This window comes from Bubalus kerabau, chromosome X, assembly GCF_029407905.1.
Source record: "Bubalus kerabau isolate K-KA32 ecotype Philippines breed swamp buffalo chromosome X, PCC_UOA_SB_1v2, whole genome shotgun sequence".
NCBI classification, from domain to species: domain Eukaryota; kingdom Metazoa; phylum Chordata; class Mammalia; order Artiodactyla; family Bovidae; genus Bubalus; species Bubalus kerabau.
In genome coordinates this window covers 17707835-17778869 of record NC_073647.1, presented here as the reverse complement: position 1 = coordinate 17778869, position 71035 = coordinate 17707835, and the positions used below count along the sequence as shown (strand labels likewise).

At 45.2% G+C, this 71035-nt stretch overlaps 2 protein-coding genes across 2 annotated transcripts; one reads left to right on the top strand and one right to left on the bottom strand.

The window, feature by feature from the left end:
• Positions 1-16566: 16566 nt before the first annotated feature.
• Positions 16567-44881, top strand: ZDHHC9 (zinc finger DHHC-type palmitoyltransferase 9). Its single transcript, XM_055563236.1, has 9 exons — positions 16567-16770; positions 27240-27400; positions 31332-31490; positions 36258-36395; positions 37307-37355; positions 38108-38210; positions 39397-39500; positions 39900-39996; positions 43317-44881. The coding sequence occupies exons 1-9, from the start codon at positions 16604-16606 to the stop codon at positions 43428-43430; spliced, it is 1092 nt and encodes a 363-aa protein (XP_055419211.1). The 5' UTR covers positions 16567-16603; the 3' UTR covers positions 43431-44881.
• Positions 44882-53791: 8910 nt separating this feature from the next.
• On the bottom strand, positions 53792-68975 carry SASH3 (SAM and SH3 domain containing 3). Its single transcript, XM_055563237.1, has 8 exons — positions 67828-68975; positions 60530-60625; positions 60006-60152; positions 57781-57922; positions 56450-56598; positions 56110-56319; positions 55835-55985; positions 53792-55348 (listed from the first exon to the last, which is right to left on the bottom strand). The coding sequence occupies exons 1-8, from the start codon at positions 67882-67884 to the stop codon at positions 55158-55160; spliced, it is 1143 nt and encodes a 380-aa protein (XP_055419212.1). The 5' UTR covers positions 67885-68975; the 3' UTR covers positions 53792-55157.
• Between the last annotated feature and the right edge of the window lie 2060 nt (positions 68976-71035).

Genomic DNA, 71035 nt, shown 5'->3' with positions numbered 1-71035 from the left:
GTCTAAGAACACTTGGATTAAAGTGGAAATGAAACAAATTGCAAAATGTTTATAAATACATGATATTTAAAGCAAACAAAGAAAAGAACCCATGCTACTATTAAAGATAAATATCTTTGCTTTGTAGACTGCTTTATATCTCTGCTATAGACTGAATGTTTGTGTCCCCCACAAATGCATATGTTGGAACCTAACCCCCAAGGTGATGATATTAGGAGATGGGGTCTTTGGGAGGTGCTTAAGTCATTGGGTGGGTGCCGTCATGAATAAGATTAGTGCCCTAGAGAATTCCTTGGCGGTCCACTGGTTAGGACTGCTGTCACTGCTGTGGCTGGGGTTCAATCCCTGTTCCATCCCTGGTTGGGGAACTAAGATTCTGAAAGCCATGTGGCACAAACAAACAAACAAAAGTATTGGTACCCTTATGAAAGACACTCCAGAGAGCTCCCTTGCCCCTTCCACCATGTAAGAATGCAGTGAAAAGATGTTAACTGTCTAGGAAGCAGGTTCCCACCAGACACTGGATATACTGCCTCCCTGTCTTGGATTTCCCAACCTCCAGAACTGTCAGAAACAAGTGTTGGTTGTTTAAAAGTCCCTCAGTTTATGATATTTTGTTATAGCAACACCGATGGACCTAGACAACCTCATTGATAACTACAGCTGGATTTCTGTACACAGAATGGGCCAAGGAGATGAGCCTTACCCCTTCTGTGATGCTAAGTGAGGACCGTGTTTGTCTGATAGTGCCACACATTTCATTCTGTCTTGCATTCATTTATAACCCTCAGCAATAACTCCCTCTCCCAATAACCTTGATGTAAATTGGCTTCATACTCTAACAGAACTTGGGAATGTTGATATGCTCAACTATAGCATCCCAATGTTTCCATAGTAACTAATGCACAACCAGGGGGGAAAGATGGAAAATAAATGAGAATAGCATTTTAACAAAATAAGTGAGGGCGAAGAGCCTTTAGACATGTGATTACCTCTTATTTAGAAATATGAAGATATTCATCTCCTTAATAATGGGGTTATAAAAGTTGTTACAATGAAACATGTCAGTAGCCATTTATATTCCATTTTTCTCTATAATCATCACCGTTGAAAGCATTTAAATGCCTTTTTTCCCAATAATGCTGTAGAAAGTGAGTTAGAAGGACATAGTTGCTGTTCTTCCATGAGCGTGCAATCAGGATGAGACAGGTTAGGCCAATGTTCATAGTCCAGCCTGCCAGACAGAGCTTTGCCCCTGTGAATATTGGGAGGAGTGTGTACTCAAAGCAGTTTATTCAATCCTGTGGAATTTGTTTGCTTTGATGCAAGGCTTCGCTAGCAACTCAACACTCTCCTGGTTAAAGATTGCCAGTATAGTTGCTGCCCCTCTTCCTTTCTTATTCTACCAGTTGACTTTTCCCATTCTTCTCTAACATCCTTATTCTTCCTTTTCCAAATGCATTCTATGCACCATCTTGACCAATTCCAAAACAATCTGTTCACTTTGTCTCTTGCCCAGTTGTAATGTTCTCAATGTGTGTATATATGTAGGTAGATACATTGAATATTCAACCCTGAATATTCATTGGAAGAACTGATGCTAAAGCTGAAACTCTAATACTTTGGCCACCTGATGCGAAGAGCCAACTCATTGGAAAAGACCCTGGTGCTGGGAAAGATTGAAGGCAGGAGGAGAAGGGGACTACAGAGGATGAGATGGTTGGATGGTATCACTGACTCAATGGACATGAGTTTGAGCAAGCTCCAGGAGATGGTGAAGGACAGGGAAGCCTGGTGTGCTGCAGTCCATGGGATCACAAAGAGTCGGACATGACTGAGCGACTAAACAACAAGGTAGATACATGTTCCCTATAATATCTCCAATAAACTGATAATTTCCTAAAATACGAAGCAGTCTGTTTTAGTGTTAAACCAGTTGTTAAGATCGGAATTGTGTCCCTCCAACTCATCTGAATTGTGTCCCTCCAACTCAATTCACATATTTTTAAACATTTATTATTTATTTATTTTTGGCTGCACTGGGTCTTCATTCCTGCACAGACTTCCTCTAGTTGTGGTGAGTGGGAGCCACTCTCTAGTTGCAGTGCTTGGGCTTCTCATCGCCATGGCCTCTCTTTTCAGCTCCCGGGCTTTACAGCACAGGCTCAGCAGTTGTAGCATGTGGATTTAGTAGCCCCATGGCATGTGGAATCTTACCGGACCAGGGATTGAACCCATATGCCCTGCACTGGCAGACAAATTTTTAACCACCGAACCACCAGAGAAGTCCCTCAGTTCACATATTGAAGCCCTAACCTTCACTGTGACTATATTTGGAGACAGGGCCTCTAAGGAGGTAATAAAGGTTAAGTGAGGTCATAAGGGTGGGACTCTAGTCTAATAGGACTAGCATCCTTATAAAAAGAGGAAGAAAGACCAGATCTCTTCCTGCCCCTGCACCTCCATTTCTTTCTCTTTCTGCACGCCAGAGAGGAAAAGACCACGTAAGCACACAGCAAGAAGACAGCTGTCTGCCAGTCAGGAAGAGAGGTCTCACCAGGAACCTAATCAAGCTGGCACCTTGATCTGGGATTTCTAACCTCTAGAATTGTAAGAAAATAAATCTCTGTGTTTAAACAACCCAGTCTATATATTTTGTTACGGCAGACCGAGCAGACGAACATACCAGAGTGACATATACAACCAATTAAACTGTTATCACGTAGGAACAGACTTTGTAAGATTGAAGAGATACCTTTTTAAATTTTAGAATAGCCGAGATCAAATTTCTAGAGATAAATATAATAACTAATGGGATATGATTCAACCCAGAACAGAAACACAGAGTGTAGAAGGGCAGAAGTAGACTGAACCTGTCCAGGTCGTTAGATAGCCTGGTTTAGCTGATTCAGCTTGGCCTGATTTCTTCCCCATTTAGAAGAGAAGTTAAGAAGCACACTCCAGTATTCATTTTTTTTTAACACACTCATATCACCTTTTGAAAATTAGTCTTCAGTTTACCTTCTATGCAAAAGATTTCAAGGGTTAAAAGCACTGGGACGACCCAGAGGGATGGAATGGGGAGGGAGGAGGGAGGAGGGTTCAGGATGGGGAACACATGTATACCTGTGGCGGATTCATTTTGATATTTGGCAAATCTAATACAGTTATGTAAAGTTTAAAAATAAAATAAAATTAAAAAAAAAAAAAAAAAAAAAAAAAGCAAGATGTGATAGGAGCTGCCAGTGGGGAAGAGGTTCCTCAGTGGGAATGAAAGTCAATTTCCTGGAGTTTCCAGGGGAAGATACATCAGAATAGTAAAGACTATTTATCTTGGATGGCCAGAGATCTGGTAGACATTCTTAAGTCCAGAGGATCTTAGAAGTCAGATTTAAAAAAGGAGTATATCTTCATACTAGAGGCTCAGTTTGGACAAGGGATGTTTCTATTTTGTTTCGTTTTTGACTTGTGACATTTGGTTTTGCAGTCCCTGGGTAATGTGGAAATTTTCAGGAAATGAGGTTCTCAATAAAGCATTCTCTCTTCCCAAGGGATTTGGTCTCTATCATTATTATATCCTAATTAAAACAAGGCAGAGACTATTTATCCTGGATAGAATGGCCTTCTCTTGTCATCTATAACCAACACAGAGTGCTAAAAGCTCCTGGCCAATCAATTACATATCATTAAAATGTAGTTAAAATTTTGTCACTGCGTTTTTTCAGACCTCTAAATATCCTTAAAATTAATGCTTTAGTGAGGTAGATGAACATTATAGTTTACTATAGACAATTTTCTTCTGCCTATATCAGGGCAATTTAAAGAAAAATCATATCAACAGGGAACATATCTTTGCAGACATTAATTTCTTTTTAGTTTTTTTCTCAGTGTGGGATTCAGTCTAACAGGTTGTCTGAATATATACATAATACTTCAGTTCTGAATATAAGAGATGGGATAATTTTATATCCATTTGTGGCTGGGTAGAGGTTTGGCTTGAAATCCAAGTACTGTAGTTTTGTACAGTATATTGATGTAAAAATTAATTAAAATTTCTGTATAGGTAATATATGCGCATGGAGCAAAATTCCAAAGCAGTAAGAGAGTGTATACTGAAAATTCTCTCCCACCTTTATACAAGTTCTCCGGTTTCTACCCCTGAAGGCAAGCACTGTTACCGGTCTCTTGTGTTTCCTTTTATAGATCTTCCACAGTGCATTGATGGTGGAACAGATCTTTCCCCTTCTCTAGCTGGCACTCAGTACCCGGCAACATGAAAATGCTGTGCTTTGAGGTGGAAAGTGATGCTCTAAGTAGTAGCCTGGAACAGTGACTGCCCGTGTTCCTTCTCACATCCATCCTGGAAACCATATACCCAAAGCAGATCACATTTGTCCAAACCACTTCTAACTGGACATAACACTAACACAGATGCATTTATCAGAATACACAGCAACAGAAGCAGCTAACAGATCCATTAAATATTTACTTAGTTATGTATGTGAACAAGTAGATGCTTTTGCTAGCTGTCAAGCGGCTTCTGTTTTTATGCAGTGTGGACTCAGTCAGAGATTGTTCACTCTTTTCCAAGGAGATGGAGGTGTCATCAGAGAGGTGCTGTGTAAATGACAGAGGCAGAAAGTTGCCTCGAAGGTGCAGAAAAGGCATTCCAGCATGAGTTGTGGTCTGGGGGAAATCTTGAGATTGGAGTTTGGGATAAAAGAAAGAAGGAAATGTTGAATGGTGATTTGTGAAGAGCTGAGAAGATGGATTGAACTGGCCGGACGAGGCAGTGTAGTGAGAGTGAGGAAATACGGGATGAATGGCCATTTGCCTTTGTCTGTAGTGAAGTTTTATATAAGGCTCTATGGGCAGAGGTCAGTCAGTCCCTCTATACTTACTATGCCCTCCATGTTCCTAGCACTGCCATCATTCAGTCCAGAATTTTTCTCTCACAGAGGCATCAAAGAATAGATTGTAGAATAGTATGGTAGTTTCTCCCCAGTACGTTCTTCCACTGGTTATTTCTATTAGCATTGTAGAGGTTAATTCTATTTCCTCAGCAGCCATAACTTTCCTTAATAATTTGTTATGGATCTATCACCCACACATTTATGTAAAACAGTTTCTCATCGTCAGCACTCTTGGCACTCTGGGTGGAATAATCCTGTTAGGAGGCACTGTCCCTTGTATCGTAAGATGTTTGGCAGTGTCCCAGGCCTTGGCCCACTTGATGTCAGTAGCACCCCACCCCCACTTGTGACAACCAAAAATGTCTTGACATTGGCAAATGTCCCCTGGGGCAAAATCATCACCAGTAGGGACCCAATAATATAAAGCCTCATGAACTTAACATCATTTCTTGTTGTTCTGTAAAAACCCCCTTTTAAAAGTTACCATTTATAAATGTTTATCAAAGTGATACATTCATGTGGACAAAAATGAAGTAGTGCCAACGGACTTCCTTATAATAAAATGCAACTATCTCCTGCCACACTCCTCCCCACCTATGGTCCCGTCCCCTGAGGGTTACCACTTTAACTCTTTCTGGTTTGAGTTTTTCTAATGCTCCTGTTGTATCCATCGACCTGTTTATTCATTCACTCAAACCACATATTTATTGAACACTGCGATAGTGCTGGTATAGCCACATACCACAGACTGGGAGGCTTAATCAGCAGAAATTTGTTCTCTCACAGTTCTGGAGCCTGGAGGTCCAAGATCAAGGTTCCGGAAAGCTTGGTTTCCTCTGAGGGCCATTTGGGAAAGATACGTTCCAGGCCTCTCTCCTTGGCTTAAAAATGGCCACCCTCTTGCTGCCTCTTCATGTGACTGTTTCTCTTCTTATAACGATACCAGTCATCTTGGATTAGGACTCTTCCAACAGCCTTGTTTTAATGTGATCACATCTTTAAAGACCTTATTTCCAAATACTGTTGTTGTTCAGTCACTAAGTCATGTCTGACTCTTTGTAAAGACTCCATGGAACTGCAGCACGCCAGGCCTCCCTGTCCATCACCAACTCCTGGAGCTTGCTCAAACTCATGTCCATCGGGTCGGTGATGCCATCCAACCATCTCATCCTCTGTCTCCCCCTCCTCCTGCCTTCAATCTTTCCCAGCACCAGGATCTTTTCCGATGAGTCAGCTCTTCGCATCAGGTGGCCAAAGTATTGGAGCTTCAGAATTTCAGTCCTTAAATATGGTTACATTCTGAAATAGTGGAGTTTGGGAGTCCAGCATGTAAATTTGGGGAGCATACAATTGAGTCCATACCAAGCACCTTCTGTGTGCCAGTCACTATTCTCAGCACCTGGGATAGAGCAGTGAACAAAACACAAAAATCCCTGCTCTTATTGACTTTACATTTTGGTGGCAGAGAGCAACAATAAACAAGATAATTAAGATACACAGTATGTTAAACGACAGTAATTGTGGTGGAGAAAAATAAAGCAGGAAAAGGAGCTAGGGAGCTCTTAGAGGCAGAGTCTGCAATTTCAAATAGTGTAGGCAGGGAAAATCTCTCTGAGAAGGGGACATTAGAGTAAGGACCTGAAGGAAGTAATAGATTAGGCCATGTAAGTATCTGAAGAATACCCACTCCAGTATTCTTGCCTGGGAAATCCCATGGCCAAGAGGAGCCTGGCAGGCTACAGTCTATGGGGCTGCAAAGAGTCAGACACAACTGAGCGACTCAACAAACAACAAATGCAAATATATAGGGAAAGAGCAGACAGAAGAGCTGGTACAAAAGGGTCCTGCAGGAGGACATGTCCCGTTTGCTCAAGGAATGGCAAAGAGGGCTGACACAGCACCAGCAAGGGAGTGTAGCAGGAGATGCAGGGCTTGGGGAGTGCTGAGACAGATGGCTGGGTGAGGTCTAGCATGCCTGTGTAATGACTGGCTTTTGTTCCAAGTGAGACGGTGAGTTAGAAAAACCTTTTCCCTCCCCGTGTTTCTCCTTTATTTGTCACGACTGCAACACTCACAACATTTCTGACACCAGTTGTGTGCATGTGGTTTTCCCTGCAACGAGCCATTGGCTGGGAGTCCTATCCTTGAACTCAAGACCACACTTTCTACCTGGAGAGAGCAGCAGATCCCACAGGTTAAGGGCTCAGTCCCACAAAACTGCTGCCCTCCCCCGCCAAATTCAGATGGCGAGTCCAGGTTGCCACCTCTCCTTCTGTCTGATGGGCTGTAAATCCGAGGTTTCTATGACCCTCTCCTTGGGTTCAATTAATTTGATAGAGCGGCTCACAGAACTGTTCTAGCAGTTACAACTCATGTTCCTTATGTTTACCAGTTTATTATACAAGTATGTGATAAAGGATACAGATCACATAGGCGTGATTGATTACTAACTCCATTTTCAGCCCTTCTCCTTTCTCAAGAGAGTGGGAGGTGATGCCAAAAATCCCAAGTTTCTAATCATGGTGTCGTCTTTCTGCTGACCAGTCTTCCTCCAGGAGCCCCCCAGAGTTGCCTCATTAGAGCAAAAGACATTCCTATCACCCAGGAAATGACAAGGGTTTCAAGGGCTCTGTGTCAGGAACTGGGGTCAAAAGCCAAATATTGAAACAAAAGATGTTCCTAGTGCTCTTACCACTTAGGAATTTACAGGAGTTTTAGGAAGTCTTTGCCAGGAATTGGGAGACAGAGACCAATAAAAAAATTTCTGTTATTTCACAGATGGGAAGCCATTGGACAAGCTGAGGCTGGCAAGGTCTGAGTTAACTTTTAAAAGAACCTCTTTAGCTGCTGTGTTAATAATAGACTAAAAGGGGACAAGGGTGGAAGCAGAGAGATCAGTAAGGGGGGGTGTGATTCATTTGCTCTAAATGATATGCCTTTCTTTGATTTACCAGCTCTAGACATCATCTACCTAGTGACTTACTGGTCTAATAAATGGGAATTTAGCTCACTTATGGGCTTCCCTGGTGGCTCAGATGGTAAAGAATCCGCCTGCAATGCAGGAGACCTGGGTTCGATCCCTGGGTTGGGAAGATCCCCTGGAGGAGGGCATGGCAGCCCACTCCAGTATTCTTTCCTGGAGAATCCCCACGGACAGAGGAGCCTGGCAGGCTACAGTCTATGGGGTTGCAAAGAGTCTGACACAACTGAGTGACTGAGCACACACACAACTCACTTAAATAAACTGCAGCAACCACTTTTCTCTTTTCTCCTAATACATCACTCCTTTTAGTTCCTTTATTTTGTTCCCCTCTCAACTGACAACCATTTTAGTGTGTATCTTTTCTGTTCACATATCTTTTTTGATTATATTTGTGCCTTTATATAAGACACATAAATATTTCTTGTTCCATCATCTATAGATAGTATCTCTTGATTCTATACTTTCTAAAATTAGAATATTAGTGCCTCTATGCATTCTTCCACCTCCCCTAAATGTGTCTACTTTCCAGTTTCTGTATGCTATGCTTTAAAATTATTTGTTAACATTTATCTTACACTTTGTAATTATAATTGTTTCCTGTGGTTGTCTCTAGATTGGATTCCAAAGGTTGAAAAGCAATAAAGACAGTGTTTGCATTATTATGATTGTATACTTTTCAGTGTAAAGCTAAGAACTGGGCCTTGATTACATTTTCATGTTACAACTTCCATCAATTATTCTATATCACTCCATGTTCTAGTTGGTCATCATTATTGGAAAATGACACTTTTAAACAGTTTTGTATTTGAATTTTTGATTGCCCCCCATTTTTTTTTTTTTTTTTTTGCTGTGAGTTGACTAAACATGTGCTGTCTTTCAGTTCAGTTCAGTTCAGCCGCTCAGTCGTGTCCGACTCTTTGCGACCCCATGAATCGCAGCACACCAAGCCTCCCTGTCCATCACCAACTCCCGGAGTTCACTCAGACTCATGTCCATCGAGTCCATGATGCCATCCAGCCATCTCATCCTCTGTTGTCCCCTTCTCCTCCTGCCCCCAATCCCTCACAGCATCAGAGTCTTTTCCAATGAGTCAACTGTTCACATGAGGTGGCCAAAGTACTGGAGTTTCAGCTTTAGCATCATTCCTTCCAAAGAAATCCCAGGGCTGATCTCCTTCAGAATGGACTGGTTGGATCTCCTTGCAGTCCAAGGGACTCTCAAGAGTCTTCTCCAACACCACAGTTCAAAAGCATCAGTTCTTTGGCGCTCAGCTTTCTTCACAGTCCAACTCTCACATCCATACATGACCACAGGAAAAACCATAGCCTTGACTAGACGGACGTTTGTTGGCAAAGTAATGTCTCTGCTTTTCAATATGCTATCTAGTTTGGTGCTGTCTTTACCATATCTCTATTCTCCAGCTTTCTTATTTTGTCTAGTGCTCAGAATAAATTCTATTCATCTAGAAACCCACTTTCTGTGTTAATTCTATCTGATTCTTCACATTTGATCCATGACTTCTTGTACAGATTTTGTTTTTCTTGGATTTCTTCATTGCCTCTTTTTGGATTATTTCTTGCCTTCTATGCTTTTATTGTATCCTAAATTTCCCTAGCTCTTAACCATAGTATCTCTTTTTCCAACTTCCCTTTTCCCTGGATGCCTCTTTTTCTGTTATCTACGGTGTTTTTCTGGATTCACTGGTTCCAAATCAGCGTGTGTTCAGTCAATATCCTTTCCTCCAATTTCTGTCTTCCAAACATTTGTAAAATACAGTATCATCTGAGTCCTTCTTCTCTTCTTTGTTATGAGCTTATGCCTTTTCAACCCCTTTATTATAATTCTAATAGTGTCCTAGGAGAGAGTGGATATAAATGCATGTGGCCTTTCTGCCATATTGAATGAAAGATATACAGCCTTATAATATAAATATTTCTTTTAAAGTTCTAAAATTAATAACACTTTTTGTAACTAATTCAGACATGAAAGACCTGTATAAAGTAAAACTTAAAAGTCTGTTCACCACTCTCACTTGTCAGAGATAACTACTCTTCAGTAAATATCCTTCCAGACTTTAAAAACTATACATATGATATATAAAGTCATACACATACAAAATGAGTTTTTTATTTTACAAAGTTTGTATTTTAGAAAAGTTTAGATACTTGGTTTTTAAACTTAATATATATTGAGCATACTTGCTTGTCAGCTGATGCTTACTTTTTTAATGTAAAAGTCTTTATTGAAATATATACACCTACAGAAAGGTGATAGTCTTCTCTTTCCTGTGTATGCAGTTAATGAACTTTTGGTTGCTGCTAACTATTTCATTGACAAGCAATGTTATAGTGAATGTCTTTGTACACATCTTTGAACACATGTGCTAGTATTTCTTAGTAGAAGTAGGATTGTTTGGTCAATGGTTATACAATATGAAAATATTAAGAGATACTACTGAACAGCCCTACTAAAAGATTTTTTCAATTTACTCTTCTATCAACAGTATTTGAGAGGGAACACCCTTCTGAGGCAAGCTGTCCTTAAAAGATTGGAAACTCTGTGGTGCATGGTTGAGAATTGGACTCTGCCCTGTTTCATGTTTATCTTTAATGACTTCACATGAGCTACTCTGTTCTCCCTTAGAATACTTGAAGTTCTTTAGAGCCTGGGATCATGTCGTTTAGTTCTTGGATATTTCCCATAGTGCTTGGTATAGGCTGAGCAAACTGTGGGTGCTTGCCACAATTTAATGATTGACCATAAACCAGTTTAGAGTTTTGGGCTAACACAATCCCTTGAGGTCAGCTCATGGAATGAGAGGGCTGGGCAGAGCGGGAGGCTAGGGCTGTGCTGGGTTTGTATCATATGCTCTCACTTAGACATCAAGTTTAGACCATAATCTAGGGACCTAAACTGTGAACACCTAGCACAATCCTTGGCTCAGAGGAGGTCCTTAATAAATGGTCTCCATTGATGTGATTATGATTCCTGTTTAGTGAAAGTGGGGTCAGCAGTAAAGAATCAGCCTGCCAATCCAGGAGACGTGGATTTGATCCCTGGGTTGGGAAGATCCCCTAGAGAAGGGAATGGCTACCCACTCCAGTATTCTTGCCTGGGAAATCCCCCAGGCAGAGGAGCCTGGTAGGCTACAGTCCACGGGGTCACAAAGAGTGGGACACGAGTGAGCAACTAAACAACAACAAGAAGTCTTAGGATTAGTGTTGAGGGCTCCGGCACAGCATCTGAAATCATTCTGGGTGGAGTCAAAGCTCCACAGTCTAGAGATGAAATAAAATTCAAAACTGGCAAGAGCAGACCGGCATCAGAGGCAGGAGCAGAGACTGGGTTTGAGCAGTTTAGTTGCACTGTCATAGGATCTTCCTGGCACCCAGGCAGTTTTTACTGGACTTTTTGTATTGTATTTGTTATACAAATATTACCTATTTGTAAAATGTTTGGTTTTCACATGGTGGCATCCTAAAGGTGCTTCTCAGTCTCTGACAGGAGCCAACAATCCCAACACAGTGATGTGAACACAGAAGGTATATAATGACAGAGATACCAGTGGTCTCTTACTTATTGAAGCACCTAATATTCAGGCAATATTGAGGATTCACTGGAGATGATGGTGCTACAGAACAGCCACTCTACTAGACCAAGATTATAGCCCAAGCTTTTCCCAAGCAGAAGCAAGGTTCCCCGGGAACTGGGAAGCCAAGGGGCCAGTTAGATAAGGATTAATTCCAAGTGACAGATTTAGAGGGTCTGTGTGTTTACACAGCACATGGATGACAAGGGTTCAACAAAGTGAAGAATGGGTCTGTTTCTTCTTAAAGTTCTACCCCAGTCATCAGTGCAGATAAAGGAGGGAGGTGAGAAACGGCAGTTACCTACAGATATCATTAGAACATACATCATTGATTGTGTTTCTCCTATATGTTAGACATTTAGCACACATCATCTCCCATTCCCTGTGTTTCTCCTATATGTTAGACATTTAGCACACATCATCTCCCATTCCCTTTATAACTCTATGAAGTAGGCATTAGCTCTGTTTTACAGCTGAGGAAATTGACTCAGAAACGAGAAATTACTTGACATAATTTACACGAGCTCCTGAGTAGCAAAGTCAGGATTTGAACCTAAGTCCGTCTGGCTATAAAAGCACTGGCGCTTTCTACTATGCATACCATCTTGCCTCTTCTGTATCAGGGAGAGCAGCCCAGCCCCCAGGGAAATAGCTATTGCTTAAGAACACTAAGTTGGTCCCTGTGGACAGGATGCCCATGGTTCTTTCCTTTGTTCATCAATTCATTCTACAAATATGTTTATTTATAGTCAGAAAGTAAGGAGAAGAGAGCAGGCCAGGTGGGTGAGCTGGAAAGGGATACTTGTGTGGGTCGGAGGGCAAGGCGGCCTGAAAGGGTTGAGGCCAAAGTAAACAGACAAAAAAACAAAAATGGGGCCTACAAGAGCTTAAATGCAGGATGGGGACTAAGTTTGGGGATCTGTTTTAGATACAGTACTGAAGGGGTCTCTGAGTGTTTACAGGAGAGATGTGTGGAGCAACACTAAGAGGCAAGTTGCAACTCCATGGTAGCACTCAGGATCTGAGGCCGTTGACACCTCCACACCACGAACACACGCAGGAACTGTCAATATGGAGACAGGTATTTTTAAAAAAGCACACCAGAATGTGTGTGACCACACAATGGAGGCCTACGATTTTATTCCATGCCATTTCGAGTGCTTACCACGTGACTGCAACTCCCCTTCAAAGCAGCCAACACCCCTTTGGATGCATAAAGTCTAGAGGTTTGTGGAAAAGAGAAAAAGAGAAAACAATCTTCATTTATAGTCACAGTGTAGTTAAGGATGTGTATTAAGACCTTGGGGATAATATGAAACGATGTAATGACATAGAAGGAATTGGTATGGAGGGTTTGTCCATATCCATTTTCCTTATTTTTCTTTCAGAGGTGAGCACAAATGATAACAGATTGTAGTAAAGCAAGCCTGACCTACACAGTCACTTAATAATCCCAGAGGGAATGTGACCCACAGCAGGGAGGGGCAGAGCTCAGGAATGTGTTGCTGTGACTCATTCCAGGACTCCCAGGGCTTCACCTACACCTGAGACGTTTGGGTGCTGTGGAGGTTTATTTTTGTCCACTCCCCAATTGGGAGGATGACAGCTGGGGTGACTGTGAGACTCCTAAGGGCCTCTGGTATACACAGACTTGGGAACCCAGGGGCCTGCTGGGCTGTTCCTCTCCTTTCCATACCAAATGAATGCAATACCAGCAGCCTCCAGGATTTAAAGGGGAGAACTGGAGGTGATGATACTGATCATACAGTTCATAAAAACTACACCGATGATTATAATCAGCATGAGTGCTGGGGAACAATAAAAGCTTTATAAAGATGTACTTTCTCCTACAAATGAATTATAACAACTCTCTCATAAGGGAATTACCTAATAATTTTTTTATCCTTTAAAATTTTTGATTGAAGGGTACCATGAATGTGTCAAATTTAACTATCATTCGGTAGAATTTTGCTTCATATCTTGTGGGACCCAAATCTCATAAAAGGAGAAATAGTTCTTGACCAGGCACGTGGTCCTTCAACTAATACAAAAAAAAAACTGCCTTGGGAAGAGCTTTGGCAGTCTCTTTTGTATTCATTGCAAATACCTTCACCCCAGAGAAACTTTGTTCAAGTTTAGGAAAACAGCTGACAGTCTGGGCACTCTCCCTGATGGCGTGACAGGTAAGGAAAGACCACCTTCCACCCTCTCTCATATTTCCCCTTATATTTGGAAGCCAAGAGCCACACTAGTGGAAACAGACCCAGTATCTTTTAAAGTCTGTTGTAGAATATTGATGCCGTAATTCTCAATTGTTTTCCCCACTCCAATCTTATGCTAAAGGATGCGACTCAGATCAGTAGCAGTGGCTCATTGTGGTAATAACTGCCCTGTCAGAGAGATGGCAGAAAGAATCAATGTAGCTGGTAGGTAGAGTTTCTGCTGCTCCCCTCTGAGCCCCACTCAGCACCTCATTATCATAAGCTCTTCAAATCTAATAGTCATTTACAAGCTTTTGAAGCAATCTTTACTTCATCACCTACCTGAAAGAATTTATGTCCTGTCAGTAGAGTTTCAGCGTCAATTTTTTGTTTACGATACTGCAAAATGATTCTGCCTTCTTGGGGACAGTTATCCCTTTCAAGTTCCTTTTTATATCTGTTTGTTTTGTTCCTAAAGCCAGAGATGCAGGCCAGGGTGACTGGGACAGAGGTGGGATCCCTACCTCGTGAATAGGACTTGGGAGGCAGAGGACTTATTTTTACGCGGGTGCAGAGTAAAATCCCAAGTCGCGATTGATTTCATGTAAGTACGGCTGGAGAGGCCCAAGGAGGATCCAGTTTGGGGTGAGCACTGGGATCTGTGAGCCAGGGTTCCTTCAGCGTCTCATGGTACGTGTGTGTGGGGGGGAGGCAGGTCCCCCGTTCCTCCTAGCCCCATTGACACTAAGCTTCATCCCAGTCCCTGCGGAACTATATTAATAGAAAGCGACACTTCACACATCGGTGCTCAGACCCCAAAGGGAGGCTGGCAAAGGCTTGGCAGGTGGGCACGAAGCCGGGAGATGGGTGGGGGAATGGGGCGGAGGCATCGTCGAGTGGCGTTCTGCGCAGCCAATGGTAGCTCGGGGCAGGGGTGGCAGGGGCGGAGGCACCGAGGCGGATCAGCCAATAGAGGGCTAGCAACTACTGGAACGACCTGGTGACGTGAGGAGCGTTCCATTTGGCCAGCGGTGGGCGGTTGCCACAGCTGGTTTAGGGCCCCGACCATTGGGGCCCCTTGTCAGGAGGAGGCAGCCTCCGGGCTGGGGAGAAGCCGCTGCCACCTCTGGCGGCCGACGCGGTCCCCTGGGACAGTGCATTTCCTGGCTTCGGTTCCCGATCGAGTTCGGTCTCCGGGGTTCAGGTAACAAGGGGGTGGGTGGGGGTGGGGGTCTCCGGGGCTCGGCCGCGTGGTGGGTTGCAGCCCCCTCGGCTGCACCGGGACGCGCGGAGCCTGCTCTGGCGTTCTCGGCTCGGCGACTGCCGAGCCCCTGGCCGGGGGTGACTACACGTGGCGGGGCGTGTGTGTGTACGAGCGTGCGGAGGTGGCGCGCGTCCCATCCTGCCCGGGGCGGTGGTCGGCGGCGTGGCTGAGGCTGGGCGGGCCTCTCGAGGCCGCGCCCGCCGCCCGTCCGGGACTCGGGCCTCGGGCCCCGAGCCGCTGGGCTGGTCGCTGGTTCTCGACGGATTTTGATCTTTGTTCTCCCAGGCCCGGCTCCCCTTCCTGGTCTCTCCTCCCGCTGGGGCGGTTTATCAGGAGAAGATTGTTGTCCAGGTTAGTTTTACACAAAGGAAGTGTTCTCTGCACCTCCGATGCCCCCTCCCCTTTCCCAAGCCTTCCAGCTTCTTTCCCTGCTCAGCTCCTAGTCTGTCTTTGGACCGTTGCCCTCTCCAGCCCAGTTGGTTATTTCTCATCAGTCAGTCGAGCTGCAGGTTTCCGCCTCTTTCTTGCCAGCGTGAGGCATGTGGTATCGGTAAATAGAGGCCACAGCACCACACCTGAGAGGAGAAGGGTGACAGTGGTGAGAAAGGCTGGGCCTGGGGATTCAGGATGCTAAGTGGAGATGGTACTTCTGAAATGTCCCAGAAAGCACCTTTATGACTTTTCTTAACTGCTGCCACCCCCCCCCCCCCCGCGTTGGGCCCCTCCTCCTCCCAGCCATATCAGAATCTCTGGCTTAAGTCAGCCTTTCACCTACAGGTCTGTGATGTGGTTTCATTAAGATTCCCACAAATGTTAGGCTAGACCAGCAAAGTTGGTTCATTTCCCAGACTCAGGAAGTTAGGAGGGTTTGATTAGGGGAAATCTGTTTTGAGTAAATACAACCTGGGTTTGTGTACAGTGTCCAAAACCTCCTAGCTCTCCCAAAGGATGACTTGTTCCCTGGTGTGATTCAGATTCCAGTGGCTAATTGAAGAAAGAAGGTGAAGAAGTGGAGGAGGGGAGGGAATGGCCCTTAAGGATGGAAATTCCATTATTTTTAGAGTCTTCTTCATGATGATTATACAATAGTATGGTATAGTGGAGAGCGCCCTGGACTGAAAGTCAACAGACCTATTTTCTTGGCTTAGCTTCGTGGCTTTGTGACCCAGAGAAGTGATTTCCCCACTTCGGTCTTCAGTTTACTTATTTCCAAAACAAAGTAATTGGGGCTGTCACCTATAAAACCTCTTCTAGTTCCTAGTTCTGTGATAATCAAATCATCAGTATTATACTGAAAGTAAAGGGATGTATTTAAGATATACTAGCCTCTTTCTCTTTTTGAGAACCGTTAACCTTTTCTTCTTTTAGGGGACAAAAACAGATTGGAAATAAACTCTTCCATTTCTTCACTCTCAACCCTTGAGGCAGTGCTCATCGTTCTGCCTCTGGGAAAGGAAGATTGAACTGCATTTTCTTGTTCTTGCCTCATTTTTTTTTTTCTTTTTGTGTTTTTCCTTAGGACTAGAAATTGGACTTCTGATGATGTTTGACCCAGTGGCTGCAATAGCATACAACGTGGTTTCAAAGCTGGGCTCAGCTTCTGTTTCTTCCCTCTTATAATCACAAACCCATTTTGGACCAGGAATTCCAATCATGTCTGTGATGGTGGTGAGAAAGAAGGTGACACGGAAATGGGAGAAACTCCCAGGCAGGAACACCTTCTGCTGTGATGGCCGCGTCATGATGGCCCGGCAAAAGGGCATCTTCTATTTGACCCTCTTCCTCATCCTGGGGACATGTACACTCTTCTTCGCCTTCGAGTGAGTTTCCATTGAGTACTGTTGCCTGATTATGGTTACTTTGGACCCAGGGGAAGAACCTTCTTTCTGGGGAGTTTGTGGCTAGTCCTTGGAAGGTTGTCACTGTCCTCTTGAGCAGTGTCTGTAGATCATGTCAACTGAATTCATTGCTTTGTATGTGCCTCCTTAAAAGACCAAGACGTTTCATAACCAATTTTATAGCACTGATTTGGGGCCACCCCTGGAACACTTAGGAAATAAAAGAATTCATCTTCATTACTCACCTCCCCTTTTCAGTGGTCTCCTTAGGTGGTTAGTGACAGATTGCTTCTTCTCCACCCCTCCTGAGCCTAGGAGCACTCCCTGTGGTCGTAACTCCACCCCATGATACTTACCTATTCTGTTATTCTGGGTCCTATTTCCTTAGGGCTCAGCTCTCAGCTCGCTGTTAAATTGAAAAGCCAACTGAATTGGGAACCTGCAGATTGGTTCCATCCTCAGCTGTGCCACAGTCTAGCTGCCTGTGTGGCACATATGTGCTTATTAAATGTGAGTTGCTCTTTCTTTCAGTCAAAATCACTCAACATAAACAACTCTCTGTTCTGTGTGTGCCTGACACCAGCCTTGGAGTTATTTTTTTCTGTGATGTAACAGCCAGTACTAGAGGCAGCTTAAAATCTGTGTCGGTCACTGCTCTAGGGAGGTGACCAGTTGACTACTGTGGCATGACTCCTGGGTATGCTGAGAATGTGGTACATTCCAGGGATGAGAGCAATGCTAATTGGTTTGGGATTATTATGAGGAAGGCCTTGAAGGAGCCAAGAGATGTGTCTGTAGACCATGAGCCATACCTAATATGAACCTGCTACAGTTCATGCACTCCAGTGACCTGGAAATGGAACTCCCCTCAGGGGGTGTGGCCATGGGATGAAGGAGGGGGCTTCTTGGCTTGCCTTTGTGGATAATTAAAATGAACTCTGATCTTTGGGGGCTCATTTTTGTCTTTCTTCTGTAAGGGCTTCAGGCTTTCCCAGTGCATCAAGAGTGTTTTTGGGGGGCTGGTTTGCCAGACTTTGGGATAAGTGCAAATGGCTTGAGTAACAGCAGGGGAAGGAGAGGGATGTAGTTTATAACAGGGCCAGGAAAGTAAGGTCAGAGGACCTTTTTGTCAAAGGCACTTTTTTTGCTGCTGCTGCTACCAAGTTGTAAAATATTTGGCAAAATTAGACAGGTTGATCATGGCTTCTTAGTTGCTTTCCAGTCAGAGTTTCATGGCTGAGTGTGTGTGTATACTTTGTGTGGTATGAGTGAGAGTGTGCAGGCGGGCAGGCATAACATAACATTTAAAACAATATTTCCCCACTTCTTACTCTTGTCTTCAAGTTAGCTTTGTTTCTTCCTTGCTTGTTTATGGAAGTGCAGAGCTGAACTCTGCTTTCTGTCATTCTCACTCCTTCCTCTGCTAAATCACTAGCTCTTTTTGCCTCTCTCCCCTCCCCAACTCAGGGTTAAATTTTTGTGGTTGAAACCATTCAAAACAGAGATGAGATTTGTTTCCAGGCCCTGAGCAAGCTGGTAATTCTGGGCCCAGGAACCCTCTGGTTTGACTGGCCAAGGGAACTCGAAATTTGGAGCTACTGGCATTTGGCCCTTTTTGTATCTGGGAGCCAGACAGAGTATGATTTGGCTGTGTTCTGTTCGGCCCTGAAGGCCTCTGAAGAAAATTGCCTGTGGGATGAAGCTTATAATTAACCAAGTTACTGTTTGACAGAGGCACCTTGGGTTTTCTGGTGAGACGACTTTTCCCCCCAAGTTATTTCTTGCGCTTTGCCCTCAGATATGAAGGGTGAGGTTGTTTGTAAACTGCCCTGGGTTCCAGCTGTGTGTGTGGTAGAGTAAATAGTTTTGAGGGTAGGGCTGGGTGAGGGAGTAGGAAAGGGGGAAGGGAGAAGGAAGTAAAAGTGTTAGCTGAGAAGTGGAATGGGGAAGTTTACATCTGACCAAAGGGGAGAGGGCCCCGTCAATGAATCCTTCTCACTAAGAATGGTGGAATCTGTGTTTGTGAGCATGTATGTATGTATGCATATATGTGTGCACATGCATGCATCTGTCTGTCAAATGCAGACACGTGGGCACTCTAGGTGGCGGCTGCCTTGACCCTAGCCACTGACAGGCTGTACAGAGGATACCAGCCTGCCTCTGAGGAATGAAGTCTCTTTCTGGTCGACCTTTTTCTTTGGGGGTCTATAATTTACTATCCACCACACGGTGGAGGATAGGGTTTGGGGGCAGAATATGGGCTCCTTTGCTAGTATGAGAACTTACAGAGACCTCAGGAAATCACCTGGTTTAGTCCCCTGCCTTCAGGCAGTTGAGGGTGTCTGAACCAGCAGTGACAAAGGACTGTCTCTTTTCATGTTTAAATTGTATAGGAGCATAGACTGTACATTCTCCGGCTGCTGCATTTTGGCCTTGAGGAAGAAAGTTCAGATCTTGAGGCACATCTGGACCTGCATTTAGTAACAGGGTCCTGCTGGCAGCAGGTGTGCAGGAATGAGTGAGAGGTGATTTATAACCCCCCGTGGCACAGCCCTGGGTTGGCCAGATGGCTTGAGAAATCTGGTCAGGCGTGTGGGCGCCCCTTGATGAAAAACATGCAGTGTTAGTAGTGTCAGTGGACATCTTTTTATTTTTGGATTTCGCTTTTACATGTTTAGATTTCTCAAAGGAGGGTCCTGTGATTTTTCAGTGAACAGACAGTAGGTTAACTACATAAAATGGGAAGAAGTGGTCCATACAGGTGCTCGTTAGCTCTGTGTTGTTAGAAGCATTTCCAAAGAAGCTAGGTAGCATCTCTCAGAGCTGCTGTCATAGAGTGAATTCCTGCCCAGGATGGGAAATAGGGCTAGATTATCACTAAGCCTCGGCTTAGTGAGTGATTTCAGAGAGTCTGAAATTCTATATAACTCTTGTGTCTGTCTGGAAGATTCTAATACACACATAGAAAAGTAGAGGATAGAAGATTACCAGTAGATAGCTGTATTTTAAATGTAATTGTATCTATTGTATCTATAGTAAATGTATTTGAATTTAGAAGCAGAGTATACATTGTACAGTGCTTAAAAAAAGAATTTCCTTGCAAGTAGAGATTATCATACTAAGTGAAGTAAGTCAGAAAGAGAAAGACAAATACCATATGATATCCCTTATATATGTGGACTCTAAAATGTGACACAAATGAACCTATCTATAAAACAGAAACAGACTCAGGGACATAGAGAAAAGACTTGTGGTTGCCATGGGGGGTGGGGTTAGGGAAGAAATGGAGTGGGAGGTTGGGGTTAGCAGATGTAAGCTATTATATGTAGAATGGATAAACAACAGGGTCCTACTGTATAGCCCAGAGAACTGTATTCAATACCCTGGAATTAATCATAATGGAAAAGAATGTGCATATAACTGAATCACTTTGCTGTACAGCAGAAATTAACACAACATTGTAAATCAGCTATACTTTAATCAAGTGTATTCTAGTTAAAAAAAAAAAGAGAAATTTCCTAATGTATTCTTAGGATGAGGTATTTAGGAAATGTGAGCTTTAAGCACATGAACCATTCTCCATCCTTTTTGCCCAAACTCTGTCCAGCTTGTGTGATGAACACATAGCCAACAGCTGGGCTAGGAATGTCAGGACACTATAGCAGACCGACACTGACAACCTGTGAACTGTCCAACTACTGAAAGGCTATTGTGGTATTTAGTCAAATTCAACTTTCTGATAAAGCTTGGGGAAAAGACCAAGTGCACTGTGTTCTGAAAGTGGCTTCCTAGCTTTCTCTTTTAACTGTGTGACCAGATCACTACTGGGGTCAAGGTCTCTTGTGGCATGAATGATTGTGTGACTCTTGACCCCTGAAGTAGGAAGGCGTTTACTGCTGTGATCAGTGCTTATGCCTCACTGTGCCGTATCTAGTGGATATCGTATCAAGGCATTATCAAACCCTGTTGGACTGACCCTCCTGGGTGCTTCTGATGTACAGAGGAGTCATTGAATTGGATGAACTGAAAAAAGCTTTGTAGCACTGCTTAATAATTGTCCCGCTTCTAGCCTATTCAGACTTTACCTCTTTTTCAAGTCCCTTCTTGACTCTTCCTTCGTGAAATTTTTCTAGTAATTTCTGCATTCATAGGACTAATTGTACATACCAGTCATTTAACACATAATTACATGACATTTTTAATATTTTTTAATTCTGTGGATATTACAGTTTGAGTTCTTTCAGGGTCAGGGACTATCCTCTGCATGTGTGTGGCCCCTACAGTGCCTTCTACTTGGCCTTAAGCAGAGTATGTAATCAATAAATGTAGCTGAATTGATACATTCTGGATGCACTTAAGATGTAGCCGTCTTGACTCACAGAATCATAGAATGATAGATCTGAAAGGGGCCTTGGAGACCATCCCCATCCTTTTGCGGGTGACAAAACCAGGTCTATAGAAATAGATTTCAGCAAGGTCAATCGGCCAGCCAGTGCCTTTATACGACACTGCCTTTCATCTCATTGTTACCTTTTGAATACGGAATCCTGAAGACATGCAGATTACTCAAGCTGTGCATAGTGCCAAATGCTGGACTGGCATATTCTGGAGTCTTGCTAGCTAGTGTTTGTGTTGCCTTAGTGGATTCTAGGTTACCTTGGCCTCCTTAACTCATGCTCCTAGTGGCTCAGATGGTAAAGCGTCTGCCCGCAATGCTGGAGACGCAGGTTCGATCCCTGGGTTGGGAAGATCCCCTGGAGAAGGAAATGGCAACCCACTCCAGTATTCTTGCCTGGGGAATCCCATGGGCAGAGGAGTCTGGTAGCCTACAGTCCATGGGGTCGCAAAAAGTTGGACATGACTGAGTGATTTCACTCACTAGAAAACGAAGACATGTTTGTGGAAAACTGACTGTATTCTAGCATGGCATTCTGGTAGCCTTGCAGGAACAAGGAACCTCTTCCTTTAAGTGTGAACTTAGAGAGTAAGCTTTTGAGTTACAAGGGATCATCACCCCTGTTGCTGCTCCTAGTCCCTGCTTCCAAGATGAGGACAGCTCTGAGAAAAATTAGGTAATGTGTGCTCCTTACCATGTTACTCTGTGGGTGATGGTGATGAAAGGGGCGCCGTGTCCCCATGTCAGACAGAAGGGAAAAGGCAGTCTGATAACAAAGTTACCGGGTTTGAGGAGACACAGGGCTAGGTAGACCAAGGCCAAAGTCTGTCATGGAGGGGTATCCCTGTCTATAGGACAAAGTCCAGGTCCCTGAATTCCTTAGGTGAGATTAGGAAGAAGAAAAAATGACTTTATCATGATCTCTAATCAAGAGAGTATTCGCTGAAGAATTGCCTTGTGGAGGTTCAGTCTTGTGCTTATCTAGTCCTATTCGGTGACTCTGCCAACCAAAGACAGTTTTAGAAAGGCATAGTTGCTTCTTTGATATCAATCTCTTACAGTACTTAGCTAAACTCAACTTCCTGATAAAGCATGGTCTCTGGAGAAGGATTGGGCTATGTCTCCTCAACAATGTGTTTCCCTTTACCAATTCTTTATGCTCCTGTCATTCAGAATTCATCTGTGTATTTTCAGCCTTTACTACCGTTTGTGGTGATGAGGTTCACACTGTCAGTCTCCACTGAACGTATCTCCCATCTTTTGAGAATGTCTTAGTTGAGTATAGTGATCGTCTGCTGTGGGAAAAGTGAACACAGAGGACAGGGGTGTCCCTAACATGCTGACAATAGTTGAGATGCTTATTGAGGGAAAGGAGCCTTAAATCTTCCTCCTCAGAGATGCCAGAGCCGGTATTGTGTTTAACAACAAAAAAGACTTTATGCCTCCGCAAGAGGCTAATGAATTCAGGGTAATGAGGAAGATGTGTCTGAAATGGAACAAGGAAGAGGCAAGAAAGAACCTATGATGATGATTAGATAAGGCCAGTTAAAGGAGGGCCTCAGAATACTGGCCTGAGGAGGTGGGGGCTTAATATAATAGGTAGCAGGGAACTGTTCTAAGTTCTTGATCAGGAAGATATTATAGTTGAAATTTGTTACTTGTTATTTTTGAAATTGGTTATATTTGTAACAATTGAAATGTGAAATGTATTGTTACAACTGAACTTTGGGAACTACTTAATAGGTTTGCTTCTATAGAGATTTTGGCCTTCCTCAGTGAGAGGATGGCTCATTGCCTCAGAATTGAAAATGTCCTTGTTTGTTTAATTTTCCCATTGCTGCTGGAGCAAAACAGGGTTATGCATTTTCAAAACTCTGACCTTCACATAGCAGCAAATCTTGAAGCTGATATTAAATTATGTTTTTAGTGTCCATGGAAACTTTGTCCCTTATGCAAACTCTGAATGTCATCAGCAAGAATGTTGAACTGGTCCTATGGGTGGTTCTACATGTTTACTATGCTCTAGAGATAGGATCAGAGAAGGCAATGGCACCCCACTCCAGCACTCTTGCCTGGAAAATCCCATGGACGGAGGAGCCTGGTGGGCTGCAGTTCATGAGGTCGCTAAGAGTCGGACACGACTGAGCGACTTCACTTTCACTTTTCACTTTCATGCATTGGAGAAGGAAATGGCAGCCCACTCCAGTGTTCTTGCCTGGAGAATCCCAGGGATGGGGGAGCCTCATGGGCTGCCGTCTATGGGGTCGCACAGAGTCGGACACGACTAAAGTGACTTAGCAGCAGCAGCAGCAGAGATAGGATGTAGGTATAAGGACAGATGGCGGTCCCTGTCAGGGAGGACTTACAGCAAAGGCTTATTTCTGTTATGTGGGCTCAAGGGCCATTGTGGAGCTCTAATCCTTGGCCCTTCCTGCTGTGCCAAGCTTCCTTAAAGCCACCCTTAATGACTGCTATGGGAGCAGTTTCAAGCAGCCCCCAGATTCCCAAGAGAGCTCTTTTCTGACCACTTACAGTCCTTAGAGTCTGACTCACCATCTGTACACTTGATTATTGGTCTTATCTTATTTAGCTGTTTCATATGTTAGTTATGTTTCTCCAACAAAATTAAGTTCCATTTCTCTTGTTCTTCATTTGTTAGACCCATAAATAGTTATTGGCTGATGGTGCTGATAAAAGAACAACAGCAGAAAACATAGCAAGAAAGCTATTAGGGAGACAGAATCAGAGCACAGAACACTAGTGCACACTGCTGGTCTGTGAGGCAGCCCTGTCGTGGAATCTGTCTGGTTTCTTACCACTTCCACTCATGAATCTCTTTTGAAGTTTTTTGTGTGAATTGAAGTCTATGTCATTATGATTGTCCTTCCAATGAACTCTGGTGTGCTAGAGACGGGGGATGGGATATGGCACACCAGCCCAGCCTGGCACTGCTGGTTACTGCTGGTCAGTACCATCATGTGGCCCATGAGACATGTGGGAGTCCTGTCATGTAGTCCAGCTGTGGAAGCCTGAAGCTGATCAAGAGGTTGAAAGAAGATGGCTTAAAGTGATGATGTCTCTGCAGGTGGCAGAAATGGAGATTTGGTGGGGACATAGTTGCATTTATAAAATTCACAAGGGAGAAAAGTCACTTCTAACTGCCTGGTATTCTGAAGACAAAGGAGAGTTCTGTTTCAAGAAGTGTATGGATATCATTATTCATATCAATATAGATAGAAAGTACCACAGGGTTTCAAAGACAGTTTATATTTGCGGATGATAGATCCAGTCTTTCTCTAGGACAAATTAGTGGTGTTTGAGGGTACTCCTGACTTTTGAGGTTGATACTGGGAATTACCACCAAATCTTTGCATAGCTTCTTCTTATTTAAGAGAGATCGCTAGCTTACTGCAATTATGAGGCTAACCCAGGTGGGTATTAAAGGCAGACAGATGGGTTGTAGTTTGCAGCGGTCTTAGCCTCTGGCTTTCTTATTTCCTCTTATTCTGGGTAGAAAGGCCTACTGGTCCCACATCTGCCTTCCCAGCCACACCCACTCACTAGTGACAACTGGCTGCCAGTAGCCTTGTCTCCGAAGAACAATACAATGGGCCTGTTGTGTACTTGTTGACACACAGAGTGGATTGTTTTAGCAGGTGCAGAAGATATTCTGTGTGGAGATTACAGAGACCTTTATCCTTGATGGTGAAGCGTAATTCAAATCTAAGTTGTCCTTTGTCCAGTCAACAAGCAGGTGTTGAAATGAGACTTTAGTTAAGCTCAGTCCTTCAGGGCGTGGGGGCATCATTAATGTGTGTGTTTGCGTTCTACTCTCTCTGTATCTTTTCCCTCGAATAAAACAGTTTTAAACTCCCTTTGGTGGCCAATCAGATGGCTCTGATTTTTCTAAGGCTTTTCATTGGCAATGATACACCCAGGGCAGTCTGAATTTTGGAGATGTCGCTTCTTTGTTTTCAAGAGTGATTTTAGGGATGGGCAGTGATGAGGAAAATGGCTATTTTCTGCCAGTGTGGTAATTTCATTTGGCTTGTCTCAGAGTTGGAGCCTTGTGTTTCTCCTGTGTCCTTTTGGGTCCCTGATGAGTGCAGGTGACTTTTCTGAATTCATTTCTTGATTATCTGTACCAGTGAAGGGGAGCAGTGGAAAAGAGGGTAATCCGCAAGCTCGTCTGTGAGGGCTGCCTCACAGACCAGCAAGGACCTTCATTACCCTGAACTCAGTTAGCCAGACCCTACCCTTGGATTTTAGGAGAAGGAAGAAAATCCTACAAAAGCAAGCTGAGAGCAAGGATTTTGTTAAAAAACAAACAAGCAGGCAAGCAAACAAAAAGCCGCAGAAATCATTTGCAAATTCACTCCGTATGTTCACCTTCATGGCAAATTGCTCAGCCGAGCAGTATGGTTGGTTCCCACGCGCCATGCAGTTGAGTGTGTGGCAGGGAGGCAGGAGAAGGATCTCATGGGGATTGTTCCAAACGTGCAGCAAAGGTACAGCCTGGGGTTAAAGGTCTACTTCGAGTTGATAGTGGCGTGCTTAATCCCCATGCTGATGAGGTAAGCCTTTTTCCTATCTTATTCTCTTCACTCTCCCTCTGGTCCTTGTACATCTACTTATAGTCAGCTTCCAAGACAAGATTTCTGTGTTGAAGGAGGAAATATGCATCAGGAGAAGGAGAATAAAAAATAGGTCAGTGATAACTCTCATCACATATTCCCATTTATTTGGTTTGATATTCAGTTCAACTGGACAAGTATTTGTTGATAGCTTCTTTGTTCCCATACTTGTATTAGGCTCAGGGAGATAGAGATCCATGATGATAATGCTAATAGCTGACATTTACTTAGCATTTACTATGTGTCAAGGGCAGTTCTAAGCATTTTATTTATATTCATGCATTTGAGCCACACAACCACCCTATGAAATACTACTATTATCATCTTCATTTCATAGATAAGGAGACAGAAGTTAACTCAGTTACCACAACTATGAGCTGGTAGAGCCAGAATTCAAACCCAGGTGTTCCCACTCCTAAAAGGCAAAGTTCTTGCTCTTCGGAAGTTTAACTGGGGGAGATGAAGTCAATGTAGCGAAAAACAGTGCAGTTTAGGATAGGCCTTTGGAAGAGGCAAGACCTCACTAAATCCCAGATTCTTCAGCCATCACAGATGTAGTGTGAGAAGTAGATGCTACAGTGCGTCTGAAGAGCCAAGTGCATATGGTGTGTGCTCAATACATTGTGGTTGTAATGCTGACAGTGATGGCATAGGTGCATTGATGGCTTTGGATCTGAAAGGCCAGTCGAGCTGGGATATCCAGAGAGGGAGAGGAATGGCCTTCCAGGTGAGTTAAGGGAAAAGAGGGGAAGAAATATGATATTGAGAAGGGGTGCAAAAGAGATACAGTTTTCTTATTCACTTGCTTATGGTCACTGGTCACCTACTGGCTGAGCTAATTGAGGAAGGTAGAGGAGTGAGTGGATGTTGCAGAGTCAGGCAGCATCTCTGAAGCTTTTCAGTGGCCTTTGAACACACTGGACACACCACCTGTTTGACCCTGGGACTCTGCTTCATGGCTGGTCCTCATCTTTTCTTCCCTCTCCTTGGGCTCAGGCCCAATGTCAGATGAGTGAGTACGAAAAACTCTAGACATTCCCCGAGTGAGAGCAACCTGTGGTGCTTACAATCCAGGCTCAGGTACATCCCGGACCTTAACAGGTATGAGCCTTTGTTGAAGTGCATAGGAAATGTGGCTCCCAGCAGGCTGATGGAAGGGACTGGGCTTGGGGGTATCGGAGGTCCCTTAGACTGTCTCCTGTATATTATAGGTAGCATCAATCAGTGATGTATTTGTTGAGCTCCTAGTATGTGCAGAACCATGTGTTAGGAGGTTTTGGTAATTTGAGAAAAGCAAAAAATATGTCCCTGCCCTTGAAGTACTGTGATTTTGTTGTGGAGACCAGAGTGACACACTGGTAATAATTCGAGGTCAGTATTGTGTAGGAATAACTAAGTGTTCAAATGTCTGCTTTCTTCAGATGCCGCTACCTGGCTGTTCAGCTGTCTCCTGCCATCCCTGTGTTCGCTGCCATGCTATTCCTTTTCTCCATGGCCACCCTGCTGAGGACCAGCTTCAGTGATCCTGGAGTGATCCCTCGGGCCCTACCAGATGAAGCAGCTTTCATAGAAATGGAGATAGGTGGGTTTTCTGACCAGCTGGCAAGATGCTGTACAATGAGTGGCTTTGATTGGTAAGGGAGTGGAATCATAATTATAGTTGCAGATTAATACTCACTTCCAGCCTTTTCCCCCAGAGATCCTGAATCTGAGATTGTTACCACTCAGTAAAGAATGTGAACTTCATTCTTCCCTCTTTTGGGTTGCATTTCAGGAAGGATTTCTTACCAAGGTCCTGCTACACTGTTTCCAAGAAGATTTTTTTTTTAATTAAGAAAATAAAAACTTTTGGGGGGTCATCAATTCATTTGAATTTTTTGAATGAAAACTATAAACCTTCTCTTCATAAAAATATTCTTATATGCATCACACACATACAATTTTTTAATATTTATTTTATTTGGCTGCACTGGGTCTTAGTTGTGGCACATGGGATTTTTGTTGGGGTGTGCAAGATCTTTTTAGTTTTTGGCATGTAGGATCTAGTTCCCTAACCAGGAATTGAACCTGGGTCCCCTGTATTGGGAGCTCAGAGCCTTAACTGCTGGACCACCAGGGAAGTCCCTGGATATAATTTCAGGACTTCATAGGTCTTTTGAAGCACTTGCATGGGTTTCTAACTAAGAATTCCTGCTTTAGGGAAACACAGGATGAAAGGGGACACTTGTGGTGCCAGGAACCATTGAGAATTCTAGGAATGGTAAAGGAAGTAGTTACAAGCTCATCACAGTGCAGTCTGCAGCTCAGGGTAGGGCTCTTTGGGACAGAGATGAAGTGCTGTACTAACCAGGAGCCAGCCAGGGTGCCCTCATGAATTGAAGCAGAACATTCCAGAACTCGAGGAGGGGATATCCTAGGAGCTCACACTGCAAAAGAAGGCTCTGATGCCAGTACTCCGAGAGACTGGGAGCCCACCGGATCCAATAGCAGTCGGTGCTGCCTAAGTTGTTCTCAAGTCTGATACTCAAGTAGCTAGAGTCAGCATCCAAGTCATGTAGAGCAGAAGAAAGGGACCCGGGATTCTAAGACTAAAGCTGTGCCAGTGGAGCACCGACCCGTGGTTAGCCTTTAGTTCCTTCAGGTACTTTGTTGTTATTGTTGCTTGTTTGTTGGGATTTTACTACTAATAATATTATTTTATTTAATTAGAAAGATACAAACATGTTAGAGTTCTAATAGGTATTATATTGCTTTACATCTTATTTTTGAGAGAATTTATATTTGTATAAATATTATATGCCTCTCCAAGAGGATAGTATATTTTTCTGTATTTTCAGACTGAATTTTGTATCCTTTGATATAATTTTTATCATTTTTAATATAATTTCTGTACTTCTCATCCTGAGTTTATTCCTAATGTTTATATGCGTGCTGTTGTCAAGGAAATGTTTTCTCCCAGTTCTAGTTGGTTTCTTTTTCCCCCCAGTTTTATTGAGATATAATTGACATGTGACATTGTGTAAGTTTAAGATGTACAGTGTTTTGATTTGATATTCTTGCTTTGAAAGCTTCCAGCTTTTGTATTTCTTTTGTTTATTTAACTGTGTTTATCTTGCTTCTTAGTGGATTTCTTTTCGAAAAATTTCAGCCTGTTTAGTTATGCTAAGGGGACACAGGTTTGTGCACATCTGAGCTCAGACTACTTAGGGACACAGTGAGGGTGGGAGTTGTGGGAAGTAAGCAGAGGTGGGGCTTGTTGGCACAGCTGGAGTTGGGGAAGACCTGGGCTAGTTAGCAGCAAGATAGGAAGGGACAGTTGTGAGTGTAGTCTTTGCTCTCTCTGGGTTATTCTTTCATCATCCTCTTTCCATTCACATATGGAGAAACTGAAGGTCAAGGCAGTGCTTTGATGTGATCTTGCCTCTCACAGCAGACGGTTAGCAAGGTTAGCTCTGTTTTGCCAGATTGCTGGGCCCAGGGCCCAGTCTTGAGCTGTCAGGTTGTTACCTCTGCATTTAGCACGTTTCTCTCAATAGTAGAGTGTGTTCTTGAGTTCATACATATGTTTTTGCTAACAAGTTTTTGTCAACTTACATTTGGCCCTGTACTAGGTATGCTGTGGGTGGGGGCTGGGTAGGGGAGAGAAGACAACATGTGGTTCCCTTGCATAGTAGCCCGCCTCATGGGGAGGGTGAGCCATGAACTCTGTCTCCCAGGTGCCTTCATGCAAAGCACATGCAGAAGAAGGTTAAGGTGACATGCTGGTACTTATTATCATCCTCTAATGAATAGCTCTCCCCATTCTTTTAAGACTTATGTCACACTGTTATTGTTTGATTTCACAGCATCCACCCCACTCTGCAAAAAAAGGAAAAAAGTTCCATATGGCAGATATTTTTAAAATCAAAGTGAATTGAAAAAAATCTCTTTTTAGAATTATCCTGCACAGCAAGGGTGCAGTGAGACAGGCACTCTCACATGCTACAGATGGGCGGGCATTACATTGATACAATCTGTCTGGGAGGCAGTTTGGCAATAAGTGACTTGGGCTTTAAGGGTTCTTACCCTTTGACTTAGTCACTTCACTTCTCTCAGGATTAGCTAAAGGAAATAAATCTGGGATGTACACAAATAATCGTAGAAGGATTTTTAATGCATCATGTTTTTCTTTTTCCTAGCTATTTTAATGACAGCAACTTAATATATTACTGCCCAGACTTCAACATGTTTTCCTTTTTTTCTTTATGATTTAGCAATAAATTTTAACACATAAACATATTCTTGAGGAAAAGGAGGAGATTGTGATTAGGGTGGAGATCAAAGGGAACAAGCTTCGTCTTGAATGTTTTAAGTTTTTGCATACAACATCATTTAAAGAGCAAAATTCCAGAGACAGTTTAAATGCCCGATAACATGGATTGGTTAAAATAATTGCAGTACATGCATATGATACAATATAGATAATGATGTTTTCAGAAAAAAACAATTAACAACTGTGGAAAAATGCCCATTGTATAATGTTAAGTGAAAAATACAAGGTATAAAATTGTATCTATAATATAATCTCAAATTTAAAAAATTATGAATGTTTATCTGTTGAATAGAGGGAAATACACCAAAATGCATAAATATCCCTGAGTTGAGAGATTGTCAGTGGTTTTTCTTATCTCCTATTCGTATTTTCTTTTTTTTCAAATTTTTTTGCAATAAGCATGTATCACTTATTTTTAAATAATTGTTTTTCTGATTCTAAATATTGCCAGTTTTTTCATGCATTTATTTACTTTTGCAAGATAAAATCCTTTATACCTGTTTCTTTTTAGCACACATTTTCATTTTTCAGTATGTTGTGAACATTTCCCTATATCATTTAAAATGCATGCATCATTTAAAATGGCTACATAATATTTCACCCCATGTGTGTATCATAATTTACTTAACCGATCTCCTACTATGATATTGAGGTTATTTTCAGTCTTTCGCTATTAAAAGGGACTTCTGTGACAAATATCCTGCTTTAACATCTTTTGTACATCTCTTTGTAATTTGGTAAGTTCCTAGAAGTTGAATTGCTGGGTCAAAAGTATACACATAAAATTAAATAAAATTTTGGTAATCACTGCCATATTGCTTACTGGTACCTCCTCCCCATCCTTGCCAACACTGAGTATTTTTCTTTCTAATATTTGTTAATATAGAAAGTGGAAATGGTAGCTTTGTGTTAATTTTTTATTTCTTTGGTTATAGGTAAAGTTGGATGTTTTCATTTCATATATTTTTAGCCATTTTTATTTCTTCTTATATGAATGTTTTTCTTTGTTATCAGCCAAAAAGCTTGAAGAAACACTTTTTTACGTGTAAACAAAATAATTGAATGGCACTCAGTGGAGTTTTGGAAAGATACTCTTGTGATGTTGAGAGTCTAGTCTGGAGATGATAGTGGGCCTAGGGAACCTTTGATTATTGTCACTGCTCTTGGAGAGGTGGTATTAACTGTCTTTACTGATCTACAGAAGCTACCAATGGTGCGGTGCCCCAAGGCCAGCGACCACCCCCTCGTATCAAGAATTTCCAGATAAACAACCAGATTGTGAAACTGAAGTACTGTTATACATGCAAGATCTTCCGGCCTCCCCGGGCCTCTCATTGCAGCATCTGTGACAACTGTGTGGGTGAGTGAAACCAAAGGGGCTTTGCCTGGGGGAAAGGCTGACTTGAAGAGGATCAGAGTGATTTTTCTCAAGAAAAATCAGTGGGGATGGGAAGATAGATTTAGATAGAAAATGAGCTAGATTTAGTTAAGAAACTTTAGATAGGAAACAAGCTTCTGAACAGTTGTAAATCAACTGTACTTCTGTAGATCAGATCATAATTTAAATATCCTCTAGTCTAAAAATTAAAAAAAAAACCTCTTGTAAATGAAGAGATAAACTTTACCTGTTTTTCAAATCTGAATTTTCCTCTGCTGAATCTGTTTCAAGTGGAACCCACCTTACAAAGGGGGAGGAGAATCCTAGTCCACTGGAGGGCAGCATCGAGGAAGGAAGGGCTAAATAAGAAGTGGTGTTCCCAAGAAGAAAAAAGTTGCTAGCACTTATTGAATTTCTCATATATATTAGGCACTGTGCCAAGTGCTTTCTCTTTCTCTCATTTAAGACTTATAAAAACACCGTAAGATAGATATTATTCCCATTTTACAGATGAGGAAATAGGTGAAGCACCTTTGTGTAGGTTCGTATGAAGCTGGAAAGGGTCTAATTCCAAAATCCTCATTTGTTCTTTCTCTGCTTCTGCTTCAAGTGTGGCAGGTGTATGTGTACATAATACAGGGGTCCGTGCTTCTATTTGCATATATATGTGACTTAGTTGTAATCACTGCCTAGTGTATGCTGAGCCCTGGAAAAGATCAAAACCAGACAGTAAATACGTCTGTGGAAAGGCAGATGTATGCAGTTCCTTATATTATCAATAGGCATTCTTCCAGCATTCTTTGTATATGCCATGGAGTATGCCTGAGTACATTGCTTTCCTCTTATTAGCCAATTCTTTTTAGTTTAAGGGTGGGAAGATGTATCTTACTTTAAATGGTAAAAGCTATATGTAGATAGGATTTTTATAAATTGAAACATTTTAAGTGAACCAGGAAACTTTATATTTCAAGAAAGTCTGATATGATGGTTTTCAGAAAAAATTTCCTCTCCTTATTAATATTCTTAAACATAAAGAACTCATGCAAGTTGGTTTTTTAAAGAAGAAGCCCTAATATTTCAGTAGACATATGGACAGCAGATAAAACAGGAAATGCATTTACTTAGTTAACATGAAAAAAATGTTCATCTCTACTCAACATCAAAGAAAAAAATTAAACCAAGATCTTTTGAAATCTAGAAATTCAGCAAGGAAAACTTGATAATGCTTCATCCTACACTAGTGAGAGTATACATTGGAACGAACTTTTTGGAAGGCAACCTAGTAAGATTCATGCCTTGGAACATGTATACTCTTTGATGCCACTAACTTGCTTTCTAGGGATCTATCCCAAGAAAGTAATTAGGGATATGTTAAAAGATTTAGGTATGCACATATTTACCTCCAGATTATTATAATAATGAAAAATTGGAAAGAACCTTATTGTTCACCAGTAGATAGATGGTCAAATAAATTGTGGGACATTCATGCAATAGACTTCTGTCTATGGGAAAAGCTCATCCTAGAGAGTGGAATGAAATAAAATAGAAGATAGGCTACGTTTAAAGTGCGATCTCAGTTACCCATTGAAAAAAACATAAGTATGTATAAAGAATTATGCATGGAAGTACTCCAGAATGCTTTTTGTCTATTATCTATAGGTTGTGGGGTTATAAGGGATTTTGTTTCCCTCATTAGAAAAAAAATTTCAAGTTTTCTACAATGAGCATGTACTAGTTGTATTATTAGAAAAAAGTGTGATTTTAATATAATAAAAATATATCTGTATAAATATATATTTTCCAATGTTTTTTATATGGTGGGTTTGTTTAAAGTAAGGCTATCTTCATTCCTTTTTCTGAAAAGATATTGCAGCCCTTTAACTAGGAGATGCACCATTCTTAACACTTATTTTTTTGACTGGTACACAGCTCATTGTGCTTTAAAAATGATGTATTTTATTCTTTGTGGGTTTTTTTGATTCATTAAAATAATACACATTCATTATAGAAAAGATGGAAAGTACAGGTATAAATAAAACTTAATACCAAACTCATTCTCCATTTTGTTGTATTTCCTTCTAGTCTTTCTCGTTTGTAAAATTGGATCATACATGATAGAGTTTTTAGTCCTGCCTTTGTCACTTAATGTTATATCCTGAGCATTTTTCTACATCTTTAATAAATGTTTTTTGAATATATTATTGTTATTATTTTGACCTCACTGCATGGCCTGTGGGATCTTAATTCCCCGACTAGGGACCGAACCCACATCCCTGCATTGGAAGGCAGTGTCTTTACCACTGGACTGCCAGGGAAGTCCCAGAATATGTTATTTTAATGACTGCATAATCTATCATATGACTATATTCTAGTTTATTTAGGCAATCTGCTATCAGTATATATTATTCACAATCCTATTTCATTCATTATTATAACACATTAATCAAAATTATTAAGTTTAGGGATGTGGTGAAATTGGAACCTTCATACTTTTCTGGTGGGAATTGTAAAATGGTGCTGCCACTGTGAATAATACTTTGGCAGTTCTTCAAAAAGTTAAAATTATATGGCTCAGCAATTCCACTCCTGGATATATACCTGTATTAGTGTGCTTGGGCTGCCATAACAGAATACCACAGACTAACTCAAATAACTGAAATTAATTCTGTCACAGTGCTGGGTGTTAGTGGTCCAAAATCACAGAGCCAATTGGGTGGATTTTTGGTGAGGATTACAGGTGGCCACCTTCTGGCTGTGTCCTCATCTGGCCTTTTCTCTGTGCTCGCATACTTGTGGTGTCACTTCCTTTTCTTACAAGGCTACCAGTCGTATTGGATTAGGGCCCCACCCTTATGATCTCATTTAACTTTAGTTAGCTCCTTAGAGGACATATCTCCAAATATAGTCATATTGGGGCTTAGGGCTTCAACATATAAATTTTAGGGGTGGGGGATGACACAATTCTGTCCATAGCAATACCAAAAAGAACTGAAAAACAAAAACTCAAACATATTTGTATATCAGTGTTCACAATAGCCAAAAGATGGAGGCAATCCAAGTGTCCCTCAACAAATGAACAGATAAGCAAAAATGTGGTATAGCTATACAATGGAATATTTTTCAGTCATAAGGAGGAATGAAGTGCTGATACATGCTACAACATGGATGAGTCTTGAAAACATGCTGGGTGAGAGAAGTCAGACGCAAAAGGCCATATACTGTATGACTCCACTTAAGTGAGATATCTAGAATAAGCAAATTCATAGAGATAGAAAGAAGATTAGAGGTTACCAGGGGCTGGGAGAAGGGGAAAATGGAAAGTTACTACTTAATGAGTACAGAGTTTCTGTTTAGGAGTGATGAAAATTTTTGGAAATAAGTATTTGTGATGGTTGCACAACACTGTAAATGTAATTAATGCCAGTGAATTTTACACTTAAAATTGGTTAAAATGGAAAATTGTATGTTTTATATATTTTACCACAATAAAAAATTTAATGAAAAAGAATTGACCCTAAATTTCTGTGCTCTTCTCTATTTCCTTATGAAAAATTACTGAAAATGGATTTATTCTGCCAAAGGGATGTGAGCATTATTAAGGCTCTTGATACATGTGCCCAAATTGCTTTCCAGAAAGGTTCTCTCAATTTGTAGTTCCACAAACAGTATATTATACATTTTACCCTGTTCTCACTAGCATTGAATATTATTTTATATAACCTTATTTTGATAGGCAAAAACTTTCTTATTGTTGTATTAGTATTGCACTGGCTTATTAATGAATCAGAAGACTAAATATATGTTTATGTGGTATTATTAACTGTTTTGCTTTTTGACTATTTTCTTGAAGGAGTATTTGTATTTAATTATTGATTTATAAGGACTTTTAATACACTAAGTTACAAAGTTCAAATATATTCCTGTTGGGTTTTCTTCCTCTTTAATTTTCCTGATAGTATTTTTAACATATAGGAAATATTTTTTAAAGTGTATGAAGTCAAATCATTTCTTTGTCATCTGTGTTTTTTTCCATTACTCTTATGCTTAGAAAGCCCTTCTCCTTTCAGGAGACAAATGTTCACCTAGTATTTTTGGTTATTTTAAGGTTTCACCTTGTTTTTACATTTAACTCTTTAATTCATCTGGAATTACTTTTGATAAATAGTGTGAGGAAAAAAGATTGAACCTTATTTTCAGTCAAGTAACCAATTGTTTATGGAATGATACTGCCTTTCACCACTGGTTTTGTAGCACTGCTTTTCCCAGACATATATTCTATTTCTGGGCTATTTCCATTCCATTAAGCTATGCCACACCGTTTAAGGTGTATAATTTTTTACTAACTGGAGTTTAAGAAAAACCACACTACTCATTTTTCAAAATTTCCTTGGCTATTTATACCGATTTATTCGTCCTGCACTTAGTAGACTCACGTACTAAGACTTTTCTTTGGAAAAACAAGCTCTGTGCTGTTAACTGACGGTGAGACAGATCACTTAACCCCTCAGTATCCCAGTTTCCTTATCTGTAAAATGCAGAAAAGAACATCTTCTTTTGCCTAATTTCCAGGGTGATTGTGGGGATCGAAGGAGATGGCTGTGAAAACATTGCAAAAAGTAAAAACCAGTATTTTTTACAGTTGCAGTACACAAGGATCCTAGGGGTCTGGGAATTAGGTATGAAGTGGATGGTAGGGTTGTGCTTCGTCTTGGAGGCTTTGGTGCTGGACTCTCTCTCTCTCTCCCACAGAACGCTTCGACCATCACTGCCCCTGGGTGGGGAATTGTGTTGGAAAGAGGAACTACCGCTACTTCTACCTCTTCATCCTGTCTCTCTCCCTCCTCACGATCTATGTCTTCGCCTTCAACATCGTCTATGTGGCCCTCAGTGAGTATACAGGGCAGTGTCTGTTGGTGGAAGGGTGGGTGGGGGGAGAAGACTTGAAGACAGCTTAGGGGAGTGGTTCCATATCCTGGGGGGACTTTCCCATTGCAAAGGCACCTTAGGACCAGTTAGAAGTGAGCACCACTGTCTGCTCCTGAGCAGAGCTCCAAACCTCAGGATTTACTGAGCATGTTGGCCTTCTCAGTGGCCCTCTGCTGGGGATCAGGACCATAATTACTGGTTTGTCCCTAGAGTACCTGGCATGTCCCAGGTGATCTCAAAGGTTGGGGATGTATTTTTGGTGTATGTGTCCTCTCTTCTGCCTCATAAGACCTGCTTGGTGTCAGGTGGTAGAAGGGGTTATACCAGAGAAATGTTTTTTAGTGGCTCATGGTCTGCTTCGGAAGATAGAAAACACACTTGTGCACGTCTGCACATGCACACATCCCCACACATCCAGAAACCCAAGAACAGACAGGATGTGGAGTTAAAGGAGTGGTCTTCCTCAGGGTAGCTCCCTGGGAAGAGATGAGTTCTGAGCTGGGTTTTGAACAGTGGAGAGATATAGATTGGTGAAGACAGAGGATTTTTCTTGGATATTCCTGGTTTCTTTCACCTATGAATGCATTTCCCCCCTCCATGCCCATAGCTGAAGGTTAGGGAGAAGGGAGGGGAGCCAGATGCTGGGCTTGTGGCTGACTCTCTAGTCGTGTTGGGTCCTGCATTGGAAAGGTGAACCCTTTAGTCAAGAGAGCACCAGCTTGCAGGTGAGTCCCTTACCTGAATGAGGGCTTATCTCTTGCCAGCTTGTAACAAGGATAGGGAGGGAAGAAGGTGAGTAGGCACTAGAGTATGTGGGTATTTTTTACTGAAGTTACTAATCTTTCTTTCTACTCCTCCTCCCAATTTCACAGAATCCTTGAAAATTGGCTTCCTGGAGACATTGAAAGAAACTCCTGGAACATATCCTCCCCTGGCAGTAGGTCCCTGTGCAGCCCTCCTAAACTACGTTTCAGCATGCTTTCTGTCTGCAGTTCTCCACCATCTCATTTTTCAGACGTCAGAGAGTGCCAATGTCTAAAGTTGAAAAATGTAGTCTTAGTGGTAGTAACCAGAATGGAAAATGGCTGGGGCTTAAAGGGAGGTTTTTTTTCACCCTTGTCTCCCCTGCTTCCCTCCCAAGTCCTTCTGATCCCAGGCTCAGTCGTGCCTTCTCTAGTGGGCTGTACTTTGCTCTCAATAGACTTGTGTCACTAGAAGTCCCACCTTCCTGTTACAGCTAAGGCTTATTTTGTACAGCAGTTACATTTCTGAGAAGGAGATTCAATTGGGATTTCTAGAAATCACATTCTGGTTTTTTTCCCACCAATTTTTTTGTTTATAGAGTTTGTTTTCCGGTGACAGAGATGACCATCATTGTTTTGCTTTGGACCCCTCCTAAATGTCCCTTTCAAAGAGCCAATGATGAATAAACAGACAAACGTCTAAATACACTAAATCTGTTAGAGAGATCCTTGTAGTGTATAAACAGGAGTCTGTTACTTTTCGTGAGGGATAGAGCCAGTGAGCTTAGAATTCATCCATTGTTATAAATGGATATATGTTTGTGATGTATGTTCCAAGGGCTAAAGATGGTGTTATTGGTGCCATGAGCATGGGCGGAGGCATTAAGTCCCCTGGTGTGGCTTCTTCAACATTCCTTAACAGCACCTCACTGTTCTAGAAGTACTCATTTGCTTCTTCACGCTCTGGTCCGTCGTGGGACTGACTGGATTCCACACTTTCCTTGTGGCTCTCAACCAGACAACCAATGAAGATGTGAGTCAGCTTTTCCTCTCCTCATCACATATTCTTGTACCAAAAGCCTATTCTCTAATTACCTGCTAGAGAACTGTCTCCATGGCCTGGGAGGTTGAGGCAGGCAGAAGCCAGGTGTGGGAGATGGTTAAACCAGGTGTGTAGAAGAACAAGCAGACTGCTTTATTTGGAGCTGAATGCCTATAGGGAATGAGGAAGAAGAGATTGAATGGTTGGGTGGGCACAAGGTCTTCAGACATTCATACGTCCTTAAAAGTTAACTAACTGGGTTTGGAATGGAGAGGGATAAAGTTGCATTGAATTACATCCTTGCTTTTAAAAAGTTACTGATTAATCCATATTTACTGTAGAAAATCAGAAACTACAGATAAACAAAAAATAGCAAATAAGTCCCTGTAATTTTACCTCCTGCTAAGTCACTTCAGTCGTGTCCGACTCTGTGTGACCCCATAGACAGCAGCCCACCAGGCTCCTCTGTCCCTGGGGTTCTCCAGGCAAGAACACTGGAGTGGGTTGCCATTTCCTTCTCCAATGCATGAAAGTGAAAAGTGAAAGTGAAGTTGCTCAGTCGTGTCTGACTCTTAGCGACCCCATGGACTGCAGCCTACCAGGCTCTTCCATCCATGGGATTTTCCAGGCAAGAGTACTGGAGTGGGGTGCCATTGCCTTCTCCTAATTTTACCTCCTAGGCCTCACCATTGTTATGGTATGGTCTATAGTGTTCTAGACTTGTCTAGACTTGTTCCCATGTTTGTTTATGTGAGTATATTATGTTTTCTTCCAGTCTGGATTTATTTTTTTTCTTTTTTTAAATAAATTTATTTATTTTAATTGGAGGCTAAGTACTTTACAATATTGTAGTGGTTTTGCCATACATTGACATGAATATTATGTATTTTTAAATGGAAATAATATGTAACGGTCAGGTATCTACATTTTCAACTCTATTGTGAATATTTTTCCATGGCTATGCATATATTTCTTTTTTTTCTATTGTGGTAAAAGACATATAGCATAAAATGCACCATCTTAAACCATTTTTAAGTGTACAATTAATTGGCATTAGTACATTGACATTGTTGTGCAACCATTGCCACCAGCCATCTCTAGAACTTTTCCATCTTCCCATGCTCTATGTAGTTCTTCAACATAATGTTTAATATAAGCCTTGGCTTTTGTCTTGCAGATCAAAGGCTCATGGACAGGGAAGAATCGTGTCCAGAATCCCTATAGCCATGGCAACATTGTGAAGAACTGCTGTGAAGTGCTGTGTGGCCCCTTGCCCCCCAGGTACTCAAAGGACTAGAAGGTTCTGGAACTCTTGGGACAAGCAGTTAGACCCAATCCTGTCACCTGGTCTGATGCGTTCTTCTGAACATGGCCTCTTGGTGTCAAAAGAGGGCTTCCCAGGGATTGTCCCTGGGTGCCATATCTACATGGACCGTAGACCACAGGCTGGTTGTTTCAAAGGGATGACCTTTCATTCTTATTTCATCTGTTTATCCCTTTGTTAATGTGGTATTCCATGATTTGTGGAAGAAAAAAGTGAATGGAAGGCAGGAGGTGCGTGCTTGGATCAGGCTAGACTGCCAAAGGGCAGATTTGTGTTTTCCAGCACACACAGCAAGCAGATGTGGTGGATGTACAGGTGGGTGTGACGTGTTTTGTTAACTCTGCTGTCTCCTTCAGTGTGCTGGATCGAAGGGGTATTTTGCCACTGGAGGAAAGCGGAAGTCGACCCCCCAGTACTCAAGAGGCGAGTACCAGCCTTTTGCCTCAGGGCCCAGTAAGTGTTACTGACTTTTTTAAAACTTTTAGACTTTAAGACTGATTCGGTGATAGAGGGTATAGGCTAAATTTATACCTTAGTGATATAATTAGGCAATTTTGTGTCCAATCACTCCAGCTTCCCTGTGTCTGCTTCTGTGCTGACATTTTCTTAAGATCTTTGTGCCCTTGACGTAGATTAAGATCTAGTCATTTCTCCAACATTTTGTGCCAGCCAATGTGCTAAGGATAGACCAATGAACAAGGCACGCAATGTCCCTGCTCTTACGGACCTCATTGTGTAGTGGGGATGAGAGACAATAAAACAGGCTGTTAGTTGGTACAGTGACAAGTGTCTTGATGAGGGAAGAATAAAATGCTATAGGAGCAATGGTAGTGGTCAGGGGAGTGGGTTGGAGTTAGTGGTGTGGTTACCTTGATAGAAGGGGGCTTCTTCTCTGAAATATGCAGGTGTTATGGAAACTCTCCCAGCTATACTGCTCAGATATGTTTTAATAAAATATGTTCCTAAGAAGTTATTAGTTGAACTTTCTTCTTAAATAATAGCTCTATTGAGATATGATTCAGATACCATAAAATCTCAGTTAAAAATGTAGGATTCACTGGTTTGTAATATATTCACAGAATTGTAACAATCAATTTTAAAACATTTTCATTGCCCTTCCCCCCCCAAAAAAAAACCCTGTACCCATTAGCAGTCACTGTCCCTTTCCCTCCAGTTCCCTCAGCCCCATCCCTGCTGCTGCTGCTGCTAAGTCGCTTCAGTCATGTCCGACTCTGTGCGACCCCATAGACGGTAGGCCACCAGGCTCCCCTGTCCCTGGGATTCTCTAGGCAAGAACACTGGTGTGGGTTGCCATTTCCTCCTCCAATGCATGAAAGTGAAAACTGAAAGTGAAGTCGCTCAGTCCTGTCCGACTTGTAGCAACCCCATGGACTGCAGCCTACCAGGCTCCTCCATCCATGGGATTTTCCAGGCAAGAGTACTGGAGTGGGGTGCCATTGCCTTCTCCGAGCCCCATCCCTAGGCAACTGTTAATCTGTTTTCTTTTACTGTAGACTTGTTTCTTCAGTACATTTCATGTGAATGCAGTCGTATTATATGTGGTCTTTTGTGACTGGCTTCTTTCATTTGGGATTGTATTTTCAAGGTTCATCCATGTTGTAGCTTGTGGCAGTACTTTTTTCCTTTATATGGTTGGATAATATTCCATTATATGGATAGACCACATTTTATTTATATGTTCATCAATTGATAGACATTTAGATTGTTTCCATCTTTTGGTTATTATGAATAATGCTGAAATGAACATGTGTATGCAAGTTTTTACATGGACATATGTTTTCATTTCTCTTGGCTATATACATGAAATTACTGGGTCATATAATAATTTTATGTTTAACCTTTTGAGGAATGGCTGTACTGTTTTCCAAAGTGGCTGTACCATTTTTTCACCCCCACCAGTTGCATATGAGGGTTCCAGTTTCTACATATCTTGGGCAACACTTGTTATTATCATCAACCATTTTGATTCTAGCCATCCTTGTGTATGTACAGCCATATATCATGGTAGTTTTGATTTCCATTTCCCTGATGCATTGATATTGAACATCTCTTCATTAGTTTATTGGCCAGTTGTGTATCTTCTTCTTTGGAGAAGTGTCTATTCAGATCCTTTGTCCATTTTTAAATTGGATTGTTTGGGATTTTTTTTTAATTGTTGAGTTGTAAGAGTTCTTTATTCTGTATGTAAGTCCCTTATCAGAGATTTGATTTGCAAAGATTCTCCAACTTTGTATATTGTCTTTCCACGTTCTTAATGGTGTCCTTTCAAGCACAAAAGATTTCAGTTTTGTGTAGTCTAGTTTATCTATTTTGGTTGTTTTTGCTTGTGCTTTCACTGTCAGATCTAAGAAACCATTGCCTAATCCAAGGTCGTGAAGATTTATACTCTGTTTTCTTCTAAGAGTTTTATAGTTTTAGCTCTTATATTTAGGCCTTTGATCCATTTTGAGTTAAATTTTGTATATTGTATGAGGTAGAGGGTTCAAATTCTTTATTTTGCGTGTGGATATCCAGTTGTCTTGGCACAGTTTATTGAAAATTATCCTTACTCTGTTGAATTGTTGTGGTACCCTTGTCAAAAATCAGTTGATCATAAATGTGAGAATCTGGTTCTGGACTTTCAGTCCTATTCCACTGATCAATAAGTTTATTCCTGTGCTAGTATCACACTATCTGGGTTACTGTAGCATTGTAGTAAGTTTTGAGATTATGAAGTGTGAGTCCTCCAAATTTATTCTTTATTTAATTGTTTTGGTTGTGGTCCTTCTAATTTCCATATGACTCCTAGAATCAACTTAATCAATTTCTGCAGATGTACCAGCTGAAATTTTGATGGGGATTGTATTGAATCTGTAGATTAATTTGGAGAATATTATCATCCTAACATGATTAAGTCTTCTGAGCCAATAATATGGGCTGTAATCTCATTTATGTAGGTCTTTTAAAATTTCTTTCAACAATGTTTTGTAGTTTTCAGAGTATAAGTTTTATATTTCTTTTGTTACCCTTATTCATAAATATTTTATTCTTTTTGATGTTATTATAATATAAATGGGCTTCCCTGGTGGCTCAGGTCATAAAGAATCCGCCTGCTGTGCGGGAGACCTGGGTTTGATCCCTGGGTTTGGAAGATCCCCTGGAGAAGGGAATGGCTACCCACTCCAGTATTCTTTCCTGGAGAATTCCATGGACAGAGGAGCCTGGCGGCTATAGTCCATGGAGTCCCGAAGAGTTGGACATGACTGAGAGACTTTCACTTTCACATAATATAAATGAAATTATTTTGGAGACTTCCCTGACTGTATCATTCAGGAGATATTTTCAAAGCAGATATACCATCTGAAAATTTAGCCACCCTACCCTCTTCGGTTTAGAATCACTGTTATAGTGAGCCACGTATTAGGGCCCAAAGAAGATTGAGAGCCACTGTGTCAGACCTTGTGAGATGTGTATGTTATAATATTCTGTTGTGAAAGAGGGAAGGTGATCTGTGTAATTATTTGTGGTCCCATTTATTAGTATCATGAATAATAATGGAAATATCTGTCCACAACAGACAGTTAAGAGTAGAACTCAAACTTCAATTGCCTTCTGTTGAGAAGACAATAGTCTAGTTTTGGTTCTGAGTTTCAGGCTGGTGGGAGCATATCTCCAGCCATGAGTGTGGTTAATGGGTTCAGAGGATGAGTTCAGTGTCTATGGATTATCTCCATTTGGATTCTGTATTGACTTTGATATCTTTTCCTTCTCAGGCTCCAATAGACCATCTAAGCAATGAGATGCCGGAGGACACCAGCACTCCTGAAGAGATGCCACCCCCAGAGCCCCCAGAGCCCCCACAGGAGGTGACGGAAGCTGAGAAGTAGCCTATGTATGGAAGAGACTTTCGTTGTGTTTGATTAGGGCTGTGAGAGATTTAAGGGGAGAAGGTAAACCTGAGACAGAGAGAGAGTAAGCTATTCCTCTCACTGTTTTTCTTTGGTCTTTATTCACCCTGTTGTAAACTGACATTTTCTTGCTGCAAGCTTTTTTAATTTCTGGACTCTAAGCAGTCACAGAAGATGTCAGTCACCTCTGGTAACTGGACAAATGGGTCTATTGGGCCCTGGCGCTGGTTTTCCATGGCCTCAGCCACGGAGTCTCTTTGGACTCCCCTCTCTTCCCTCCAGATCCCAGCTCTCTTGCTTGGGGTCACTGGCCCAATCCTGGGGTAAAGGTCCTTGAGACTGGCTCAAATCCCCTCAAGTTGCTGCATGTCACGAGTCCAGAGGCAGTCACAGAGACTGCTGGCCAGGGCATTCTACCTGGATTCTCGAGGCCTTCAGAATGGAGGAGGATGGAGAGTAGGGTTGGAGGATTCTCACGGCTCCAAAGTGCCAACATTGCCAGCAAATCCTTTCAGGAACGGGGCAGGTAGCTTCCAGTTGTTGTATTTATTCGTGTAGCTTCTCCTTTGTCCCCTGTCCACTCTCTTAACACCTAAGCCCCACTCTTTTCCCTGAGATATATGTAAGTAGTTGCAGTATAGATAATAATTTACATTTCTTGTAGACTACCCAGAAACTTTTTACTACCTGTGCCATTCTCAATAAGAACTTACGAGATGCCAATGGCATGGCCCCTCACACTCTCTGTCTCATCTCTCCTCCTCTCTCACTAGCCCCTTTTAATTTGTTTTCCTTTTGACTCTTGTTCCCGTTGGGAGCAGGAACGGCAGTAATAAAAGTCTGCACTTTGGTGGTTCCTTTTCCTCAGAGGAAGCCCGAGTGCTCACTTAAACACTACCCCCTCAGACTCCCTGTGTGAGGCCTGTAGAGGCCCTGTATGCACAAATGGGGAAACCAAGGCACAGAGAGGCTCTCCTCTCCTCTCCTCTCCCCCTGTATCCCCTCAAAACAGAAAAAGAATAATAGAAAAAGAGGATAACAAGTACTTCCATTAGGCCTCGGCTGAGTGAGGAGGGAAAGCCCCGCACTGCTGCCCTCCCGGGTAACCCACTCCAAGGCCTTGGCCCATCTCGGGCTTGGTAACCACACCAGGGGCTTCCTCCAGGCCCCACTCTTCCAGCACTTCCACCGGCAGAGTCCCAGAGTCGCTTCACCCTGGGGGTGGGTTGTGGCCCCCAGTCAGCTCTGCTCAGGACCTGCTCTATTTCAGGGAAGAAAATTTATGTATTATATGTGGCTATATTTCCTAGAGCACCTGTGTTTTTCTCTTTCTAAGCCAGGGTCCTGTCTGGATGACTTCTGGGGAGGGGGGGAGTGTAAACCAGAACTTTTAATCTATTTGAAGGTGATTAAACTGTGTCTAATGCAAACTGCCTGCCTCCTCCTTCCCCTTCCAGTTCAGGAACCACTGTGGGGTGTATCTATGTGTGGCGGGCTGGGGGGTGGGGGTGGGGGTTGAAGGGGTTGCTTGTTACTACTGCCCATACTTCCCTTTTCCAGGGGACCTTGGGTTGGAGAGATTGCTCCCAAATTCTCCACTGATCTATATTACACTCTGGGTTGAAGTTTACCTTATTCTGAACTATGAAAAAAAAGCCTTTCAAGGCCATGGACAGTGTTAGAAAGCTTGGGAGGGTCAAGGGTTATATTAAAGTAAGAGAACAAGTTCTTTATTAGGATATTGTTTTTATGCAGATGGATGGTTTTAATTGCAGATGAGTCTTGGTTATTAAAGCAGGCTCATCAGCCTCCTGCCCCCGGAAATATTTTGTTAGTGATCTTTTACGAGTGATGGTATATATTTCTTTTTAAATGGTATCTAATCAGAATTCCTTACCAATTCCTATTTCACTCTCCCCAATTAATCAAAAGTAATGAAACTTGGCTGCTCACAGATTTTTCTCTGTCTTCCTATTTTCCTTGTAGCAGGGTTTGAGGTTAGCAGTCCTTGGAGAGACAGAGAGACTGGGACTGTGACCGACTCTGATTCCTGTCCTATCTGCCTCTGCTTTCCCATTCTTTTTCTGGCTCTCTCGGTTTTGTCCTTGTAGTTAGATTTTAGTCAGTTCAAAATAAGGCCAAGCCTGGAAAGTTGGGAAGATACTAGATTTTTTTCAGTTAACTTGCCACTCAGATGAAACTGTTTTTAGTCAGTTCTCAGCCCGTCTTGTCTCAGCCCATGTCCTCTCTCCTCCTTCAATTTACCTCAGCCATCTTCTGTTGACCCTTGGGTGCATTAGATAAGCTGTCTTTTCCTGAGGTGAAGGGTCAAAATGGAAACCCCTTATCACTAGTGTGAAATGATTTTTTTAAAGCTTCTGGTTTTCCCTACTCCCTGCCCTTGTTCTTTTCCTTTATAAATCTTCTATTTTTAAGATCTTGGCCTGAAGATCTGTCCATTCATACCATGCACCAGCTGGGACTGTTCCTAGTCTGAGTTCTGATCAGAGTGGAGATTGATGAATTGGTCCTTCCCAGGGGAATAGGCTTTAAATTGTTTACTCTTTTCAATGGCTGACATTCTTTCCACCTCTCCCCTTCCTCCCCATTCCTTAAGTTTCCTATGTTCCTCACTTCCCCAGGCCAGGATGGTTGGCATGAATCCCAAACCTCTGGGGGCTGGTGGAATTTGACTCTTTGGGGCCTTTTTATTTTTCATGTCCCTTTGGCCCTGGGGTCCCCTTTGCCCTAGATGAGAACACCATCTCCCCCTTTGCTTTTTTCACCAGTGGCAGCAGTGGGTTCTAAATCTATAGCAGCTAAACTCCATTCTTCCTGTCCTGACCTTCCTGCCTTTACCCATAAGTCCCTTTTTCCTGCTGAATGAATCTCGTTACCTTGTTGAGGGAAAAATAATTATTTTGTTTTTAAATCTGTTTTCTAACTTAAATGCAATTTAATATGTAAATCTCAGCACTTTTGTGTGAGCCTACAAATGTGTGTGTGTGTTGTGTGTGTATGGTGGGATTTTCACTCTCTGGTGTTGTTTTTTTTTCCCCCCTCTGGTGTTTCTTAATAAAGAAATCCTTCTTTCCGGGGGGAAGCCAATTAATGAAGGAGACTTGAATAGTTGTAGAAATAGAAGGATGTCTGTTTCTTTGTGCTTCTGCCTCATTTCTTTACTTGTGCCTGGTGTGAATGACCAGACCCCTCCACCACCTTTTGACCCCCTCCCTTTTAGAGAGCCCTCAGCCTAGTGGGGCAGAGAGAGGGACCTGTACTGGGTCTGGTGCCCCTCTGGGACCACTTGGATTGGCTCAAGCAGTAACCTAGCAACCTAGCTCCCCTCCCTCTCCCCAAGGCCTGGCCCTGTTAGTCCTTTTCTTCCAGCTCAATTCACTTTATACCTCTGAAGCTTAGGGCTGGGCTAGGGAAAATCACCAAGGGATCACAGTAAATTTTTTTTTTAATAATTTTCTCTCGTGCCTTGGTGCTACTAAAGAAGACCAGTGCTTCCAATGATTCAAAAAGCATTTGTGTCACTTTTGAGAACACATAGGAATTGCTTGCTGTCCTTTGGCAATATGCTTTAGAAATAGTTTCAAAGGCTACAACTGCAAATATCATTAGTTTTAAAGGATGCAAGGCCTACTCCCTAAAAGGAGTCATTGTGGATTTCATGTTTTGGATAAATATGAAAGGGAAATGGGAACTAGAAATCTTCTGTAAACCATCAGATGCCCTATAGGACATCAGTATAGGTAGAAAAACCTAGAACAACTATTTGGGCCTAATCGTTATACAAATAAACACAAAACATATTTTTATAGTTTTAATATTATACACTGAGTTTCCAGTAATGCAGCAATTGTGTAAATTGTGTAAAGATGGTCCTTTATTTTAATCAGAAATTTACCAAGAGTTGTGACTTTTGAAAATCAGGTCACCAACAGGAGTGCCATTCATGGTTTTTAAGTCTCTAATGTTTAGTCTTCCTTTGTAGCATTTGCATTTGCAGTGAATCTGCGTGTATAGTGGAAGCATTGGACTATTAGATCTTTTAGTATAGTCTTGTAAAGGCATTCGCATCTGAAGTATAGTTCTCTGATTCTAAATGACTTTTCTTTTGTTTCTTCTTTATACTATAGTTAGTGTATTATATTGCTATTCTGGAAATTATGTGTATAAGCAGTTTATATTAACTATGAAATTCATTTCAGGCCAAGGGTATATTACAAAATATTATATATACCAAGGGAGGGTTGAGAACCCCTGGACTAGATTATCTCAAAGGTCCCTTTCTACCTCTAAATAGTTGGAAGACTTAGAAAATCAACAATGCCCCTCATCTCCTTATACCTTTAGTGTGCTTTTTAAATTTTAAAAGTAACACATGTTGAAATTTTGAAAATACAGGAATGTAAGAGGATTGAAAAAAATCACTCATAAACTTATCACCAAATATATTAATCACTGTTAATGTTTTGGTTTATTTCTTTCTGGTCTTTCTTCTTGTGCATATATATATATACACATACATATTTTTGAACATAACTGGAATTCAACTATCAATATAGTTTTGTAATCCAGCTTTTTTTACTTAGTATTTTTCATACCATTATAAATTATTTGAAAATGTTTTTTAATGACTCCATGATATATATATAATCTTTCCCCTATTGTCAGACATTTTTTAGGCATCTCCAATTTTTCCTTATTATAAATATTGCTATGATGAACTTCCTTATATATGAGCATATCTGTGATTATTTCTTTCAGATAAATTCCTAAAGGTGGAATTACTGAGTTTAATGGCTCTTGATGTGTGCTATGCTAAGTCACTTTAGTCGTGTGACCCCATGGACTGTAGCCCGCCAGGCTTCTCTGTCCATGGGGTTTTCCAGGCAAGAATACTGGAGTGAGTTGCCACTTCCTCCTCCAATGGCTCTTGATAAATATGGCCAAATTACTTTACAGAAAGGCTGACCCAGTTTGTCCTACCACTTCTGTATCAGAGAGCCTCCTTCAACACACCTTATTTAAACATTTGGTCATCTGATAGCTAGTTATTAACTGGTATCTCCATGCCTTCATTTCCTAATTCCGTTAATTATGAGGTAAAACATTTTCTGCACCTCCCATCTGCCTTATGTTTCTTGCCATTTTTATTCTGTGAATTGGCTAAGTCCTTTGTTTATCTTTCTTCTGGCATTAGGGGTTTTTCTTGTTGTTTAGTCACTAAGTTGTGTCCGACTTTTTGTGACTCTTTGAAGTGTAGCCCACCAGGTTCCTCTGCCCATGGCATTCTCCAAGCAAGAGTACTGGACTGGGTTGTCATTAATAAATGGAAGCTTGGAGCTCATCCTCCACCATAGGCCAGGAAGTAAGGGAGCCTTGAGTTAGAAGTGTCTTTACAACTCTGGAGCACAGCATAGATTTACCACCCTAACATTCCATGTCTCTTCCCTTTCTTCAAGCCCCCCTCCCACTACCTTTTCTGCCAGCCACTGCCGGTCGTCAGCTATCACCATTCCAACTTGCCTGCATGGGTGGCAGTTTTGTGCCCCAACTAGAGACATGGTTGTCATAAAACCTGGCCTCTGTCCATGACATTCCTGAAAGGAAAACACCAATCAATCATGTAGTTCATATTGCTTGTGCTCACTTTTGTGAGCCCTCTCTGTCTCTTAGCAGAAAGTACCACGACTTATCTAAGGTCACATGGACAGTTACTGGTTAAGCCAAGACCAGAACCCAGATGTCCTCAGTCCCAGTCCAGAGAGTTTTCCAGCATAACCTCCTACCCCTCAGTCGAGCAGGTATAGACAGAGAAAGCGGTTTGAATAATTCCAAGTGCCACTGAAATTAAATGAGCCTTTCCTTTATTTAACACTCAATAAATACTTGTTGAAAACTGACCACTGCTGCTGCTAAGTCGCTTCAGTCATGTCTGACTCTGTGCAACCCCATAGACGGCAGCCCACCAGGCTCCCCTGTCCCTGGGATTCTCCAGGCAAGAACACTAGAGTGGGTTGCCATTTCCTTCTCCAATGCATAAAAGTGAAGGTGAAGTCGCTCAGTCGTGTCCGACTCTTAGCGACCCCATGGACTGCAGCCTACCAGGCTCCTCCATCCATGGGATTTTCCAGGCAAGAGTACTGGAGTGGGGTGCCATTGCCTTCTCCGGAAAACTGACCACATTCTAGGCGAAATTGCATTGTTGACCCCATTCTCTTGAGAGTTGAGAAGCAGCGATGATTTTAGGATTTTTTTTTTTTTTGCCATATTGGATGAATTTTACCAATGATGTCTCCATTTTAGGCAGGCAGAGGGCTGACTATATATAGTCGAGCTGGTCTGGGGGTAGTTGTTGGGGTTTTGTTTTAAACTTAAATCTCTTAAATCTCTCTTCAGACACCTGCGCTTAGGTTGAACTGACGGTGGGGTTTCTTTAGCACAGAAAGTCAGGAAGTTGCCTAGCCGGGTTCCCACAGTCAAGTCGTCTGTCCCTTTGTGAGGGCCATTGCCCTGGGCCCTTTCTGACGCTATCCCTGGCAGCTCCCAGAGGCAGTGGTATACAAATGCTATATTGGTAACTGTGAAGTTATAGGAAAAGGTGAAGTCTACATATCAAGTGCTATAGAATTGCATTTATTTAGGGCTTTCCTGGAGGAGGAGTGTTGGCTGGGTCTACAGGGGAGGCAGTTCCTTCCCACTTGATTGTGTTGTTTGTTGGCCAAGCAACACAGAATGTGGCTGACGTTGTGTGAGAAGTGAAGGTAGCCTTTATTGTGAAGGAGGGGTGGGAGAGCCACTTCTTTTCCCCAGATGGGAAACCTCATACCTCATCCTGAATTTCCTGCCTGGGAGGCTGAGGGGGAAGGCGGTGAACCTCACTGAGACTACCGTGATCAGGGCCCATTTTTCTCTTTACAGACCTCTGTTAGCTTGGTTTTAATGCCTGTTGTCTCCCATGGCTCCACCGAGGCCTCCACTTCTGTGAAAAACCCTTCTGGGCAGGGTTTCTAAGAGTCAGAAACAGCAGCTGGGGCCAGTGTCAGACCACCTTGCTCTAGGGTCTGGGCAGGGACAAAAGAGGGAATTTGTGGAGGCAAGAGCTGTTGTGGGGGTGGGGGGTAGCTGATCAGGACCTACCTTGGGAAAGAGAGGTGGCGAGTGACAGGGGAGATGGTTTAGGAGGAAGGTGCAGATACCGCCGACTGCTTCCCCTAACTGCTTCAGCCTCTAATCCTGACTTGATGCTCTTTCTTTTTGAATCTGGCTTTTATCCACTTCTTTCTGGCAGCACATGGACGTCCAAGGGAGTTGCCTAAAATAAGGCTGGTACCCAGGGCTGATCATCTTCCTATGGGCTGGGCACAGCAAGGGCTGTCCCGGGCTTCCCAGGTGGACTTTCTCCCATCACCAGCCTCTCCACACACCAGAGCTGGAACCCCCTACCCTGAATGCTAGCACCCTCTGGAAGCTTCGAGAGCTTGTCTCTGAGCTATAGCAGGTAGCCTGCAGACAAGCACATGTCAGCATGGCCTTTGTGCCCATTCTTGAGCTCAGTACCTTTAAGGTTACAAAAAATGTAAAACTCCACGATTTATTGTCACTATGTGCCAGGAACTTTATACACTATCTCATTTCTTTCTTTGCCAACCCCAAGAGGTAGGTATTATTAGCTGATTATTCTTTTTTGTTAAATTTAATTTTTATTTATTTTAAATTATTTTAAAATTGAGATTTAATTAACATAACATTGTGTGAGTTTAAGGTGTATAAAGTGTTCACTTGATATATTTATCACAATATAGATCATTATTTTATAGAAAAGAAATGTATGTGTATGTAATTACCTCAAATTGTGTTAACTAGCTAGTGAGTGGTGGAGCCAGGATTTGAAGACACTTTAGTAACTCCAAAGCCTTTGCTCTGGGTCACTGCACTAACTAGGGGGTCCAAGGAGAGATGGGCCTTAAAGGGAGTGAAATGGAGGTCACAGGATGGTGACATGATATCATTCATTGTGCATGAATTTTGTGCTCAACGCTATGCCAAGTATTTTGCATACACTACTTCATTCAATCTACCTAACAGCCCCATCATGGGGGCTAGTACTATTATTCCCACTGCACTGATGTGGAAAGTAAGGTTCAAGGAGGTTTAACGATTTGTCTGGGATGATCCAGCTAATGAGTAAGAGACCCAATACTTGAAGTCAGGTTGGCCAGAGCTGCTAACTGCTAGTACTCTCCTTTCTGCCCTAGAGGAGCTTCCACTGGCTGGAAGAACCCATTACCCTCTTGGCCTATGCCTCCCCCACCTTCCAAGGGGAGCTAGAGGCTTGGCCTTTGACATCCTGGGCTGGGGGTATCTGCTCTCCAGCTGTGAAGACTCTGCTTCCTAGACACCAGCCCTTGGTTTCCTGGGCCCGGGGCTCCACTTGACATCTTTTAGATATCCCTGGGGCTGGACAGGAGCTTCCAGCAGCCCTTCCTGGACAAGGAGCTGCAGGCTGTGGGCTGCAGACCTACAGAGGCGCACTGCCTTTCTCCCCCTGGCCTGTAGTCTACATTTCCTCATTGCCCTTCTTCACGGCCCACTCCCTAAATCTGATGATCATTGGAGCCCTTGCACAACTACTTACTTTCAGCCTATATTCGGCTTACAGACCAAACTGAAGCCCAGTAGCTGTGAGACACGTTCCCATCCCCCGCTCCAGGGTGGGGCAAGATTGCAAAACATCGTGTTCTCAGTCATTCCTCTTTTTCTGAAGTTTTCCTTTCCCCAGCGGGAGTTAATAGGGGGTTTGAAAACTGTAGGACTCTCCTCTGATAGGCTCCCCTTGGTGTATGTGGATTTTAAGTACTTTGGGTCTTATTCACCCCCACTCCCCATCTTTCCAAAAGCCTGCATAGAAAAGCAGCAGGAGAATGACTTTGCTGCCACCCTAAACTGGAGGCTTAGGCCTGTTAGTTCCATTGTTTTCAAACATTAAAACTTTGGTCCTTTTTTATAGATACAAAAATCATTGTTTTGAAATTCAAATAAGACAAGAATGTATTAGGTGAATACTCCTCTTGCTCACTCCCCTAATCCCACCCACCCTCCTCACAAGATCACCACTGGTTAACCATTTGGTGCAGATTTGTCTGGTCTTTATTCTTGTGTATATTTCCTTTTCATAAATAAAAATGGAATCACTCTATAAATAAGGTTTATTACTCACTCCCCCCCCCATGATATTGCTCAGACTTCTTTTACAAGAACGTTTGTACGTTATTTGTATAATTTTAACATTTCAAGTTAAACAATAAAAAATCACAAAGATTTTTCCTGTGTCATTAAATATTTTTCTACAATATTGTGTTTAATGACGTTGTATGAATGAACCATAATGTATCTAACTAATTCCCCATTTGCATTGTTTACCATTTTTTACACGCAGCTGGCCTGAATATCTTTGTCCATATATCTGTGTGCACTCATGTGGCTCTTTGTACAGATGGAATCCTAGGAAGGGAATGGCTGGGTCAAAGGATGTCAGAGGCACATCACAGAGGGATAGACTGCCCTCTGGAGGGCTGGCCAGGCTTTGAAAGCTTATTGGGTTTCCCACTCAACCTGTTTCCTCTGTAAATTGGGAAGATGACGGAAGATATCCCCTCAGAGGGAGGGGATAGCCTGTGTTGGTGCTTTTGAAATGACAGCACCTATTCAGTACCCCTCGGGCGGTGAGGCCATTTGGGCTGCCCAGCCACTCACGGTAGTTGGATGATTGTGGCTGGGAACAAAGCATGGAAGCGGAGTGGCCTCATCCTCACGCTGGTGGGAGCTCACATTCCAGTTTGCTGTCCCTAAAGCAGTTCATGTTGGAGAAACAAAGCCAAGGGTCCTAGTGTCCAGTCCACCTCCCAGGAGACAGTGGAGCTTCACTGGGTACATGGTGGGACCCGAGAAGAGGTTACCTTGGAGAAAAGGCCATGCTGACTGCAAGTCTCCCTGTCTTGGACCTGGACAGCCCCCAGGACAGGCTCCTCAGTCACTGGGGGTGGGAAATGAGTAGTTCTAAGGAGAGAGCTATTGCACCCCACCCTCAGACCTGAGCACGGCTGGTGGCCACAGGAGCCTGGGCTCTGAGGAGGGTTGGTTAGCCATCAGCAGGATCAAGGGCACGAGCATCTTTTGGGTAAGGGACAGATGGCCCTGACAGTGAAGGAAATTCTGCTGAGTCTAGCTTTGAAGGAGACTGATCTGTTCCATACCCCCCACACCCTGCCCCTTACCTCCCTGCCTCCTCCATAGGAAAGACAGGAGACAGTAATTTAGTTCTACCAGTTTATTGCTACCAACCCGTGACCCTCCACCCTCATGCACACATGCTCAGTCATGTAACCCCATGGACTGCAGCCAGCCAGGCTCCTCTGTCCATGGACTTTTCCAGGCAAGAATACTGGAGTGGGTTGCCATTTCCTTCTCCAGGGGATCTTCCCAACCCAGGGACCAAACCCGTGTCTCCTGCATTGGTAGGCAGATTCTTTACCACTGAGCCACCTTGGAAGCACCCCCCCAACTCCCTCATATTTACACTGAAACCGTCCCCCCAAGATGGCTTCTACCAGAGTTTCTGGTTCTGGGTCCAAGTGTGTCTGCGAAGCAGGCAGTCCAAGACATGGTGGGCAGTGTTTGCCCTCAGGCCAGTTGGGCCCTGGGAAAGAGTTACTCTGGGAATTCTGGGCATAAACTTGGTACTGGGGTCAAGGGAGGCCCCCTACCAACACTCTCTCCCTTCTGGAGCTCAAGGTCCATCAAAACCTTTAGCAGAGTAAAGGTGGAGTAGCAGACTCCACAATGTTAAGCTTTGCACTTTATTTGCTTTTAAGGACCCACGTGAGAGGCCAGGTCTGGACCTGGACCTCTGAGGGGCCAGTCTGTCCTTGGAAGCCAGGTCTGGCTCGGCCTTGGGAAAGTGTCATTTGAGGGGCTCGGAGGGTGCTTATTGAGGTGTGGGCATTGACTTAAGCTGGGGCAGTTACAGCTTGGCTTGAGTTATATGGGAAGGTATGGAACGGATGAGCAGGAGCCATTTCATTTGGGAGACCAAAGCCCCTCCAGCCCCCTCAGTAAACCCCACTGGTGTCCTGGGCCATAGTAACAGGACAGCAGACATTTAACCATCACAGAATGTCAGAGTTAGCAAGGCCCTCAGAAACTATACATTCTTATCCTGACCCATCCTAGACCGAGACTGAAGAAAGCACTTGGTGAAGGAAAGCAGGAAAGATACATGTGGCTTTCTTCAAACCTTTGAGAATCTGGATTCATCTGTGATCAGTTAGAGTCCTTTGCAATGGTCACCTTTCCCAGGGTGTTGAGAGATTGGATCTGAACCACTGATTTGGCCCCCTTTTCAGGATCATCACGACAAAGGAAGATGGTGTGGAGGCAAGGAGGGTTTGGAGGCCTTGGTGGCCTCTTAGTACCCCCCTTGCCTTGGCCGCAGCTGGAAGAGCTGTGCTGTCAGTAGCTGGTGGAGGGAGGCGGCCGGGCTTGTGTGGCCTGTCATGCACTCCAGTTGCATCTGTAAGGCCTGGCCGGCCTCTGCTGCCCTAGGGGCCCCTGGGGGAGCAGGGCCGGGATCAGTGCCAGTCCTCTGGCCTAGGGCCACCACGGGAGGCCAGGTCCATCCCCGCTCTGGCCTCAAGGGGCCCCAGACAGGGAGAGGCCATGCAGTTGCTCCTCAGTGCCCGCGAGCTCTGCCTCATCACGCCCGCTCTCAGAGCCCTCGAAGCAGCCAGAGTCACGTGGGATGTCCACCTTGGGGTCTGCCACTGTGCTCACCGCTGGCTCCTGGCCACTCTCCGTGCCCTCTTCTGCCTCCTCGCTGCCAGCTGCCAGAGGCCAGGGAGGAAGAGGAATTTGTTGGGGCTCAGGCTTTAGCGGTGAGGCGGCTTCAGAAATCCCAGGGGCCTCTTGTGGGTGGAGGGACCCTGGGAAGCCCACTGGAGGCTGTCTCTCCCTCTGGGGGCCCACTACTACCCTCCCCCCTGCCCCGAGTACTGTCCAGGCCAGCTCTCCTGTCCAGGAGTGCAGACATCTTCAGCACTGAGCTAGTAGCCAGGAAGCCTGCTCTTGCATCCTGGCCCCATCATTACCCGACACTGAGGCCTAGAGTCTGTGCCTCACCTCCTCTGGCCCCAAGTCTCTCCCTTTGATCTCACAGGATGTTGTAGAGGTCGAGAAAACTCTCCTAAAACCCCTTCTCCTCACAAGCTCTGCCCAGAGATGGGAATTCAAGTGTAGAAAGCGCCTGCCCACTGCAGAGGGGCAGGCCTCCCTGCCCCACCCCCCCACCCCCGACTCCTAAGCCCACTCACTGTCGTAGTCCAGCAGCAGCTCGGCGGCCGTGAGCAGCTTGGCCCGATGCTGTGGGTCCATGATGTTCAGCTCATTGAGGTGTGTTTCCCGTAGCTCTTTGAAGTCCTCCAGTGTCTGGTAGCCATTGAGCAGCAGAGTGGACGTGTGCTCCTGTGGGCAGAAGCAGGCCACTTGCCAGCCACCCCCACCGAAGACCCATCTCTCCACCCAGAACTGACTTGCCCTGGCCCTCATCCCTTGCTCCTAGACATGCGCGCAGGCCCCCGACTCAAACCTCAAGGCCGATGCGCTCCAGCAGCTCATGCAGAGTCTTGGGCTTGGGCCTCTTGCCCTTGCTCTGTCGGCGGCTGGGGCGGGCAGGCCCCACAGCCTCCTCGGGCAGCACATCCACGTAGATGAACTTGAAAGAGCCCATCCTGCCATTGAGCAGGCCCAGCCATGTGCCCACGGGCGGCTTTTCAACGATCTGGATCACGTCTCCTTTCTGTGGGAGGAGAGTAGAGTAGAACAGACGGAGGATGAGGGGGCCCCTTGGCCTCTTGCGGACACCACCTTACCCTGGCTCAGTGCAGCCTCCTGTATGGGTACAGCCTGCCAGGCTCGGCAGACCTTACCTGCAGTTTCAGTGAGTCACGGTCATAGGGGCTGGGAGTGAAGTCAGTGTGGACTCGTGCCCGGCCACAGAAGGGGCCCGTGTATTGCGGTGCAGTCGATTCCTCCCCAAGGTTTCCAGAACCTGGGCTGGGGCTGCAGAGTTCACTGCCTGCAGGAAATGGGGCGGGGAGGAAGGTCATCTTTGTCCCCAGGACAGCTGGGGCAGTGACCAGCTGGTACCTTTCAGGGGGTCTGGCTAGAAATCCCAAGGGAAGAAAACTGAGTTCCAGAAGTCTCACACTGCAGAAGTGATTCTGAACCAACCTCTCCGCCACCCTGACGAGCATAGCTTCAGGGGCCCCAGGCATGAAAATAGTTGACCATAAGAGGATCAAAGACTGGGCAAATTGGGAGGGTCTCTGGAAACCAACTGGGCCAACACCCAATGAGCAGATGAGGAAAACTGAGACCAGACAGGCTAAGTGAACTGCCCAAGGCGTCTCACCTTATAATTGGCAGCCCTGGGTCTGTTAGACTCCAGGCTTCCTGACTCCCACTCCAGGGCTCCTGGAAGTCACCTTCCAACAAGAAGCCACACCGTGCATCAATATTTTTCTTTGTCTACTTAATAAGACTCAGTGTCTAGCTACATCACATGGAAACTCGGATTCTGAGAAGGGCAGGATGAAGGGCAGAAGTGACTTTTAGTTGGGGTAAGGAGGTGTCTTTGGAGCAAGAGAAACATCAGAGAATTTGGAACTAATCATAAGGGTGAGAAAGGCAGTGCCTCTGTAGGTCTGCAACCCACAGCTTGCAGAACCTCGTTCAGGCAGGGCTGCTGAAAGCTCCTGTCCAGCTCCAGGGACATCTAGATGATGCCAAGTGGAGCCCCGGGCCCAGCAAACCAAGGGCTTGTGTCCAGGAGGTGGAGTCTTCACAGCAGGAGAGCCAATACCCTGACCCCCAGCCTGGGATGTCAGAGGCCCAAGGAGCCCATAGCCTCTAGCTCCCCTTGGAAGGTGGAGGAGGCCTAGACCAAGAGGGCAATGAGGTTCTTCCAGTCAGTGGAGGCTCCTGGAGGGCAGAACTAAATTCAAGACTGGGTCACCTTGGGCAAGTCACTTAATTTGCCTGAGCCTCAGTTTTCACATCAACGAAGTGGGGATAATAATATTACCACCCCATGAGATTGTTAGGAAGATTTCATTTCAAGAGACTGGGAAAGGTCCCAGCAGATTAACAGGAAAGATTCATTTCTTTTACCACCCTCTCCCAGACAGTCACCCTGTATGGTGTTCACCCTGTCCTTTCCTCCAGGGTCAGCAAGTGTGCCCCCACCTCCCACACTCACCTGTGGAGGCCTGGCGGCTGAGAGCTGGGAGCTCCCGCTCCTCCTGCTCAGAAAAAGCCAGTGCCATCTTCTCAGGGCCGGGGCTGTCCAGGCTGCAGTCTGGAGACGTCGGGGACGCTGAGCCCTCCTCCAGAGTATCTCCCTGGAGGGGAGGAGAGGCAGGAAGCCCTGAGTAGCCTCAGTTGAGGTGCCCATGGGGCCGCCCCGGGTGCAGAGGAAGTGAGCCGGGGCTCCCAGGAGAGCTGGGGCCTGGCTGCCACCCCAGCCGTGCCTCTTGCAAGGCTGCAGGGCACCCTCTGGGCCCTAGTTTCCTCTTCTGTGAAGTGGGACTGAGAGTGCTTGCCCTGCCCATGGAATGAAGCTCCCTTGGTACCATGTGAATGTGCTGTGTCAGCCTGAAGTGCCCATGTACACACACAAAGTCTCGGTGCTGGAGTCTGAACTCAGAGGTGTTAGTAGCGCATAGCCAGGCAGGTCACAGTGCTGAAGAGACTCACTACTTTTAACTATGTTCCTATGTGTCACACAGAGGATTTCCGTTCATCCTCACTCGAGGACAGGTGCTTGTTCCTCCCAAGCTCACAGGTGAGAAGTCATGGAGGAACGTTCTCAAGGCCATGCAGGAACTCACAGCCCTGTCAGCCTGACTCCACAGCTGCCGGGCCTCCCCAGTTATAGTCCCCACTCCCACTGGGCCTCCTCCTCAGTGCAGTTGTAACTCTTTCACTAGTTGACTGCTGCTACTGCTAAGTCACTCAGTCGTGTCCGACTCTGTGCGACCCCATAGACGGCAGCCCACCAGGCTCCCCCGTCCCTGGGATTCTCCAGGCAAGAACACTGGAGTGGGTTGCCATTTCCTTCTCCAATGCACGAAAGTGAAGAGTGAAAGTGAAGTCGTTCAGTTGTGTCCGACCCTCAGAGATTCTATGGACTGCAGCCTACCAGGCTCCTCCGTCCATGGGATTTTCCAGGCAAGAGTATTGGAGTGGGATGCCATTGCCTTCTCCGCTAGTTGACTGAGTGGGAATAAAAACCCTGAGTTGTAGGGGTTGCCAGCTTCTGTGTTGTAGATGCTTCCCACAGTGGCCAACCGATCTACCGCCTAAATGAGCAGCGTGCATGCATTCACAGTCGTGTTAAACTTTTTGTGACCCCATGGACTAGCCCACCAGGCTCCTCTGTCCATAGGATAGCCCAGGCAGGAATACTGGAGTGGGTTGCCATGCCCTTCTCCAGGGGTTCTTCCTGACCCAGGGATCGAACCCACATCTCCTATGGCTCCTGCATCGGCAGGCAGAATCTTTACCACTGTGCCATCAGGGAAGCCAGCATGAGCGGCAGCATTGGCTATTTGCACCCCCCAGCCCCTGGGACAAGGGCACAGAGCACAGCAAAAGGCAGGACAAGAGTTAGGAAATGAATTTTGAAGACTGACTTTACTCTTTTTCTTCTTAAAATAATTGATTTAATTCTAAGTTGGTATAAATTAATTTTCAATAATGCTTGTATCTCACACCTGGCTCATGAAATTACTGAAGATTTGAGCAACTGCTGTCTTGAGCTGGCAGGAGTCTGCTAGCGGGAGCTAACTCCAGCACACTGCTGCCAGGGCACCTCCTCCGAGAGCCAGGAGCAAACCAGACGCCCGGTGTGATTTTAGCTACTTGGATGTGCCTGCCCCACAGCTGTCTGTCTTGCCCTCCCTCCCTGGGCCAAGGCCAGCCTTTTTTTTTTTTTTTAACTTTTTATTTTTTATTGGAATATAGCCAATTAACAATGTTGTGATCATTTCAGGTGGACAGCGAAGGGACTCAGCTGTACGTGTACGTATTCTACCCCAAACCCTGTCCCCACGGTCAGCCTTCTCGATTTTCTTTCTTCGGGCTTCTTTGAATCAAGCCTTCCCAATCCCAGTGGCTCTTTTCAAGTAAAACTTCGTGGTGGATGAATATGCCCCAGGCTATCTCATCTCCTCAGGCCTGTCTCCCGAGGAAGCTTGTTTCCCAGACCTTCATCCCTCCTCAGACCCCACTCCTGCTCCCTTCCTGCCACATGCTTGACTGGGGGAGCTCCCTTCCCACGGTGACCTTCCTGCTTGTATGGGGCCAGGCAGTGTGCCCAGGTAGTGGCTCTCCTGAAGGCCATGCTCACCCCCTACTAGACCGCTGCTTTTCCTTGTGGCCACCGCCCCCCAACCCGCGGCGTCTCTGAGTCCCAGGCCTCACCATCTCCTCTGACAGGGCCTTCACCATCTTCTTGCCCGTCTTCCTATTCATGGTTCGGGAAATCACCGCCCTCCACTTCTTCCCTAGCTTCTTGCCGCTCTTCTCAGCATCCTCTGGGGTTGGCACACCTGACTCATCTTCTGGAATCTGTGACAAGAAATGTGGAGATTCGGGAACCCAGGTGGCCATGTTTGGGTCCAGGACTTGGGAGTAGAAGGAGGCCTTGGGGTCCAGGTAGACCCTGGAGGGGTGGGAAGGAGAGGTCCCCATCCTCGTTTTATTCTCAGACCTATTCTTGGCCCTATTCATTCGTATTTAAATTATCAATTTGCAAACAATAAGAATGCAGGTGAAGCCTTAGGGCCCAGAATTTTGGTGGGTGCAGAGGTAGGCCCATCGATGGTGCTTAAAAAGGCTTTGCCTCCACAGTTCTAAAATCCTCTTTCCCCTCCCTTCCTCCCTCCCCTCCAGTCCCCAATCCAGGGCCCGCAGCCAGATCCCCCCAAGGAGGCTCTGGAACTCACATTATCATCCAGATTAAATTCCTTCTCGCTCACCACAGGGGAGCTGGGTTTGGATTTGGCAAAATCTTTGAAGCTGCTGGAGCGCTGAAGGGAGAGCTGGGAGAAGCAGAGGTGTTACCAGGAGTTAAATTGTGTTGCATTACAATTGTGGTCAGTAAGGAGCACAAAGCTGTTCTTGCTCCCAGCACAGCGCATTTAACCCAGGGCTGGGCCCAGAGCTGAGAGGTGATGCTGCAAGTCCTCATCCTGTCTTCAGCATCGAGTGGTCCCCCGAAGCAGGCTCCTCACCTCAGGAGCCTCAACCCGGTCAGGCCACAGGCTGAGCCCACTGTTCCACCAGAACCTTAATTCTGGTCCCCAGAATCCTGTAGTAAAAGACTAAATGTGTCTGAGGAAACACGTGTCTACTACTGGAGACCTACCTCATGTACAACAGCATCACCTCTTCATATAGTATAGCAAACCCTCCAAAACCCTGCAGCCCGGCCTCCAGGCTCTCTCTTCCCCAGGCGTGGTTTCCTGTGACTGATCGTGGGAAACACACTGGGGCTTTCAGCCTGACACATCGATATCCCAAGAAGAGAGAGGGCCGTGACACATAGGTGTCCCATCCAAGGGCCAGTAAGACTGGCATTATGCGTTCAGGAAAGCCATGGTACAGACTGAATTAGAAAAGGTTTGGGACACCAATGATTGGTTCTAACATAATAAAAGAACACTGCCATTTTCTGTCTTCATCTCTGCTTTTAATCTCAGCTGCTAATGAGCTGGCTACTCTACACACTTGCCAGTGTTCAGGTTTGTTGTTGTTTAGTCACTAAATCCTGTCCGATTCATTGTGACCCCCATGGGACCCCTATGGACTGTAGCCCACCAGGCTCCTCTGTCCTTGGCTCAACCTATTGTTTGTGCTGCGAATGAAAACTGTTGCCCATCTCTGCTGTATCAGCAAACAAAGGATGCCATGGCCATCCAACCATCAGTCACCCCATGGTGAGCCTGAAGGCACCAGGATGGAGACTGGCTGCCGGCTGCCAGGCCCTTAGCCACTTCCGCCACCCCTGATGATGCTCCCTGAAGGGACACAGGATGGGAAAGAACACAATACTGGCCCTTATCTTTGCATAGCAAAGGAATGACTTCAATAAGCGCAGACTCTTGCATCTTCCCATAACACAGAGAAGTGCTAAATTTATTTACTTGGGTTGTCTAGTTTCCTTTAACTAACAGTAACCTTTTGATATTCTGACTACCTGGTCTTTGTTACAAAACTCCTTTGTATTCTGGCTCCTCCCTTACCTCTTGGGAGCAGTCCCTCGGAGCTATCTGAGAGGCTTCCCCCATCCCCCACCCCCAAGTCCTCAGAAAGTCCACTCAATAAACCATAATTCTCAACTTTTAGGTTATGCATTTTTTTTTTTCTGTCGACAGTGCTGATAAGCCTGTTTTCAGGAAATGAGCTTTCTTAACTGCACACGTATGCACATGGCAAGATAGCAGGAGAAAGTGAGGCCAGGTAAGGACAGCTGACTTAAGACACAAGAAGGGGAGGCTGAACCCGAATCAAGTCAAGACCAGAGGTGCACACAGGAACCAGGGTTCACAGATGGCCAGACAGATACAGTGGGGTCGGCTGCAGACACCAGAGATAAGGGCTTGAGGAACCGAAGCCCCAAACCTGCACAAAGTTGAAAGTTTCACATCCTCTTTCCTACGAAAGGGGGGTCCAGTGACAATCCCCCAGGGCAGGGGCAGCATCACACTCCCCCCCATACACATAATCGGTCCCCCACTCCCAGGGACTACAGTGGAGCACTTCAGTTCCCTTGGTCTTGACCAAGAGCAAGTCAGTAATCAGGGGCAGTGGCCACACCTTCTGAGAGGTCACAGCAAGCTAGTGGGCCAGAAACGAGGTCAGCGGCCAGGTCAAGCAGATACCACCACCATGAAGGCCTCCTGGGTGAGGCGCCTGCATCCTTAGGGAGAAAGCCCCTTGCATGTGATGCTGGGGAGCTGGGAAAGGGACCTGAGTGGTACAGGGCGGTGGTGGGGTGACTGTTCCTATTCCCATGCATCTCCTCCATCCTCCTTCCCTGGTTTTCCCTACCCACTATTTTTTCCTCTTTTTCTCCCTCATTCTCCCCTTCTCTCCTCCACCTTCCATTCATTTCCCCCCTCTTGTATAGCTAGTATGCAGCTGCCTGGATAACTTCTTCCTCTTATTGCCTGGAAAAGAGGGAACAGAGAGAGGGTGGACACCAGGCTGGCCCGGGCCCAAGGAGGGTAGGCTGGGCGCCTATATTTAGGCTGATCAGGCCTATTGTGGCTTTCCCTTCATCAAGCCCGAGTCTGGTCTGCAGACCAGGAGGCTGAGAGTCGGCCCTGAAGCCCCAGGGACCAGTGAGCCTGGAAAGCGCACAGCAGGGAAGGCGTGGGGCCGGAAGTGGGCTTTGTTGAGGAAGAGTAAACTGACCACTAGGCTGCCCTCTAATTGCACTCCTTTCCTTTTCCTGTCATTAATCTGCCATCGTCGGGGTTTGGGGGTGGCTGGGAGGGCGGCTTTTTGGCTCCTGGGACCCCGTCCCAGCTTTAGCTCGAAATGGGAGAAAACAATCTAAAAGGCCCGTGGGGACTGCGCTGGAACGTGGGCCTGGCCGGGTGCTCCTCAACCCTGGCCTGCGCACACAGAAAGGACTAGAAAATTTCTTTGGGGGACTAAGGATAAGGGTCTTTTGCCCCACCCACCTCTAAACTCAGGAGCACCCCAAATATCCTGAACGCCTTTCAGTAAGTCTGAAGTGATCCCCTACCCAGGTATGAGTGGAAATCCTTGAGCCCTTTTGGATTTTCTGCCTGGCCTCCCTTTAGGGTGAGGCCTTCCTGGGGGTCCTGGGAGGGAGGTGGTACCGTACACTGTAAGCCCCATTTTCACATCTAAGGGGAGTATGCAGGCCTCTCGGAAAGAACTACTGTTTGGGCGTCACACGTTGCTGAGTGTGACCTTCGGTAAGTTTCTTTATCTTCCCCAAACCTCAGTCTCTTTATTTGGCGTCAGCTGGCAAGAGTTCACATCTTGCTTCTGCCATGGAGCAGCTGTGTAAAGCTGGGTGAATTTCTCAACTTCTCTGGGCTCCTGTTTCCTCATGGGTGAAATGAAGAGCACAGCACCCATCTCACTGGGTTGTTGTGAGGTGGAGAGGGGTGAGCACGGGACACGGCAGCCCCTCGCGGCTCCTACCCCTCGCCTTCCCTACAATCAACCGTAGCTTTTCCCATCATTCAGAACCCAGTTTAACTGGAAACAACTCAAACACTCATCAGCTGAAGAGAGGACCTGTGAACTGTGGCACAGTCACATGAGGGGATAGCACACGGCAATGAACTTCGTGCAACTCTCCTCAGCAATATGGTGATGCTCACAGCTACACTGTTGGGCAGAAGGGATCTGCCACCAGGGTATACTGTATGGTTCCCTGTACAGAAAGTTCAAAACTAATCCATGCAGTTGGAAGTCAGGAGAGTGGTTGGTTACCTTTGGGGGAGAGGGGGCATGCAGTGACTGGCAGGGGCATGAGGGAAACTTCTGGAGTGTTGGAAGTGTTCTGTGTGATTCAGGGGCTGCCTACATGGGGATGCTCACTTTACAGAAATCCGTTGAGTGTTACATTTGTGATGTACATGCTTCTTTGTATGGATATTATACTTCAATAAAAAGGATTTTCGAATCTAGTTTTAAAGGCGCCACCCTCCTGCAGGAAGCTTCCCCCATCGCCCGCTCAGAGGCTCACCCTGCTGGGCCTGGCATCTTCTTCCCTGCTTTCTAAGTAAGTACGGCTTTCCAGCGTCCCCCCAACCCCATCCCAGGTGTCTCTGCTGCTATGCTGTCTGCTCCTTCAGCATACCGGTTGCATAGTGAGCACCCTCTGGGCTCTGGACGCTGGCCTGTGCATGTGTGGGAATCCAGTAACGAGAGGTTGAGTACCTTCCCTGTGCCCTGTGCCTTGCCAAGCACTGTGTGTGTGTCCACTCACTTCAGCCTCCCTGCAGCCCCGTCTTACACCCACTCTTTCCAGCTGGGGACACTGAAACTGGGAGAAATGAAGCATCCTAGATGGAGTGACGCAGTAGGTGGAGGCCAGCGTCAAGCCCATGTCTGCGATTCTGGAAGCTTCTTTTTGTTACTGTGCTCAGAGCTCACGAAGTCGCCCCCTTGTACAGAAGTGGATGAAGGGTAATGGCGACTGCAGGTGGGATTTGGAAGAAGCTACCAGGAGAGCAGGTGGGAACATGGAGGGAGAAGGGCTCTGGAGGGCTTCGTGGAGGAGGAGGCACGTTTGAGCTGGGCTGTCCTGGGGATCCAGGATTGCTCCAGGTGAAGCTGGGAAGGGTTTGATCAAAAGTGATGATGGAATGGTGGGTATACCAGTGTTTGGGGTGAATGGTGGAGCAGAAAAGGCCATGGAAGGCCCTTGCCAGCCACGGTGTTCGCCTGTGGGCAATGAGGAGCCATGGAAAATATGAAGCGCATGCTAGTGGTGGGGGTGGGGGGTGGCACACCAAGGTGTGCTGTAGGAAGGGAGCCAGCAAAAGTAATGTGCCAAGATTGGAGAAGAGAGGGGCAGGGAGAGACTGGAAGGAGTGGACAAGTGACCCCTCAGATGGGAGCCTTGAGTCCTCTTCATTTTGGTGGCAGGTCTGGGATGTAGTGAAGAGTAGGTGTGTGATGGGGTAGGACTATCCTTAGGGGAGGCAGGTCCGAGGACAAACTCCTGTCCACTGCCTATACTCCAACAGATCAGAGAGAGTGCAAAGAGATGCTTTGATGGAGGCAAGAGCCTCCAAAAGGCAGCCAAGGGGTATTGCCTCCCCCAACCTCCCTCCCCCCTCAACTTGGGCATCTCCTCAGTCCTTCATGACACACACATCCTGACCCCACCACCCTGGAAGGCTTGTTCCTGACTCTGCTTGGGGCTCCTTGGAAGGTCACTCAGTCCATAGCCATCTGGGCCTGCCCTGCAGAGCCCTTCTGCTGATAGGTTGAGTCTTTTATGCTCATCAGACTTCTCCAGTGGTTTTGAGGTCAGTAGGGAGATGAGAGTAGAGGGGGAAGGGGTTAAGACTCTGGACACTGACAGATCTTGGCTTCACTCCCTGCTTGGCAGCTTCCTAGCTGTGTGTCCTTGAGTAAATCACTTCACCTCTCTGCGCCTTGGCTGTAAAGTAAAAACAACACTGGCCCCCACCTCACAAGGCTGTTGTGAAGCGCCAATGAGCTAAGAGATGAGTGCATAGCATAGCACCCAGCATCTGGTGAGCTACGAGGTCTTGTTTTCTCCACTTCAGGGCTGGGACCAAGGCTTGTTTTTGGCAGTGGGCTCTCTGCCCCCACCCACAGCTTCAGCGTGCACCCCTTCGTGTGCACAGGCACACATGTGATAGCGCACTCGCATGTACTGTTGCAGGTGATCCATACAACCTCCTGAGGTGGGGAGGTCAGGACCTATCCCTCTTTGTCAAGGTCCCCAGCACATCCTCCACTTACTTCACACTAGCCTTTGTACTATTCCCTCCACCACGTTGCCTTGGCCTCTGAGGGGCAGGGACGTGCCCAAGTCACAGAGCTGGAGCTGTGCCGCTGCCTCCCAGCCTGGGGAAGCTGCTGTGTCTGCCTTCTGGAAAGCTGGCTTGTCTAAGAGTGTTTCCAGGGGATGCGGCTGGGAGGGTGGCTCTGGGGGCTGGCCCAGGCTCTGATGGGCTGAGGCACGGTTTGCCAGGCCGATGTTGCCCTAGAGGACATGGCCCTCAGAGGGCTGCGACATCCTGGACTCTCATGGGAGAGGCCTGTGAGGAATCCCAGAAATCCACCAAACCCAGAATCTGGATGATGGAAGTGGGGAGAGAAAATGGGATTTCTGGCTCCTGTGAGCCTCCAGGCCCCTCCACCTGAGACGGCACAGGCTGCTCGTGTGGAAGTGTCAGCTCTTTCTCAGACTCTTTTCTCCGCTCAGCTCCCCTGTAGTTTGAGGCCCAGCAGTGTCTTGGGCGGTCTCTGTTTCCCACCCCCGTCAGCCGAAGAGCAAGGGGAAGTGGACCCACTTGCTGAGGAGGGCCAGCCAATGGCAAGTCTGCCAGGTTAGTCTGCCGGGGCTGGCGCTGTGTGGGTCTTGGACAGGGGTGACAGAGCCTGTGTGAAGAGTGGTGAATCTCTTTCCCACCCGCCCACCTCCACTGCAACCTCAGCGAAGCGGCTTGGGGTGGGGGAGAATACAGCCGGAAGTGGCAGCCACCCCAGGACTTGAGGGGGAGCAGGATATACACCCCAGTGCCCCGAGGCTCGGCTTCTCAGCTGGTTCGGTCTGTGCCTGGGAGCCGCTCCTCTGACAAAGGGGCTCCCCCACGGAGCACCTGGGCTAGGCTCCAGGGGAAAGCAGCAGGGCACCATGGGGGCCTAGAGGCCCCTGACCTTGGCCTGTGGCTATGCCTGGCCTCTCCGACCTGCTTCAGGCCTAGTTGGGATGGTCCTAGGATCCTGCTGGGTGTGTGGGATGTACCTGCTGATGGATGGGGAGAATCTGACAATTGAGTCCAAGATTGAAGTCTAGAAATCCTCAAATTCAACTAGAGAAACCTAAATGTGGCAGAGTCTTCAAGGAATCTTCTAGGCTGGCCTCAAAACTCCAGGAAGATGAGCAGCTGCTTTTCTTCCTTGCCTTTAAAATATGCCTGCTCCCCACCCACGGAATTTTTCCCCCTCAGCCCTCACTCCCACACCTCATCTCAGCAGCTTCATTTCTCATTCTTCACAAATAATTTCTCCCTAGCTGGGAAGGACCTGCACGCCCCCTGCAACCCACTGCGGCGGGGGTTCTGGGAGCATCATGGCTCCTGGCTGGGCAGCCCAGTGGAGCCCTGTGAGTGAGATGGCTCCTGAGAGGCAGGCTCGCAAGGGACCGCTGTAGGGGAGAGACTAAATAGTCTTAGGTTCAACTTGAGAATTGTATTCTGTAATTCTTAAATTCTAGTCTAGGATTCTAGTCCCCAATTTAAAGTCTCTTACCCTGGTAGTGTTGAATCCTGCAACTCAAGGCTTCCGAGAGTGTATTCTATAACTCTGTTTCTCTACAATTTGGGAAGTCTCTCCTGGACTTCTGTTACTAGTCCCATGCCCTTGGGAGAATGGCCCTCACCTACAGACCCAACAGAAGGTCTTTGGCTCTTCCCACTTCTGTGAGTTCTCGAGAGGATGGGCTGAGAGAGCAGAGGGAAGGAAGCAACAAGTTCCCAAAGATGCTCCTCACCTTTTTCTTCTGAGTAGGCTCCTTCTCGCTGGCGTTGGAGGGCTTACGGCGCAACATGATCCTCTATCCTGATGATCCTCTGTGCCTGCTCTCCTAGGTGTCGAGATGTGGAGGCCTCTTGTTCAGCCTCGCCAGTACCGTCCAGGGGGCACGGCATGGACTGAGCCTGTGGCTGCCACTCTGACTGCTGCACTGGCAGCTTGGGGGTGCGGGCCATGGACACCCGGCGGCAGCGGCATACAGGAAGCCCCGTCACGTGACCTACTCTTACAGCAATCGCAGCCCCTGCCGGCCCCTGGGGAGGAAGGAAGTCCCAGCTTCAGTCTCCAGAGATTCTGATGCAGACAGCTTTTGGGTTGAACAAGCAGAGAAAAGTCCCTACCCTACCATCTCATGGCAATCCTTGCCAATCCTTCGGCCAATCGACCTAATGTTATATAGCCTACTCAAGCCTTTAATCTCACTGACCAGAATCCAGATACTGGAAGTGGGACCATCTCTCTGCTGGTGTTGGGCCAATGCTCCCAGTCACCTTGTGTCACCAAGATCATCACTGCTATCACTACCTCTACCATCACCCTAGATTCATCATTCCTATCTACAGCCATCACCTTACAGATCAGCCCTGAAGTCATCCCCACTGCCGTCAGCACATCTACAGCCATTATTGCTAGAACAACCACAGCCATTACCCCTACAGTCGTCATCACTGCCTCTGTGACGGTCACAACTGTTATCCTTTCAGCTGTTACCCTTACATTACAACCAGTCATCCCCATGACACTCTTCCCCATACGACCATCAGCTCTACCACCATGAGCACTTTCCTGCAGCCAACACCTTTGGGTTCTCATCCCTGCCGTCAACACACCTGGGTCATCTGTCTGTATCTGCCTCCCGACTGCCACTGTCATCCATGCAGCTATCATCCTCTTAGCTACCACCCTTCCAGACACTATCACTAGAGCCAGTCATGCCCAGTGATGCCCTCACCCCTACAACCATAACTCCTAGAGCCATGTACCCTCTGTCATCATTACCCTGCAGCTGTCATCCCCACCACCACCGGCACACCTCCAGCCATCCTCACAGAGCAGTCACACCCAGAGTCAACATCCCTTGGCCATCACCACTTATATTTATCAAGACCACAGTCATCATCACACACACAAAAAATGCAATTGCAAGTCAGTCCACACCACCAGCAAACATCCCTTTCGGCAGGCATTTCTCGAACCTCTGTGTGCTAAGTTTAGAATGTTCGCTTTGTGGGTCTTTGGTGGCAGACATTTTAATAACGTTAAAGACAATCTTATCACAAAAGCAATTCATTTGTATCATATACAATTTAGAAAAGAAGGATAAACAAAAAGAAGAAAGTTCAAATATCCCTTTCTGTTCTCTCTCTCTCTCTCTCTGCAGTACAATTTGCACAGAAAGCAGATTAGTGGTTTGGGGGGTTGGGGAAGGAAGGGAGAGATCAGGAGGGACCCAAGGATGCTTTGGGGGGTGATGGATAGTTTACAATCTCGGTCGTGGACATGGTTCATCATTATATACAAATGTAAAAACTCAACAAACCGTATACTTTTCAAAAGTGCAACTTATTGTAGTTCAATTGTACCTAAATAAAGTTGTTTTTAAATTTTCAAAAGTTCAAGTCCCACTTCACACAGTGCATTGGTATCTGCTTGTCAAGCTGACCACAGTATCAAGATTTTCTGGTGCTATGCACGTTCTGCTAGAGGTGATTTGTAATGGCCGCCGAGAAGCCCAGGCATAATGCACCACGATTATTTCACCAGGCCTCTACAGATGAATTGACGTTGGCTTGATATTTTGACTCTTCATCGTACATCCTTAAAGGAAATATTCATAGCTACATTTTATTTATTTATTTATTTTTTCCCCTTAGGATACATTTCCAGAAGGGGAATCCTTGGGGGAAAAGATGTGCACCTTTTAAGGCTTTCCATTACGGGGCACTTGTGAAATTCGAGGTTGTTCCCAAGATGTTCTGTTGACTTTCTCCACCTACTCTGCAGACTGCCCTATGCCCTCCCACCATCCATCGGTGGGGGTGAGCTCAGGAAAGCCTAGGTCCTTTCCCCTCAAGCTGAAAGCATACTTTTTTTGGCTCCGTCCTACTCAGCCTGCCCGGTAGACTCGCAAAAAGACCAGCGCCGCCAGCTCGCACCCCTTCCTCTACCCTCCACGGGGCCTGCGCTTTCCAGCCCCAAAATCCTTTCCAGACAAACCCCGGGCCGCGGGAACTGCCGAGCCACGGTGCGCGGTGTGGGGGACCTGGCGGGCCTTGGAGGACAGGGGACGGCGATCAGGGGCGCCAGGCGCGGGACACGCGGCTGCGGGGCTTGGGGCACATGGGGCTCGGGCGGCCGGAGCGGAGCAGCCGGGGAGGAGCCGCTGGCCCAACCTTCCCGGCCCTCGCCGCGAGCGCGCGTCCCGGGCCCGCGCAGGATGTGCCGGCTTCCTGTTTGCTCAGCCCAGGCCGCGAGCCGAGCTCACACACTAACCGCAGTCTTCAAAGGCAGCCACCTCAGCCCGGCGCTAGGCGCCGCGACCGCCTCGTCGAGGCCGGGAGAAGGCAGGGGAGTGGGGGAGGGGGTGAAGGGACCTCGAGAGAAGTACAGCGGGCGACTTGCCCGCGGGACAGAAGGGAGCGGGGGTTTTCGGCCCTTCCCCTCTGGCTTCTTTTCAGATCTCTCTCTCCTGGTCCGCTGTGTCCACTCAGGGGGTCCTGGGCTCCCTTCTCCGCACTTGCCTTCTCGGAACGTTAGTCCCAGCAGACTGCCCTGGCTCTGGTCCCATTAGGTCAGGCCCCAGCTGGCTAATGGGCCCTAAACACGTTTTTAATAGGTGTTGCCTTCCGGGCAACACATTTGTATTTTATAGTTTCTGTTCCAGGTACACAAAGCCCTCAGTCGAAAAAGCGATCCAGGTCAGTAGTTCAGGGAACAAGGCCACCTCCAACTTGATAATGGGCTGGCAAACAGGACCCAGGATAGAGCTCTCTGCCCACAGCCTTGTGCCAGGCATGCTGAGGAGATGTGAGATAATAGCTGTCAGGGTCCCTTGCACCTGGGAGCTTCCATCTTAGGTAGGGGTGGCAAGCTTACATCTGCCCAGCACTGTTCTTTGCCAAGCACGACAGGAGGCACTTCAGAAACATTTAATGCCACCACAGACC

Bases quoted from the DNA above. Each gene is read 5' to 3' on its own strand.
- ZDHHC9 (XM_055563236.1), top strand. From the start codon at position 16,604: ATGTCTGTGATGGTGGTGAGAAAGAAGGTGACACGGAAATGGGAGAAA. The intron at 37,356-38,107 runs ATATCCTCCCCT...ACAGCACCTCAC, and splicing joins TTGAAAGAAACTCCTGGAAC to TGTTCTAGAAGTACTCATTT. The intron at 39,501-39,899 runs GTACTCAAAGGA...TGTCTCCTTCAG, and splicing joins TGTGGCCCCTTGCCCCCCAG to TGTGCTGGATCGAAGGGGTA.
- SASH3 (XM_055563237.1), bottom strand. From the start codon at position 67,884: ATGTTGCGCCGTAAGCCCTCCAACGCCAGCGAGAAGGAGCCTACTCAG. The intron at 56,599-57,780 runs GTGAGTGTGGGA...CATTTCCTGCAG, and splicing joins CAGCCGCCAGGCCTCCACAG to GCAGTGAACTCTGCAGCCCC. The intron at 56,320-56,449 runs GTAAGGTCTGCC...CTCCTCCCACAG, and splicing joins GTGACTCACTGAAACTGCAG to AAAGGAGACGTGATCCAGAT.